Raw genomic sequence first — 60948 nt, 5'->3', positions numbered from 1 at the left:
ACTTAACTTGCTCAATTTCTTGGTTGTTTATTTTGATTGAAACATTTTGATTTGATTTCTTCCCTCTGGATTTGAAAATTATAAAGTGTGTTTTCTTAATATTTAAAGAAAGTTTATTAGCAGAAAGCCAAGATGCAACCTTACTTAACTCTCGGTTCATTGTTTCTTTTAGAGTAACTAAATTTTTATGACTCAAAAACAGATTTGTGTCATCAGCAAAAAGAATAATTGATAAGATCTCAGAGCACCTTGAAATATCATTCATGTATATGAGGAAAAGAAGTGGTCCTAAGACAGATCCCTGAGGCACACCACACTTGATTGTTAAACTATCTGGTTTTTCTGATTTATATTTAACCATCTGTTTTCTGTTTGATAGATAGTTCTGCAGGTTCTGAAACCATTCAACGTCAATTCTCCTTGATTTATTCCATAATGTTCCAGTTTTTTTAGTAATATTTCATGGTTTACTGTGTCAAATGCCTTTGCGAGGTCTAAAAATACTCCGATTGTGTATTCACTGTTATCTATTGCCTGTAATATCTTAGTAACAAGCTCTATGGTTGCTAAGTTGGTTGAATGTTTTTTTCGGAAGCCATACTGACTTTGAAACAACATGTTGTGTTTGTCCAAATAATTAACAACTCTTTTGTACATAATTTTTTCTAGAATTTTGCTGAAACATGGAAGGACAGAGATTGGTCTATAATTTGAAAATTCCTCCTTGCTATTTGCCTTAAATACTGGTGTAACAAGTGCTATTTTTAGCTCAAGTGCTATTTTTTACAGCTATTTTTAGCTCATTAGGCAAAAAGATTGTCTTAAAAATTTCACAGTTGCACTCGAAGCTTCGCTTCTCGGCCAACTGTTTATTTTCGGGAAATCTTTCACCTCGTAAAACAGACAGAACAGGGCACATTTTACCGGAGTCCGCTAGGTACATAGGCGTACGAGGCGGGGGGGCGAGGGGGGCTGCAGCCCCCCCAGTGCCAAAATTTTTTGGGCAAAACGCTAAGAATTCGGGCAACAAGCCAGAGAAAAAACAGAAAATAAGCAGACAAATCTCAAAATTACAATCAAAACGAATTATATCAACAGAAAAAATTTTTGGAAATATACCAAACTTTGTGGTTCAAAAGTCCAAATTTCTCGTTAATCTGCTTTCGTTTCCTCTTGCAAATTGCTATAATCATATTCGATTTTCTCGCAAATTCTGCACGGTTCAGCTGCAATCAGCTTTTCCATAGTTTGAACGTTTGCGAGCGGTGGACCCAAAAACAAAGCTGCGATACGGTTACAAATGTAAGGAAGCTAATGCTTTTGACTCAAATGAGCTCAAAACTTTCAACAATATGTTTCAACCCGTTCATCTTCTAAATGTTTCACGCATTTTAAATAACTTTCAAGTGGGGTAAAAACAATGTAAATTGCCTCCCAAAAATACTTTTATTTTTGCTGAACTAAAGTGAAAAAATAAAAAATTTCCGAAGAAAAAGGATTCAGTACATTGACATCTTTGGGCAACGTCACGAGATTAATTTAACGCACGTTCTGTTGTCCATTTCGTATGCCTGTTTATTCGGCTTTCAACCCATGCCATTATTTTTTCGGGCAACAAGGTCTCCGCCCCCCCAGGTCCGAAGGTGCCCGTACGCCTATGGCTAGGTACACTATAAATGCAAATTCTTCCTAAAACGGGGTGATGACATAAATAACACGTGGGGCTTTGTGACATCAAGTTCCCGGATTAGATGGGTAACGTCAGCAAATGTCGCAACAAAATGGCGGATGAGAGCGAGAGGGTTGGTATTCGTGAAACCGATTTAAACGACGATATGATTTCTGGTGCCATTGGTACTAATGCAACTACAAGCATTGATTTTAAAGAAGACGACCCACAACATTTTCCAGGTATGGATGAAATGTTAAAAGTAGCAACCGATTTACAGGGTGCTACCGGACATTCGATTCAACTCGAGTCGCCCAGATTGGAAATAGAAAGTTCCGGTAAGGAATAGCTTTTATACTGTACTTCTTATAATTCAAGGTTATAGATTTATTTAAGTGGTAAGACAGGTAGAAACTCTTGAATTGCCTTGTTTCTTTTTATCTGGTTCCGCATGTAATAATATCCTGAATGTTTCTACATGTACTTTTTAATAAAGTATTCTTCATTCGGAATTCCTTAGGCTGCTATTTAGGCGTTACTTTCTGGGGATCGCCTCTTTCGGGTAGATAAGACGTCTACTAAGCAAGATATCCTTTTAACCGAATACTTCATGCACACAGTTTTGAGTGTCGTTCTCTTCATTTTCTGTAAATGATACATGTATACTGTAGTATGAAAGAAATTGTATGCATAATATTTAAGTGCCTACTTGTATAACCCAGAAATAATTTTGCCCCAAATTATTTTCTTATTGCTGCGAAGCCTTAGCGTAGCAGCAGAACTATTTTTGACTGTCAGCGCGGGGCCTGGGCGCTTTATATGGGCGACACACTCGATTTGACTTTTTCGCTGGCGATGATTTTGAGTACATGCAGTACGTGTGATCAGCGGCATGTAAAATGTGGAAGCTGCATTTGTTGTTTGCGATGTCCTTTTCGCTAAAGAGCAAGAAGTTAAATTTTGAAGCGCTGCCGCTTTCACTTCTGTTTAGTACCTTTTCCCTGACATTGTCAGAGCTAAATCTATAACAAATAGGAAGCAAAAACTTGGGCCACATTTCGCTTTAAAAAAACCTCTGGAATAAACCGAAGAAGATGTTTCTCGATTTGATTCGTGCAATACTCTTCGAGAAACGACTTCCGAGCGTGTTTAATCCCAACATGTCGCTTTCTCTTGTAATAGTCAGTCAAAGTGCAGAGAAAGCTATAAATATGCAAGATCAAGTAAAGCCAAGTTGTTGTCAAACACGAAAGCGAAACTTACTTAATTTATACCGTTAATTTAAAGGTCATCAGAGCCGAAATTTTGAAATTCTTTTTGCAACCAAACACTAAGTTAATTTAAGAAAAAAAAAACTTTTTGAGCCTTAAGCGCGAAATATAAACAGCAAAAACTGGGAAGATTTGCAAAGGCTCCACGAAAACGTTTTCATAATGACCGCGTGCTGGAATGGAACGAGCTTTGAGCTTTTTGACGTCATAAATTGGTGTTTCAATTCTGATGGGTTTGCGATCGAATTGCACGTGCACCTGCACGCTTGTAGGCTAATTGACATTTGGTGAGAATACAAATATATATAAACTAAGTGAATTACCAGCATTTCACTCGCTGAGAAAAATCAAATCTTTCACATCTGAGAATGTGAAAATCCGAAACATTCCTATGACCTTCCATTCCGTTCCTACTATTATAATTATTATACTTATAACTCACTTCGCAGCACTTTACTTGCTATCAGCAACTCCTAGTTATAATAAGCAAAATGCTTCAACATCTTTGCTTTTGGCTAAAACAGGGATTATTTAATGGGCCATCAAAGTTAGGGTTGTTTTCCCTATCACCAAGTGTAAAGGAAACTGGGGCTAGTGACGTCAAACCAGGATATTTGTGTTTTGCAGTGCAAGGCAGATGAGTAAATACAGATAGGTATTGCAGAATTTTCCTGGGATGTCAATGTGGCACCCAAGAGAAAATAAGGGGACAGTGAGGAAAACGAAGGGTGTTGGCCGAGATATGTAAAATTCATTTAAGTTAAATAAAAATGTTAAAAGTTCAACTGAGGCCTTACACTACTGTGTTAAAAAGTTTTAAAAAGTTTTAAGATCCAAGCTTTCACCTATCTACGGCATCATCAGGGATTAGATGCTGTAGATCGGTGAAAGCTTGGATCTTAAAACTTTTTAAAACTTTTTAACACAGTAGTGTAAGGCCTCAGTTGAACTTTTAACATTTTTATTGAACATGCTACTGAAGGACAACATCCAAAGATCATTTAAGTTATCTTTAGATATGCAGATGTCCAAGGAAGCACAGTTCTGGTTCTGGTAAATAAACTATGCCAGCGTGACATTTGTTTTGTTCATTGCTGAATATCCAGCATGGCTTTTCCAAGTGGATTTTACAGGCATTTAGACTTCGGCATTGATATAATCAATGATTGTATCAAAAGCATTCTGAGGTTAACCACTTCTGAAGGGGCTAAATGTTATAAAAATCATTACAGGTCTACATGGACTCCCTACTGTGACTTTTTTATTTGTGACGTCTTTTGTTAGCCATTGCGTCTTTAAAGTCTCGCTCTGAGAAGCGTGTCTTATTGTCTTCTTTGCTTCTCTTATAAGATATTATAGGAGGCTTTTGAAAAAGTCTTCTAATATTTGGAGGCATTTTAAGTTGAATAGAACCGTATGGTTATGGCACAGCAAATGTGTAGAGGTCACACAGGTCTGTACAGTTTCCTGCAGTTTGTAGAAAATAACACCTTATTTACTAAAATGTTTTGCCCATGCAGTTTGATTTAGCTCATTTCCATTTGCAAGATATTTTTTAAGCTTTCAAAATGTTCGCTCGGGAAGGACAAGGTCTAAAAATTTGTCTGAAGATGTTGATAATTTGCATTTTATTTTTGTTGCACCGGACCTGGCCGTTAAATTAACATTGAAAGGTGTGTTGTGTCTTGTCATAGATGACATATCTGTGTTTGTCTGGTTATGTCAGACTGCTGTATCTTTACTACAAAAAAGCTATTATTAATAATAGTTTTGTTTCAAAGAGACGCTCTGTCATAAAGATTATGTTTCCTGCACCAATTGGGGCAGGCGTTTTGTCTCTTGAGCTTGACATTAGGTTTTAAATTCCCTTGTTTGTTTCATGATGTTCCAGCTTCACATGATTGAAATTCAGATTTATCTCCCACACAAAGGTCTGTTAACTGTTTTACATGTTGTTTATCACTTGTATTCTCCACCAAAATCCAATATTTACTCAAGTGAGTCTTTGGATTCGAAAACAATTGTAGAATCTATCTCCATCCCAAATAATCCCATATCATTTCACAAATCGCTCTTATCAATGAAACATTTTGGCCATTGTTGAAATTTCTCACACCTTGGATGGTGTGTTCAGACGTCAAGGGAAACAGGCACTTCCATTTTGCATGAATTGACATATCCTAAGGCCTAGACTAGGAGTGTCCCTGTCAGTCCCGTTATTTTCACTTGTAGCACCTTATTCTGGGTGACTGAAAATATTATTGTTCGTTTGGATACATTAAGCGATTTTTAAACACTGTTGATTACTTTTAACTGGTTTAATCTTGACAGGACCTTCTTCATCACCAGTCTCATGGCAGTCAACTGAAGGGACATATCAAAATGGTCACCCAACTTCTCAAGCCATTGTTCAACCAGGAACTACTCAGAAAATAGATCACATAAAGAAATGGGGCATTTCAACATACAAGTATACTAGGCAATATCTCTCTGAAAGGTTTGGTAAAGGTACAAAGACTGTGGATACTGAACTTGAAGGACAAATTCTTTTGCTAAAAGAAACTCAAGTTAAATATATTTATGTCCTAAAGCTTGCCAAGCAGATGACACATCATTTTCACAGTATGGTTCAAAGCCAAAGAGGTCTGGCTGATGCCTTTGCAGATTTGGGGATGAAATCCCCAGAGCTACAGGATGAGTTCAACTACAATGCCGAGTCCCAAAGGTCATTGGTTAAGAATGGGGAAGTCCTTCTTGGGGCACTCAATTTTTTTACATCCAACCTGAACACCTTGGTGCACAAGACCATGGAAGATTCTATCACGACAGTGAAAGCATATGAATCTGCCAGAATAGAGTACGATGCCTACAGAACAGACCTAGAGTCTACCCAAGCTGGACCACGAACTGCAGCAACAGCTGTAAAGGCTGAAGAAGCTAAACAACAATTTGATCTTCAGAAAGAGAAATTTGACCGGCTTCGTGGTGACCTAGCAATCAAACTCAGATTTTTAGAGGAAAACAAGGTAAAGAACATTTATTTCTCATGATCATTTAGGGTGTTCAGTGTTTCCAGAAACCACCATTCTGAAGGATGATTACTACGTCAGCCTCCCATGCATGGGATGCTAGTACATTACAGGTTTCCTGGATTGCTGATACCCATTAAAATTATCCTTGGAAGATTTTAAATGTAGAATAAGTGGAGCGTGCATTGCGCTGTTTTAAATGCAATTTTTTCTGACTTTTAACATAATTTCTGATTTTTGTATCTCTTAAACACGGAGCGAGGCCTATAGATAGGCCCCATCTAGCACTTTGTTGGCTTCCATTTTAAAAAGTTGTGCCAGAGTTACGCTCATGAACAGAAGGGCTCCGCAAATGTTGTTTTTTTAATGCAACCCTGGTCATTTGAACACATCAACTGTTTCAGTATTTTGTTTTTGTGGACCAAGAATGTAAACAAGACTATGAATAATGACGTTTGAGAAGCAATCTTTATCTGGCAAATTGAAGGTGAACCAGGAGAGTATGCTCTTTTCAAACGTAGCGTGTTACGTATTATATTATCTTGAAATGAGAACAATCCGCAAATGAAACTTGAAGCGAAAACTTTAAAGGTCTTCCAAACTAAAAGTTGTGTTTCCTTTCTTAACTTTACAATATATGTGGTATATGGCTGACTAAACTTTTTTTTTCAGCAATACTGATGTGAGTAGCTGACTTTAGAAAACAAATTTATTTATTCCTTAGGAAGTCCAAAACATTTTATTATTTAAATTGTTTACTTCCAATGCATTTTTCCAAAACTATGATTACCAGCGCTAAATTTGTGCACTTGCGAGTAGAAAATTCTTTGTTTTAGTGTATCTTTCACTATTTCTCAGCTTGTGTTGGATTGTTTGAACCCTCAACAAAACAGCGAATTTTTAACATGAGAATTTAGTAGATATTAAGTACTTCTTGTGCCGATTAATTCTCTTTAAGTTTTTTTTGAACAAGACAAGTTTGATTATGCTTCGCCAAAAGCCAGTTGACTTCAGAGTCTCAACCAATGAAATTGTCTCATCGGGATTTCTAATTGGCAGGCTAAACAGTTAAGCCTCCTTATAATTATAGGATCGCTCCCTGTTTAAAGATTTTAGGATCAAAGGTCATTAATATTCATGAAAAAATGGGACCATAGAAAAAGTCCGGATAATCCAAAAGTCTGGATAATCGATGTTGGGATCATCAAGGTTCGACTGTAGTACCTGTTGGTGGACAGTTGGCCAACAGTCTGCCAACAGGTTATTCTAGGAACTGTTCTTGACTTCTACCAAACTTTGGGATTTCAGAATGTTTCAGACTTACAGTAAGGTTACAGATAACCTTTTCGGGGTGGAATTTTGCAAAATTGTAAAAAGGTACCAGAAAATAGCCCACTTTACTGGCTTTCTTCTAGAAAAAAAATATTTTAAAACAAATTTTTCTTTTAGAGTTATTGCAAATTTTCTGTTTTGCATGACTACAAAGTTAATCACCAAAGGTGTTATGAGATGTCAACACTTCAGAACCCCTGTGCAGTTTGACTGGGGGAATACATCCAGAAATGCTCACATAACATAATTTATTTACAAAGAATTCACGTTTTATTTGTGGTCCAAGCAAGAAGATAGGGAAGGCAAATTTGTTAGAAAACGACCATCAAACGAGCAGAAAAGTCTGTAATCAATTGACAGTAATCCTACTCGTGTGAATTCATTGCGTTGATCAACATGCGCTGTGAGTTTTCTACAGTAGAAAATGCTTTGGCTAGTTGCGGTTTCCTGTCTTTTAGAACTGCCTTTACCCCCTGAATTGCATTTGATTTCCCCATGCCCGACTTCGTTTTTCCCATTAAAACCAGGTATAAACAAATGCGATGGCTGCAGATCAAGCGGTGATCACGAATATGTTTAGGCTGTATGTTAAATTTTTATTGGTTGGCGGCATGGCCGCATTCACACCAGGGTTGACAAGGTGTGAAAACTAGTAAAATATTTTCGGGCAGAAAACTCAAGGTTTATTTTTCCACAAATAACCTATCTTCAAATGAATTAATAGGGTATGTAGATTTGTCGGATTTTTATGAAACTTAGCCAGAATGATTGCAGTATATCGGTGCACAAAAGTGTCTTAAAAAATATTCAAAATATTTTTACTGTGACACCTCTTTGTGAGACGTGAAACAAAACATTTCTGTTGGCCAACTTCAGAGCCTATTTTTTCAGTAACCAATAGAAAGATCCAATCAAAGATCTCTTCGAGATATCGACTTTTTTTGCATGAAGTTAGTATGAGTAGAAGGTTTATCCTGGGCATTGTTGTTCAAACATATCATGGAAGAATTCAAACGTCTTTCAGTTCAAGCATTTTATTTTTTATTTTTTTTCCTTTATAGGAGGCAAGCGCGGCCAAGTGGTTTAGGGCGCTAGTGTTGTAATCCGGAGGTCCCCGGTTTGAGGCCTGCCCTTGCCACTAGCTGGATTTGTTTCTCGGTTGTCCAGAGTTCAAATCCTCGACCACGCTTTGTATATAGCCAACTGGTCTGCCTCCTGCCAGTTGGGATTTTTAACCCTGTTATGTTAATATATAAATTATTTGTTTCCTCTGTTTCAGTGGCATGCCTGTAAACTAGCTATCTCGTTGAGATATGAAGCTAAGTGCATGACCACTATAAACACATATTTATTTTTTTTATTTTTTTTATTTATTATATTTTGTTTTGGGGGGGAATATTTTTTTTTTGTGTGGCGCGCGGGGGGGGGGTTTGGGGCTAAAAAATTTTGTTTGGTTAAAAAAAGAAAAATTTGAAGTTTTCCTTTAAAATGTTTAAACAAAATAATTGTTTCCTTTCGAGTTAGAAAGATTTCTACTCGGCTTAATGCAGAAAAATAACGCCTGATCGCAGGTTAGGTTACGCACGACAGAGTAACCTTTTGTCTCGTCACGCAATCTTAACCCCACATTGAGAAGTAAATTTTCGTTTGGATATTACCAAAAGCCGCTTCTCCTCGCGTTATTCTTTACCTTACGGCTACACATGCCATTTCTAACGACTACATTACCAGCAAAACAGTTGCTGTTTATTTTTCTAATGGCGATGCATTAACTTCTGAACAGAAGAAACGTTTAACGTTTACTGTTTCCACCGGAAGTAATTTCACAACAGGCTACAAAAACACTTATAAATATCACTTAACACATTTAATGATGTTGCAATTAGCGAAGCGCACTAATGACGTCACAGAATTTGACCCCCGGTGTGAGTCAGATAAAATTCGGACAAACAAACCGCTCTCTGTAAAAGCAATGTGTGGTTGGCAGCCACTTTGGAGGCATATTTAGCGATTGTTTCGCAAAACCATGGCCAGATTGGCTCGGAATTCGGAAAGCCTTACCTGTGCAACGTAGAAAGCTCAAACCGTGGTTTGAAACAAAAGGTTTGTCAAACAGAGCGATTATTCAATAAATGTGTAAAATGTTTTACTCTCAGTTATTGACTGGATTATAAAGGCCCGATTTGCTGCCGGGTTTTGCTGAAAGGAAACATTTATTTTTATGAGAAATGCAAAACGTTTACACTGTTCTTAGTGGCACATTTTGCAACACAACAGAGCTAACCTCAGATTTATGCCACCACAAAATTACACAAAGAAACGCTCGTCCGATCGGTCCCCTTGCTTGACCCGAATATTTAAAGAGGTCAATTTCGTTACACAATTGTCGCGGCAAATACTATTTAATATACACTGATCGAGCTCGGCAGCTGTAGCTGAAGTCTGTAATAGTAATGGGGATAAATAACAGCTTTATTAAAATCAAACCCGCCGTCAATTCCATTAGAAAGGCGTTTGAATAGCATAATATTTTCGCCCTCTATCTATCATGTGTCTAAACAGATCGGATGGCCTGCGATCAGTGCCGTCAAATTCGGGAAGAATTCTGAATTTCTTGCAACCGACGATCTTTCCGGGGCCTAAATGAAGCAAACATACAAGTGCTATCCTTTGCAATTATATAATTCGATAGTAATTCGCTATCCGCCGCTTAAATTTCTCGGCAGCCTGAATAATTTTGCAGTGGGAATCAAGGTGTCATTGCCGGATCTTCAACTAATAAATTCAATTTTGGGCCATTTTTTGGATACCTTTAATCTGTTTTTCAATTACTAAAGCAAAATGTTTGGAATCTATCATTTTTCGAGCCTTTCGAGAATCTCGGCCTCAAATTGTGCCTTTCTCGCCCTTTCTTCTTGTCAAGGATGCGTCCCCTCCATACAAAGCCACTAAAGCCTTTGCCGAAACTAAAATTGTTGTCCGACTCACGCGGGGGTGGGGGTATCATGTGGCAAAATCTATTTTTAGTAATAGTGCTCTTTGCTAGATGATGTTGCAATTCTAAATTGTGCAACTCAGCAGAAATAATCAATTGTCACGAAATGAGTTCCCTTTGGTTAACTATTAGCAACGTTTTAGTGTGTGAAAGACTTGTACGAGTACAAATTTGCGTTGTTAATCGTTTTAGGTTAAATTAATATTAGCGCCTAAAGACTTGTACTAGTAAAAATTGCGTTCTTAATCGTTTTAAACTTCGCTGCCTTCGAGCACTGAACCCCTTACATTCTTAATTGGTTATGTGACGTAAGATTTGGGCTACTCACGTTTTTGATTCTTATATAACATTTGTAAATTGACAAGTCACGTTTTTTCTACAAGAACGGAAGTGCTGAAGCACAACTATAGAGTGACACTTTACAAGTCACGCGCTTTGATCACCCACAGCGGAAAGTATTCCCTTGAGAAATTAAAACAGTCCCTTGAGAGTTAACAAGAATGCGATCCCTTCCGGTTCAGATTTTAGCCCATGTAGACGCTATTCTCCTACTTTTTGCTTGTAAACAAGCAAAAAAAGTCGAAAAAACCCTGACACTTTGATAGCCTATCAAGTGCTGATTGATTCCGGGTCAGATTGTTTTGATAAAAGAGATAACGTGGATTTGGGTAATTCAGCTAAGCAAACATCGACAGTTTCAAGTTTGAAAGCTCGCCCATGCTTACCAAGGCTAAAAGTTTCCAAGATTTTTATAAACAGTAGAACACCAGTAACTCGAACTCGGATTACTCAAACAACCCCGCTAACTCGAACAAACTTCCATTTCCCTTGGATTGGACCCCACTTTTCAGTCATTTTTACTCGGTTAACTCGAACTTGGATAACTCAAAAACCCCGCTAACTCGAACTAAATTTCGTTTCCCTTGATCAAAATTTGGTTCAAATTTACCCCGATAACTCAAGATGCCCATTGAAATATTCCATTAGCTCTTCCTGTCTTCCATTTGGATATAAACACCAAAACAAGCGCTGCAGCAATTTTATTTTAATTGAGCAACAAACAAATCATGTATTTGATAGTCAATTTCCACTCTTAACCTAAAAATGTATGATCATGTGAGAGTTTCTGACAAGATAAGTTTAATTTACACTGTACTGTGTACTAAACCGGCTGGGTTGGTGTTCGTGGGGGGCTGCTGTCGCATCGGCGGCGGACTGGGATGGATGGCGCAGTTTTCTGGCCAGCCTCAAGAGTCCTCATGGGCCCGATGAGGATAAGTAGTAGTAAGTAGTACTGTGTACTGAAGGGCTGAAAAATCAGTAAACTATCAATTATTAACATGGCAAATTGAATATTCAATTGACCTTGATAACTCGAAACCCCGCTAACACTAACTGTTTTTCGTTTCCCTTCAGAGTTCTACTGTTTTTGAATTCCACATTTCATGAGCTTTCTATAGATATATAGTTAGCCATGGTTTCACTGAGAATGACGCGCATACGAAACATTATTTTTCCGAGAGGCACCCAAAAAGGTTATCAATAACCCTTTTGAAATAATTTTTTATGCAATATTTTACAAGCATTTGAAAATAATTAAATAATACAAATTTTCTGGTTTATCAATGATTTCACATATCTTGTACATGTTGCATAAATTCCTCATGTTGGCCTGAAAGTATGAACCAGAAATTTCAATGTTTTTTCAGATTTGTCAAAAAGCATTCATAAAATAAGTGATATTATCATATGACCCGTATGGACCAGCTTGCAATTTTTAGTGGTCTCATTTAACCCTCATTTTGCTTTTTATTCAATAGGTGAAAGTGATGCATAAGCAGTTGTTACTCTTCCAAAATGCAATTAGTGCGTACTTCGCTGGAAACAAACAGGCTTTGGAAAACTGTATAAAAGAATTCCATATTAAAATCAAGAACAATGAAGGTAAACAGCCATCATTTCTGGAACACTGATTAAGTTATGAGAATCCATATCACTTTTGGCTGTAAATGATAGAGACTTTGAAATGTGAAACTCCTGGAAAGGGATAATTACCGATATATGGAGGTACATTTAGCAATAAGTACTTGCCAGAAAATATATTAAGAGAATTTTAACCAATATTGCAAGGATAATCTTCCCCTGTTCATTCCAGCTAAACATGTGCAAGTTAAGGTAGTAGAACTGTTCAAAACATGTCCAATTTGAAAATAAATGTCATTAAAGTTAAACAACTTTTAAAAAAAAAGTTACATAGGCTTATTAATTAAGGCCTGCACTTTCAAAAAATTGAATTTTCACACCTTAGGTGTGAATTCACAGTTAAATCGCAGGCTCATGAATGAAAAAAATGCCGATTTATGGCTTTCCTTTGAAAGATACAGAGATAATTTCAACTGGAGCGGACTTATGATAGAAAGGTTTAATTACCTAGAAATACCCAGGGTATACACCTTATTCATAAATGGCGGAACGCGCGGAAGAGTTTGGGTCGAGTACATGAAAGCGAGGCGAGTGAGGCATCGGCTTCGAACCAATACAAAGAAAAGTATGGCGAATTTAAGTAGTATTTGATAATTCTTGAAACATCTCGTCGGTTAGAAAGCGATTCTTGGGTTTTGATGACTGCCATTGGAATCCCTAGTTTGACAACTGCATAAACGGTGGTATGGATGCGAAACCAACACAAATCATGGAAAAATTTCGTCACAAAACCGCATCGATCTTCTTAATCTCTTTACTACCTTGTGTACAGTTGTTATCCGTATTACTATAGTATCATTTTAATGGAAGACTTTGAAAGCTTGCAAATATAGATATTATAGAGACTATAGCGATTTTGCACGTTTCTGGATATGGAAAGTAAAAAAAAAAATCGCCAACATTGTGCGACTAGCGACTAATCAAACAGGTTAAAAATATTTCAGTTCAGTCTATCGTTTTACAAAACTTTCACCCACTAACCTCGGCATTCGAACCCGAGCATTCTAATGTATACACAATTTATTTAAGAATCACAAATGGATCAGTATATATGGACAAAAATATCAGCAAGACGATTTGGCATCAAAGAAGTGCTTAAATTCTGAATTCAGCGAATGTATCAGAATATTTAAAATTGCAAGAATCTTACCGCTGTAAAATTTATTTCAATTTGAAAAGTTTAAAATTTGAAAGCTCGCTCTTTATGCCCTATTTCTACTTTCCTTGGCTTTACTTATTCTTAAATTTAAAGATTTGTTACAAGTAACGTCTATAAAGAACAGGGTTCAAAATAGCAGCCGGCTGTCGGCGGTAGCCGACACTTTCATGACACTTGCCAGCTATTTTTCACCGAAGAAATAGAAAATATCATACCTTGATCGGCCAACTGAAGTCAAAGTTGCTGTAATGTTGAAGTAAACATTTCATATCAGACAATAAAGCAGCCACAGGGCTAGAAAGTGCGGCTCACTGATTGCTAAAGCGACCAAAATTTTATATTTGGCGACTAAAACTTCTGGCTTTACTGTTTAGTTGCCAATGTGGCGACTCGGGCTGCCCCACCTTCTCAGGTATTGTGTCCCTCCAAAAATTATATTGGAAGATCTTATGGAAAGATTTCCGCAGAGCACCTTACATTAATTATGCATACAAATATTCCATATAATCCTTCACACACAAACGGCAGTCATGAACAGAACGAGAGTTACAAAATTGTATGCATAATTACTGTAGGGTACTCTGCGGAAATCTTGCCGATCTTATTTGTTCTCAAACATTCAAAATAAGAAAAGAAGTCACATGGCTCTAATCCATTCTGTTGTTTTGCCATAAAACATTCTATCACTTTCGAAAAACTTGCAAATGGCCGACTCTGTTTAAAATTGCCCCAGGATGCATTGCAAACCTGGTACATCATGTATGCATATGTATTGTGTCCCTTGAAAATGCATGGCTCTTTAACAGCCGGGGGAAAATGAGCCTTGACAAAAAAAGCCGACAAATTCAGGCTCAAAACGAAATTTTATTTTGAACCCTGAAAGAATGATCAACCATTGTGAACAACATTTAAGCTTATTAATGTGTTCGAAGGCAAAATACTCAGGAAACCTTGTGTCTTTATAAAATCGCGATTTTTGCTTACCGTATCGAGAGGCGTGTTAATTTTTTTAACAAGCTCCATAGTCTCTTTTATATCGTGTTCCTTTCCTCTGCCTTCCTGTAAGCTTCTAGGGTCTTCCATAAAAAGGAAACTTGAAAGTAGTCTGGATTACAATTGTACACGAGCAGGAGGTGAAGAGACTGAGAGGATCGATGCGGTTTTCTGACGAAATTTTTTTCCATGATTTGTGTTGAAATCGAAACCATACGGCCATATCTGCAGTTGACAAACCAGAGATTCCAATGGCAGTCATCAAAACCCAAGAATCGCTTTCTAACCGACGAGATATTTCAAGAATTATCAAATACTACTTCAATTCGCCATACTTTTCTTTGTTTTGGTTCGAAGCCGATGCCTCACTAGCCTCGCTTTCATGTACTCGACCCAAACTCTTCCGCGCGTTCCGCCATTTATGAATAAGGTGTATGGTGGCATTTAATTCTGGAGATAGAGCATTCTGATTATTTTCATATGTGCCTAAGCCTTGAACAGCCATCATTTTGTCAAAAATGTCTCGTCCGCCCCAGGTATTTATACACTGTTTCCTCAACATTACACAAATAAACAGTGCAAATTTCACTGAGATCTCACATTTCTACACCTTAATATTGCAAGTACCTTTCAAGGCAGTCTGCAGAATACCGTAAAATTCCGGTTATAAGCCCTCCCGCTTATAAGCTCCCCCGGTTATAGGCCCATCTATCTGGCAACAAAAAAATACATCCGATTATAAGCCCTCCCGGATATAAGCCCCCCTCTGCCAGATGACAGTACTGAACAGGGCTAAATGTTGCTTTATGATGCATTTTAAACTTAAAAACGTATATCGATCAACACTCCCGTGGCTCGTTTCGAAACGTTTTTTTTTTATTCCGCTTATAAGCCCTCCCGGATATAAGCCCCTCCGTTTATAAGCCCACCCAGAACCCCTTACGAAGTTGTAGAAGCCCAGGGCTTATAACCGGAATTTTACGGTATACATTTGACGCTTTGTCTTTGCGACGCCATATTGAATTTTCATAGGTAAACTGCTGTTCAATGTGCTCAAGGCCGCATCGTTACGATTGCTGCACAAAAATGCACGAAAAAATACAGATTTTTCCAATTACTGTCGGAGAAAACATGGCAGTGTACAATCTCGTTCCCAGAGCCTGCGTTCCCCTTGACCAGCAGTCGGGAAACTCAACGGCTCAGGTTTCGGTTTGATTGTGCACGTACGCCAGAGATTGTGGTGAAACAAACAAGTTTTCAACAGCCAATCAGATTCAGACGCCTTTGTGGCGGGCTTTCAGAATAGCCCAGAGGTCCCGATCCCTCCGGTCTCTGCGAGGTTTGGATATCAAGCCAGCATCTTTGTGGGCTTTAGAAGGCTTAAACAAAAGCCATATATTTATTCAATGCTTTAGAATTAACGTATAATTATTTGAAGATGAAATACAAAAGAATTTTGCTGTCTTTGACTAAAATTTCGCCCGAACTGCATAAATACGATCGCATGTTGTAAAGCTGATTCATGTAACATTGCTGTCAATGCGAGGTCATATCGACTCGGATTACAGGGCACTAATTATTAACATTGCAAAATGGCACTTGTAGCAACCAACTTTGGCCATTTTTCTCCGCTCCTAAGCTTAAAGAAGCCCCATCTCTTGCATTTGTGTTAACTTCATTAATATCTTTGAATAGAGCGAGTTTATAGCTATGGTTTATTTTTGACTTTTGAACAGTTCTACTACATTAAGGTGGCTCGATCGGATTTTTGAGTAACAATACCTTTCAACTTTGAGCAACTTGTATGCCACGGTAAAGAATACGACTGAAAATCGATCAATACAGCTGTACTAAAGAAAGATAAAAGTTTCGAATGAGATAAGTTTCGTCGAAATCAGAGTAACCATAGCAACATAATGACGTCACCACCCATTTTACACGAGATCGATTTTCTTGTAATAGAGGGATAATTTTGAAAAAAGGCTTCTAGATCTTGGACTTGACATAGTTTTCTCGAGGTCTGCGAAATTTAAAGAATTTCTATGAGAGCATTTTCGAGAAAATTTTGGATGAAGTTTTTAGGAGCTAAAATACAACAAAAACAAAGCAGTCTTAAAACATTATTGAGAAAACGTTCACAAGGCCCGATCAAGTAACATTTTGGCCTTAAGTGAATCTTGAACTATCTAATTACCTTGGAAGAAAATCTCAGAGAAATCGTTTTATTTGATTTCTTGAAACATCGGCTTGAATATGAACTGATATGAAGTGTTATTTCGCTCTTTTATCTAAAAAGGGCCTTCGCTCACTAAAATGATCGCAAAATAAAAAGCGCTCGATTGAATTTTTTTAAACTTGGCAGTCAAAAAGAAGAATAAGTACGTAATGAAATGTCTGATTTTCAAAATAATTGAAACATTTTAAGGCAGTTAATTCAAAGCCTTAATTCAGGTAAACATTGCGCTGTTTTTCACCCTACATCGGATCGCTGCCTCATTATCTGTCTCCATTGTCTCAAGCCGCGTGCATTTGTAAATTCCAGTAGATCATGAATCACTAATTATTTATTACTGGAGATTTTTGAGACAGTTCTGCCTTGGCCTTGAAACTGTTAGGGTACTGAAGATAATACAAGTGCTTTACTAGCCTATTCCTCGTTGTTAGTGTATTTTGGCTTGTTAAATTAGCTTGTTTCTGTGCAGTTTTCAAAAAACAAGCAGCTGTTATACATATTCAAGATGTGCTGAAATTTCCAAATGCACGGGGCACGACACAATAGAGACTTATAATGAGGCAGCGATCCGATGAAGGGTGAAAAACAGCGCAATGTTTACCTGAGTTAAGGCTTAAATTTAACTGCCTTAGAATGTTTCAATTATTTTGAAAATCGCACATTTCATTACATATATATATTCTTCTTTGTGACTGCCAAGTTAAAAAAAATTCTATTGAGCGCTTTTTATTTTGCGATCATTTTAGTGAGCGAAGGCCCTTTTTCGATAAAGGAGCAAAATAACACTTCATATCAGTTAATATTCAAGCCGATGTTTCAAGAAATCAAATGAAATGATTTCTCTGAGATTTTCTTCCAAGGTAATTAGATAGTTCAAGATTCACTTAAGGCCAAAATGTTACTTGATCGGGCCTTGTGAACGTTTTCTCAATAATGTTTTAAGACTGCTTTGTTTTTGTTGTATTTTAGCTCCTGAAAACTTCATCCAAAATTTTCTCGAAAATGCTCTCATAAAAATTCTTCAAATTTCGCAGACCTTGGGTAAAGTATGTCAAGTCCAAGATCTAGTAGCCTTTTTTCAAAATTATCCCTCTATTAGAAGAAAATCGGTCTCGTGTAAAATGGGTGGTGACGTCATTATGTTGCTATGGTTACTCCGATTTCGATGAAACTTATCTCATTCGAAACGTTTCATCATTCTTTAGTACAGCTGTACTGATCGATTTTTAGTCAGATTGTTTACGGTGACATACAAGTTGCTCAAAGTTGAAAGGTATCGTCACTCAAAAATCCGATCAAGCCACCTTAAACCAAACAGATTAAAAACCTGTGTCAGAGAATTAAATCAGCTTCTACTCATCAGTAAACATTAGAAAAAACTTTCACATGTTTAATAGGTGGAAATGTTTGGCGAGTACCTAGAATAGATGTGTAAAACACTCTTATCTACTGTATGTACCAAGTATACAAAAAGCTTTGCCTTAAATATCAGCATTAATTGACAAAGTGATTGTGACATCTCAAGCTGTTTATAGAAACTTATTTAGTCATGTGATGCAATGCAGTGAGGCTTGACTTGGGTTCTTGTGAAATAAAAAGGGTATCAATTTTGGATTAGTGAATGTTTTAAAAATGCATCTGTCAAATGAATGTAAATCCTGCAGGGGGTGTGTGGGCAAGAGGCAGTGATGATCCCCAGTCAGGCTTCTGATTGTGATAAGTGGCCCTGAGATCGGGACATTGAGTTTAACTGAAAGCAGCCTGGTACCAAAACTCCGGATGCAGTTACCCAGTCTTTTCCTTTTCATAACTTCAAGTTACACTTTAAGGGAAGTTTTTGTTTTCATCACCATTTATCTGACATTCAACATGCCATTTTGCCAGAAATAAGGTATTTTGAGAAAGGTCTTCACTTCAAGTACACATTCTGTGGTAATCATTTAGGAATTTTTGCAGGTCGATAACCTTCCAATCTGAACATATAATTTGTAAACAATTTTGTGTATTAATTACATTGTAAAAGCCCTTCCCTCCACACCTGTGGGGTTTTTCATACTTGTGATTAATGTTAGTCTTCCCACCCTAGGGAATTTGATCAAAATGTTTTACATTTTCTGTCAACTCCCCACCCCTTTCTTGCCCACACTCCCCCTCCCTCCCACAGGATTTATATTGATAGCTGCATATGGGGTAAAAAGCCCACATAGCCTACGATAATATTGCAGATGGTATTTCACCTGTCGTGTCTGACCAAAAATAGACATGCAATCTGTTAGTGTACAACTTTTTTTGTTCTGTTTTCTGCCTCTGTTTCACCAGGAATAAAGTAGAATTGATGTAAATTTATCTTTTATAGAAGAAAATAAACTTACTGTTGTGGTCAAAATAGTATTGTTCTCATTGTTTTCCACTTTATTAAATGCCTCTTGTGACTGGGTGGTAAGGGGGGGGGGGGGGGTCCTGGTCATGAGCCTATTTCCCTTCAAATCACAAGTCATGTGTTTCTCAGACCATTTCTACAATTATGTATATTAGTATTTAAAGGAGAAGTTCATTCCAGAATGGCACTTTTTTTCTTCACGACAACAAAAAGGTAAATCCAAGATATGTGTATGTTAGACACCAAAATTTCAGCTTCCAAGAAGTATTTAAACCCAATGAAATTCTCGTCTGAAGTAAATCAAATCTGAAAATTCAAGAACCAGCCGCCACCATCTTGGAGTAACTTAGCAGCCAAACTGTGTGATGTCAAAGAGCTCAACCTGAAGTTTGGCAAACATTGCTTGAATAGTTCATATAGTGTGATCGTCCGGGTGAGAGTAGTTCTGAGAAGAACTGTTGTTGGTGACTGACGTTTCGACAACCTGAGCGGAAGTCATCTTCAGAGTCAAGTGAAAAGTTGTTGTCAGTCGATGATGTTATAAGTCTGGTCCGTTGAAGCTGATTGGTCAGTTAAGCCGTGATGTTATTGGCTGTAAGACTCGTGTGAAGTTTGTCATCATATTCGTCAGTTTCGATCCGTCTATTGTTAGTCTAATTAAGTCGTTCTGTTCCGTCTATTGTTAGTCAAATTAAGTCGTTCTGTTGGCAGTTCGTTTGTCGCTTCTGTTTACGTCGTGAATAAGTCGTTTGTAAGGTGCCGGTAGTTGTTGACATCTGTTGATAGGCGTCTGTTCTAAGTTTGTACACCAGCTTTCCAGAGTCAGTCGTTGAAAATAGTTAGTACTGTAGGTTAAGCATTCAGCAGAGTCCCAGTCGATTTTGTGTTTAGTAAGTCGGTGGTGTTCAGAAATGTGATTGTTGACATCACCATTTCTCGTCGCTCGTTTGTGTTCAGTCAGTCTCGTGTTGAGGTTTCTACCGGTCTCTCCGATGTAGGAGAGACCGGTAACAACAGTTCTTCTCAGAACTACTCTCACCCGGACGATCACACTATACGAACTACTGATACTCCTGGGTTCAAACCATTTACTTTATTGCTTGAATACTTGACACTCCTTGTTAATTTGTATCGGCTTGTTTTTAAAAATGCCTGTTTGTGCAGCATCATGTTGCACAAACTGAGCTCCAAGAGATAGTAAAAGATGAGCTCTTTGACGTCATGCATACATCGCCAGGCTGCTAGGTTGTTGGACTACTTCACACAAGGATTTCATAGGGTTTGAATACTCTTTGGGACCTGAAATTTTGGTGAGCAACATATCTGTATTATTAACTTTTTGTTGGCGTGAAGAACAAAAAGTGCCATTTTAGAATGAACTTCCCCTTTAACTAGCTGATCAGTTAGTTTGCATGGTATTTGCCTTTTGATAGCCTAAGTAGCAAGACTTGATCTCTCAGGCAAGCTAAAAGTGCTAGACAAGTCCTAAAATGCATTAATGTGAGAACATGACCTTCACAGAACAAGATCAATCTTTGGCTTTATGATCTGTGCCATTAATCTGAGTAACCTGTTTTTCACAAGCTTTTTCAGCCATTATTGTGAATCATGGTCCTCGAAGTAAAGCACATCATGTGTCATTTTAGCCTCGGCTAAACGATCAAACATTTTTGACCAACATCGAGATTGTCGCACACAACATGGGGGGCTAAAGGAGAAAACAATGTTTGATCAAACACCAAACAAAGTAAACTCACATAACGCTTTGCACATATTTTTGCTGAAACATCACAAAGATTTGGTTTCTGATTGGTTGCTTTTTCCCGCTTGCACTTGCTTTGTTTGCAGAGATGGCTAAACGATCAAACATTTGCTGGTGAAGCAAAATGTTTGATTTAGATCAAACATGGGAACCCCATTTATATACAATGTTGAAAGAAGCAGCTAAGCGGTCACATGCTCTTCCAACATGATGCTGGACGAAAAATGTTTGATCGTTTAGCCAGGGCTTTAGACTGGTAATTCATGGTTCACACACAGGTTTAAGGTGTTTTCACATGTCCATTTTTCTGTTGGATAAGGGGACCTTTTACTGTGCATTTGCCAGTTAATTGGCTAGTTGAGAAGGCTCCTGAGTTTTCACTTGCCTAATGTCATTGTGAAAGGGTAGTTGTGGGATTTATAATGCTAAGATTGCTTTCCACATTGTTCATCTTGCAACTACTTCATTCTGATTTTTTTCAAATACCGGTACACTTTTTAAAAAAAATTAGAAATAAAACTTTGTAACCCTAGGCCTCATGGCCTATAGGCAAGCTACATCCCTGCCTTCTAGGGGTGGTGAATGGTCCTTCAAAAAATGCGTGTCTCGCAAAATTTTAGCCAAATTTCAAGGGTCTCGTCGTCTCGAATTTTTCTTTGACGCCTTCTTGGAGTCTCGATTTTTTTGCAAGGCTAAAAAGCTCTCAAAAGGTCTCGAGCTTGCAGAAAAGATATCAGTCTTGCATTTACCATTCGACACCCCTCCTTCTGGTTTATGCAAACAACTGTTGTGGAGTTCTCATTCCCAGTGTAAACAGGAAATTTGACATTTGAATTTGCATGTAAACTTTTGATGACAATACGGATTGCTCTGAAGTTTGCATGTTATTGGAAGGCACTTAAATAGAAGTTTATGCTCAATTCTACCTAACACTAGGGTTTGCACAGATAAGTGTTTCTTTTCTGAGCCACTTTCTGGCATTTTCACAAAATTAATCTGTGGTGACAGAAGCTGACAGAGGAAGCTTCTAGGAACTATGTTGATCACATGGCATGGAACGAGAGCAAGAATCAGGAAGACCTGCAGTGACTATGACTGGGGCACCATGTTTTAAATTTTCACATTTTTTAGTTCCAATATTGTAAAAAGGTATGAATAGTCAGTTAAAGAAGTGGCTAAGGGGGCAGAGGGTCAGGAAAAATGTGCTTCACAAAGGGGAGGGTCAGGAGAATTTGAACATGGCATTCCTGCATTTGCACCAGCAAATGCAGGAAATGCTCTAAAATTTAATAATGACTGGTCCCAAGTCAAAGAGCACACCATTCTGATTCAACCCATTGGCACCTGTGCCAGACAAAACCGGCTGTGACAAACATGGCCCTTTCACTGTTTCACCTCTGATGCCTCATCTTTGACCAAAAAGGCATCACTTATACTCAATCTCTGCAGGAGGAAAAGATCTTTCCAATGATACACAAGTCAGAGTGATTGGGTTGATTGAGCTTGAAATATTTAGAATATGCCTAGTAATTTGAGTTAAAAACTTAGAAGAAAATTTGCCTTGACTGCCCTTGGCTACTCAATGGCAAGAATTTTCTGTTTGGAATTCTTGAACTGCAAGCAAGCCCAGTGGAAAGCCAACAACTGCAGCAAAAAAGATATGGAAAGAAGAAAAAAGAAAAGCGGGGAAAAAGAAAGAAAAAACAAAAAGCCTAAGGTGGTAGGACACTTTCTTGTTGAAAAACTCTCTGAATTGATTTGTGTGCATGCCCGAACAAAAATTATGCAGTAAAATGTGATGCTAGTGGAAAGAAAGATATACTTTCACGTTGCAAAATGCAGTTTCAAGTAGTTTGGTGCAGATTTAGCTCATATCTGACCAGAAAATGTCAAAACTGTCAAAAAAATACGCTTTTTCAAAAATCTCCTGGTGCCAATGGGTTAAACACGTTTTGTCCTTCACCTTCCCATTCCACAAAATTTACAGTTTAATCAAGTGACTGACCAGCTAGCCTGAATTTCAGACATCCCTCTGTGGTCGCCTACTCCCCAGAAGAGACGTCTGAACACATCTGGCCCTAATGCCATCTGGTGACGTCACTACCTGAAAACCAGGTAGTGATTTTGATTGGTTGATTTAAAAATTATTTGCATAATTATGTGAAATTATGACTGAATTTCACCGCGCGAGAATTGTAATTTGAAAACGTTTGGAAAGAGTTCGAAAGAGTTCACCTTCCCAGAAGTGAATTTATTAGTCATTTACCTTGAGTTTATTACTTTATAGTTTACCTACAGATGAAGAATAGTAATGCAAACCGGTAGGTTTTAAGTTGGTGGCATTCCTCGCTTCGACATGCAGTGTTTTGCCAAATTTAAACGTATTCTTGTTTTGTCAACAAAGCCACTCAACACTTATGTCCTGCAGCCTCAATGAGCCAGTGATTTCTGAACTCAGTGCCCACGGCCAAGTAGGATATTTTTGTATTGAATTCCGTTTCTTGATGCCTCTGTAACTGTCTAAATTGATTCATTTATTAATTAATAAGTACTGACGAGTGTGTTGTATTTGTCCGCTGCATAACATATTATTATTTTGATCGCTAGATAAAGCAAATCAGTTCAGATTAAATCGGTTCCGTAAAAGAATATAGCCTGCAGTCGATTAAAATCTCATTCATTTGTCTCAAGTCTTCAATAGTTTACTATTAAAACAATTTATTACCATGTAATCCTTTATTGAAGCAATTTTTCTTTCACAATTTCATGGCCTCGACAGAAACTTTTCCGCATGAATTAAAACCAAGTGTAGTGACGTCACTGGACGGCATTAGGGCCAAATGAGTTCAGAAGTCTCTTCTGGGGAGTAGGCGACCACAGAGGGATATCTGAAATTCAGGCTACTGACCAGCAAGTTATTGTTCTAAATAGAACACATGAAACAGTTCGAAGAGATTTCATGGTGCACAGTTTCCAAGTTTCCTGACAGTTTCATGGTATATAAAATCAGACCTGACTTGTTAATATCTGAGTAAAGTATTCACCCAAGTACCGGTATATGGCAAATACTAAAAACAACATTTTATCAGGGTTGTAAGGCATGTCATTTTATTATATTAACTAGCAAATCCAGAAAAATGGTATCACACATGTGGATAAAAATGATATCCACACGTGTGATATCATTTTTGACCAATCAGCTCACAGAGTTTGCCGTGTTACAATGCTCGATAAGCCAAATTTTATCGTATTAAGTCTAAACATCTTCAGATCTTCCTTGGCAATCTTCGGCTAACCAATGTGTTATTTAGGCTAACAGAATGGCTTGCATAACCCACAAATTCCTTAAGGCTATAATTTGCAAGCTACCAATGCAAATTGTGGGCTAACCGGAGTGCTCTTTAGGCCACAGGCAACCCAAGCTCTTACTTTGAACCACATAAACAACACAATATGGTGCCGAATTATAAGGGTTTGTATGGGATTTTCTACAAGGCATCTATGGAGGTAGTTAAAAATGGACATTCTCAGTAAAAATAGCTTACCTTATTCCATACGTGTGTTGTTTGCTCCTGAAGTGATTTTTTTAATCCCAGCTTTCCCTTCAAATCGGCAAAATAACCACACCAGGAGCAAACAACACTGTATGGAATAAGGTAAGTCATTTTTATTGAGAATTTTCATCTTTTGATGGATGCCTTGTAGAAAATCCCATACAAACCCTTTTTAATTTGGCACCATATTGTGTTGTTCAGGTGGTTCAAAGTAAGAGCTTGGGCTGCCTGTGTTTAGGCTCACCAATGTTATTTAATTAGGCTAACCAAAATGGCTCACAGGCTTGCAGATTGTCTGGGCCTGGCTTGAATCCAGGGCTTCTTTTCCTGTTTCATTGGGAAAAGCCATTTTCAGTTGACTTCGTTGAAAGGATTGATAAATATTGCTCAACTGTTTCAACCAAAAATTAGTTAGAAAACTTCACGCTAACTTAATCAACTGTTTGAGCCAAGCAAGATGTAGTTTAACAAAGCTGATCTTTCAAATCAACTGAAAAGTCTTTAATTCCTAATCAATCAAATCAACTGAAAATACTTGCCCAGCAGAAGACCAGAAAACCAACAAACCAAAATCAGTCATCCCAATAGAACAAAAGCTTAAACATTCCTTGTGGTATATAACATATCCTTAAAAAGAGAAAAAGGTCCATGTATTTCACTTTCTACTTAATCCCTTTTGAGTTTTGTTTACCACAGTCCATTCTTCAGGGTAAGAGGGTAGCAAAGGGTTTGTGTGCTATGCAAGAAAAGGGCAACATTATACTGATGCGTGAAAATAGCTAGAAGAAAGAACTGACGCATAAATTTATGACTTATTTGCGTCTTGTTAAAATTTGCACATGAAATGGAATAATGACCCCCCTTTGCTACCTCTCCTAATAAAAAAATTATCCCCAGAACAGAACTTGATTTCTTGACAGTTATTCTTAATATACATTACAAGGTTTTCTGACATTCTATTGATCTCAACTTCCAAGTGAGTCAAGTTGGCCTAGTCACTACTCTATAATCGATTTCACACTGGACTACACAGTATTTTCAATTATCTCGAGGAACACTAAGTAAAAAAAACAGCTAAAATAGTACAATGAAATTAAAAATATTATTTACTACATGTACAAAAGGTTATACTAAACTGTAAATAGCTTGCTTCAGTTTGATACATTCTAAAAGCTTAATTTTACAGTATGTAATTATGTATGCAAAAGTCAGCATTTGGCTATCGAACTCCACAAAAGCCTCTATATATACTAACTTCTACTACTGTTACTCATTTCTAATACCTATAATTTATATCTTTTTTAATTTGCTGAACATAATTCACCTATATAAATGATATAATTAACAATAAACCAAATGCTCAGTTATCCACTCATCAGCAAATCAAGTATCAATAGTGAGTATGATTTGTTGACTCTTTAATCCCCAGCACTAATTCCCTTACTTACTTTGTTGTTTCAACTTCAAGCTAGTAAGATAATGTCAGGGGGGGGGGAATTACTTAAGGTGGCTTCTTTCTACATGTAAACGTGTGTTACATCATGTATTAATGTCTACTGGAAGAAGCATCAATAATTAACTGTGAAAACAAAATTAGCAATGCAAGGGACTCTAAGATGCAAAAACTATTTTAAAGATTTCAATCATGTTCAACAAACTTGGCATACCAATGATAACTAGTTGTTTGTGACATATTTGTTTTTCTACACTGTCTGTACTTAACACTTACATTCCATTTAGCCTTGTCTATTTTCCATTGTCATATGTTGGCAAGCTTCATTATGACTTTTCTCCTTTTCAGAGGAGAATGCACTTTTGTGATGGTTTGTTTGTGGGCTGACACACTAACCTGCTATGGTGTAAACTTTCTTGGCCACTTGGAAGAAACTTGACCAATTGAAATGTTGAGAACAATGGATCGCTAACATTTTCCAATGACATTAAAGCATCCAGACAACAGCTCTCAACAAATTTTGTAGCTCCTGTTTACTTAGTGTAAACTTGTCTGTTTTTACTTAACAACTCCATATATTGTATAAAATCTACAGATTCCATTCTTGACTTTAAAACCAGAACCACTGAAAATTTAGGATCAAAACTAACCAATCAAAAGATGCAAAGTTTCCTGAGAGGTCAATATGTTCTGCAACTTTGTTGTGTTTCTAACATTGTTTTTGAACTATTGTTTGTATTCTTCAATATTATTGTTTTGTTTATGAAAAAGTCACCTTCCTTGGTTCTCTATTAATGTTTTGGTCAACTTTTTAACAAGTGGCCCGGTTCAAGTAGTCACACTGTAAATGATTAATTGATTTATACCAATTATTAATTATTCCTGTGAGGTTGAAGTCACAGCAGTTCATATGAAATAATTTCTTGATATATCAACCCTCCAAGTCTATTTTTTATTTTTAGTGGCCACCGATTGCTCAAGTTTGGTCAACAGTAAAAAAAAAAATTAAGTCACTAAACACTTTCAATCCTTCTTCTCAATTTTGGTTGCCACTCTGACGACTTTGGTTCCAATTTAGTCACCAGATCCAAAATTTAAGTCCCCATGGTGACTTAAATGGTCTTAACTTGAAGGGTTGTATATGATACAATAATTATTCCATGAGGAGCCATTGGATACAAGATGGTAGATAACCAACAAGGTGTGTAGCCTCAAGTTAACTATAACTATCTCCCATCCAACAAGCGCAAGTCAAATCATCGTTTTAATTAAAGTAACCATAGAATTGCAATATTTGAGCTTCCCAGCTGTTCTCGCTGAAATGTATACCATATTTGTGGTCAGTAATTATTGCAATTAATGGCTAGGTTTTACTAAGATATGATATGACATGTATCATATATGCTATGATGATATACTTTATTGTTACTTCTTTTCGTGGGAACTTAATTTCACGAAAATGAAACAGCATATTTCGCAGGACATAATTTTCACGATTTGGCCAAAAATTATGTTTAAAACATAAAAATACCTCATTGTTACTTATTTTCGCGGGAACTTAATTTCGCGAAAATGGAACAGGGCATATTTCGCGGCACATTTTCGCGATTTGGCAAAAAATCCCTAATTAGCATAAAAAATACAATAGAAAACGTTTGAAATAAATTTTTTGCGGGTCTTTAATTTCGCGATTTTTTGAAGATCGCGAAAATCGTGAAAATTAAGTCCCGCGAAAATAAGTAACAATAAGGTAGAAAAGAAAACATTAAAAATAAATTTTCCCAGGTTTTTGCAAGTATGCAAAAATTAATAACTAAATTAATTATATACGATATTACAGCCCACCAATTTATTTTCATGCATGTTCATCAGACAGAATGCATCAAATGGTACAAAATCGGATGACGGGTATCTGGCCAATATACACCATCTGATTTGATATCTGTTACCCAGTTTTATAGACAAGTACAAAACAAACAAACAAAGACACCTTTTCAAGTCTCCCTTTTTTATAAATAACAGTGTTAAAAAATAAACAAAAACAATCAACTTGCATTCATTTCAATCGCCATTACACTGTGATTGCCACTGTAGGTTTTTAATGGTTTTAGCTTCACAGAAAATAAACCTTTTTGTCATCATGTTGTAAGCAAGTAATTAAGAAAGTACATAATTCAGAAAGACAATGCCGACAGGATGCAACAGCCAATGCTTTATTGATGAGTCTGATGTAATTTTGTTAAACATTTGTCTGTGGGCCTAGGAAGGAGGTTGCAAATTTGCAGTCAATATTTTTTTATAGCAATTACTTCTGAAATGTTGAAGGCATGTTTGCGATTGCAATGTAATTAATTTTTCAATGTGGAGTGCTGCCACTTTTTAATGCAATTTTCAGTGCAGCACATTGTAAATGTTTCCCAAGAGACATCTCTTGGTCAAAATGGCCAAGTTGTTTCAGATAAACAGTGTTTTCGTCCCTTAACAATTTATGTGCCAGCTCTCGTAAATAATAATTAAAATCATTGCACTTTTCCTATGCAATTAAATATGCAAAAACCTGCTCTGGCATATATTTTCAGCTCTAGCCAAATTCATAACAGACAGGAAACAAAATTGTGGCCACACTGTGCTTTGGACAACCTTTCGAAAGAGATGCTTCTCGCTTTGGTCTGTGTAGTACTTTTTGAGAAATGACTTTTGAGCGTGTTTCATCAAAACATGTCGCTTCGACATTTATAATTTGTCATGCTCAAAAATGACACAGCTCACAGAGCTACAAATATACAAGATCAATGATCTTCCCGTTTACCAGTGTGCATGGCAAGGCTTGCTTGTCTTTTGCCATGAAAGAGCAGAGCCATGTTTTAAGGAATTGGAAGTAACCATGTTAAGTTTATTGTCAAACATTCAAACGAAAACTTCTCAAATTATACTGGTATAAACAACTGGCAACGTTCAATACTCTGAATCCTTCTGCAACTCATTTGATGCACGCGATGTTCATGAGAATTTCAGTATATAAACGTAGACTAATCTGCACATGCATTTACTGCAAAGTACTTCGTTCTATAAAGAACAGTACCACAAGTAGTGCACCGCATTTTCTGAAACAAATATATACCTTAAGTGTTTGTTATCTTCATATGAAAGTAAGGAATATATACTCATGCTTTACCTAGGGTGCATGGCAGGTGTTCCCTACCCACTATCCCCTTCACGGGATTAATTAATAATTAATTAATACTGATTTATTAAATAGCAGGAAACAGTATTATTTAGTTACAGTGGAACCTTGATTTAACGAACCTCTATATAGCAAAGTCCTCGATATAACGAACGATATTCTTCGCCCCAGTAATAGTAAGGCATGGAAAAGAACCTCAATATAATGAAACCTTGTTATAGCGAACATATTTTGCCAGTCCCATGGCCCTTCGTTATATCGAGGTTCCACTGCACAGTGTTAGCTGTCGACAGCCCCAACAAACCATCACAAAAGTGAATGATGCACTAAAAACTTAAAGGAAACTTTGCATTAAACTGAGCCTGAGAGAACGAGTATGACAAATAGGGAAGACAACTGGCAAAGAAGTTCTTATTTTATCTTTGCATGTTAAACAAGGCATATTCATTTTGATTCCAGTGAGAGGTTGTAAAAAGTTTTTTTTGTTCCTGCATTTCTTGAAAACCTACGGTACTGTAAATTTTCACGTATTTACAGAAAGATAATGTATCTCTAAACATTTTATGAAAATGTTAAGAGATGCGCTCTTTTTGTTGTAGCTGTAATAAGCCACCTTAAAACCAAATTCTCACAAGGCAAACATAAATGTGTATGATAAAACTGTAATTATGAGAATTTAGATCAAAACCAATAACTCATTAGGTTTAAAGGGTTGACTTCCCACACCACAATAGAGTGAGACTGAAAATTCTGGAACAAACTACAAGACAATGGCAAACAAAACCTTCACAATGTTTCTATTTTACCATTACTGACCTAAAAGCTCCCCAAGCAAATCCAAGTTAGGTATTGATCCAGTGTATGTTGTTTCCAGATTCCCTTGATTAATAGCAGACTGCTCCAGAAGAGAAGTAAATGAGGGTGCTTTGTCAAGTGCATTAAGTGGTGAATATGCACTAAAATGTGCATCACTACCAGCTGTTGGGGCAGAAGTTCCACTTGAATCTGAATAACTGCTTTCAGGAGTAATCTTTCTTGCATTATTTGAAGTTGGAAATGCACTTGCCTGTTGTAGTACAGAGGTAGACTGTTGTTGGTGAGGAACATTGCCTCTATACATAATTGATGAATTATGTGACCTTGGAACACCTGAGTTTAACTCACCATTTGCTGAAGGTGGCCTTCCAGTTAAAAGAGGTGCTGTTTGCACAGTAGTAGATGAAGGCAAAACCATGGTTGGATTCACCAAAAATGTGTCTCTGTCACCTGGCATATTTTGGGAAGGATTTTGCAAAACGCCTCTCAAAAGATTAGCTTGGCTAGATCCCAAATTGTGCTGCATTCCACGTGAGAAGTTTTCTAATGGTTGGCTATTACCACGATAATAAATTGGAAAGGAATTTCGCCGTTGATAATGGTAAGTACTTGTTGGATCTACAGGATTTGAAAACCCAGGCTGGTCTCCTTGGAACCCACCTACTTGCTGTTGAAACTGGGAATCAGAGTTTACAAATGCTTGACCCTGTAATGGGGGCATTGAGCTTTGACGCTGATATTGTGCTTGTGATCTAGGCATTGGGTACCTCGCTAATTCATGTGAAGGCATAGGTCTAACTAATCCTGCTCCCTGTGATGTAGACAGGACTGGTTGACTTGAAAACCGCTGCGAATATAGCTGTTGAACTTGTGATGGCATGTGGGTTAGTTTCGATGACGGCAAAGAGTCCTGAGGAAAGCCATAAAATGGTTGTTGTTGCTGCTGCTGCTTTTGTTGTTGTTGCAACTGTGACTGGGAAGATAGAGCCCTTTGATACTTTGGAGATTCAAATTGCCTATGGTGATTTGGGTCTTGAAGCATTTGTTGCTGGTCGTTTGAAATCATTGACATGCCTTTTCCAGTTGAGTAAGGATGTTGCATGCCAGAGGACTGCTGGCCTGCTGGACCTAGAGCATACTGGGTTGCATGCTGTCGTGAAAATTGAGGGTTTGATCGATCTTGGCTGTCCATGTATGGCATAACTTGCTGAGCCTGAGCAAGTTGTGACTTACGAGCAATCTCTTTCAGTTGAAGAGATTGTGGATGATGTCCTCCCAGTGGGGTTTCAGGCACCTGATTTCTATTGTCATCAACACTGGGCATTAAAGCTCTATCAGTAACAGTTTGATGGTGAATTGGCTGCGGAGGGACAGGTGCACTATCCTCGTTAAAGCGTTTAATAACGTTTTCAAAATGGATAAGCTCTTGGCGAATGTATTCTTCACCCGCTGGTAATCCGTTGACCACTGCCCCTGTACCATTGTTAGAATGTGTGGGTTCATCGCAAGAACCAATTACAGGTTTCTCCTGCTTGAAATCCGACGGTGCAAACGAAGATAACAATCCCTGAGCTTCATTGGCGTAAGTCTCCGAGCCAACTGTGGTCGATATTCTGGATGCATTTATCGAGCCATCGTGGATGAACGAATTATTAGCCATACGAAAAGAAGGCTGATGCACTTGTGTTGACGTATGATCGAACTGATTTGGCTGATTAACCGAAACGACGGCGTTGGGGCCTTCTGTTGATGGAGCCTGAAGAAGAACGCCACCATCTTGTCTCTGAAACTTCACGCACTCCCCTCCAAGGTTGTCATCATTTGATGGCACGTATGAATTCTGTGAACTGCTCATATTCTGCTCGTGTTTTCTCTTTTTCAATAGGATTTGCTGCTGGCAAGATGAGAGTAAATTAAGCTACAATTAAGGCTTATTCCAACATATGGAAGGGTACACGTGTTTTACACAAAACACAAACTAAACAATTGGGTACCGTTAACAACAGACAAGCATCATAATAAACGTCGTTCAAAACGTCTGTTGAATCCATTCTCACAAAAAAAAAATCATTCGTGCAACAAAGAAAACAAGAAAACATACCTCACGTATCTGAAAGATAGCATTTGTGGACTTATCGAGCACGTTTGGCGTTGGCTGTTGCTGTTCGACTTTGCCTTCGCCGTCATTTTGTTTTGATGCCTTCCCGTTCATATTCATCATTCTATTGCGGCTATCAAGAGCACGCTTGTGCAAATTCAGTGCCTCTTGTCTCTCGATGTCCTGGACAGCTGGCAGCGACTGCACATATTTATTCTGGCAATCATAATGATGTTTCCTATACTGGCTGAAACGTTGCCGTAATCTATCCATTACAGCTTGGTGCGATGGATGTCGTGGTGAAGTCATTCCGGTACTAGGTCGAGAGCCCGTTTCGTTCATTCTCTCAAATTTAATTTATTCCCTAAACTTCATGCTTTAAAACATCGAGACGCCGATATGGCTTCCGTCGAGCGCTTGTATATCTTCAAAGATCACTTCAACCAACTGAAGGATTCTCCGTGCGTGAAACTTGTCCACCAGAGCTTTCCAACAACACTGGCCGATAGTCAGCCATATTCTTCCGATAAGCAATCCTCGAGTGAAGATCGTGACGTCACAAGGGTTTCTCAAGTCTGTCATCAATCTTACCGTCAAAGCAGTTTCCACTTCCAAGGCTATACGTACGTATATTTGTCATTTGAGAATCAGTAATGAACACTGTACTGTGTGTCTAAAATATTGGCGAAGGCGATAACTGGCAAGAGAGTTTTTAAATTGAACTAGTACATTCGGTTTATGTCTCCTTTTAATATACATGTATATTTATGTAGACTCTAGTCTATGTACGTTTTTTTCACTCTTTATAATTTATGTCATTTATGTCCTGTGGTAAAATAAGCGATATAGCTTTTAAAAGATATTAATTATTTTCTATGCTACGAACTAGACATGTTTCAATATGCACAACTATAACAGAATCAGAAATCTCTCTGTAAATTCGAAGCATCCTGGTAATGGCATTTGATTGGCTGGGGTTTTTTCACATGTTAATGATCCATGAAGCATGCTGATTGGAAGAAATGCAAGCTGTCTGATTTCCGTTACGCTGCAATGAACGTACTGTAAATAAATAAAAATAAAAGACTTCATGTAACCTGAAAGGCCAATCAGTGATCACTGGATCACTGGTATTAACTGGCGATCAGCATTTACATATAAAAGAAAAAATCTGAGTCCCCGACGGGAATTGGCCGTTCCGAGGTTGCGCAGTGAACTGGGGCGAGTTTCAAATTTTACGTAATCGATAATCTGACACCACCACATGAAAGATCACGGTAAGTTTGGTCATTTAACCAAGTTTGATGCTATCAGGATGAACAGAAACGAAGATATGGACCTTGAAACATGGTAAAAATCCATACAAACGTCTCTTATTGCGAGCCAGCGTCTCCCAAAACCATATAATTGAACTCTTTTTATCCGTTTTGTGACAGCTGTAAAATCCTGCCAAAGATCCATTATTTGAAAGTAACTAAAATGAAAATCATTATGTTTGCCCATTTTAAAGAGTATCATAAAAATCATAAAAAATTTAAGAGTTTATATGGTTTTGGGGGACGCTGTGTCAAAATAAGAGACGTTTGTATGGATTTTTAATGATTACATACCTTCTGTTCAATGATTTTTGTTATGATCTGTATGATTACAACCGCTTAAAACACTCCTGGGAAACCCATTTGTTTACCTGAGTTTAAACTTCCCGGGCCAGCCGAGTCGTGACGTCACGATTGCCAGACACCTCGGATTTCTTTGCCCTTAGTCGCCTGGATCTGATCAATTTGTTTCCCCAATCTCGAGCCCAGAGTGTCTCCCGGCTCCGCGATCCGTCCGCGGTTGGTCAGCAGTAGGGTCGCCGGTACTCTGGGAAACTGGAATGGATCAGATCAATTTCAGGTCGATTTCAGGAAGAACCTTGTTCTTCCGGTTTTTATTGCGCATGCTCGTAGTTCTTAGCGAAAGTAAATTTCCCAGAACGGAAGTAAATCGAGAGATTTGAACTACTGTATTTCTAACACAGTATCGGCGGAACTCGTGTTAATTGAAGCAACAAAAGTAACAATAACGTCGTGCAGTTAACTAAAGAGAGAGTTAACAAAATACCGTCTGGTGTTTTGATTTCCTTTAGTCTCTTTCTTGAGCATTCTGCTATATTTGTTTCATATCAAAGGTGTTGTTAGCCTTCCAGGATTCCGCCTGTTAAGACTGCGTGCGTGTGTCCGTTGTTGTTTTGCAGAGGACGGCTAAGAAATTTACATATTGCACAACGTACGGACAAGCTATTGTTCTGTTCATAAAAAAAAAATTGTTTGTCGACTTTCGCATATTTTTGTTTGGTGACTTTTGTATATTGGAAAGGCTTCTCGCTGAAAGCGCATCTTTTCAGGATAGGCTGCATGTTTTCGAGCAAACAATTTTTTCCTCGTCGAATGGCGGTCAGGGCTGGAAATAACGGTCAACGGACAATGTCCGGCCTGATTGGGGACTTGACCGGTCAAATGTTCGCCTTGCCGGTCATGTTGTCCGGTCACAAGTCGAAAATAATGGTAATATTGAAACAAACTTAGTTTTCAATGCTGTTGTCTACCTTCTGTTAGTGTATAAACCTTGCTGTATTGCGAAACTTCCAACCGAAAAAAGGAACTGATCGAATTAACTGTTGTTTACAATTCGCGTGTTGCGGTCTCAAATTAAAATATTTTCCCAAGTTGTCCGTTTCCTCCTGCACAGAATTAAACGATTAATATAGTTCCAAAGCTCAGAATATAAAGGTACAATTTATATTATAAACTATGATTAAAACAATCTTTGACTTCTTTGCAATATTTATAATAGTTACAGGGCTCAAAGTTGGGACCGATGCGGTCGAATTTGTAACTATTTTTTTTTTCCTTTGGCGACTAAAACTTTCTTTGCGGTCGCAAGTTTGGAATTATTATTTTCTACTAATAGTGTAGGGGAATATACTTTGTCGTTTTCAAGTATGAAGCCATTAAAAATGTTCTTCTAGCTGCTTGTTGTTTAAATAATCGCTGGGAAACGCAACGTGAAATCTGAAATCTACATCTATTGATGAGAACAATCCGGAAGTGACATTAGATTTTTTTCAAAAACTTAAAGTTCCAAAAAGGATACCACAAGACTTTTGTAAAATCATTGAAAATGATGATTAGCGACCCCAAGCACTGAAAATTACTGTGCTATTTGCAAAGTTTGAAGCCAATAGACAAATACAATGAGCTAGACATGAGCCAGACACTTGCATCACTCATTCATTCAACAAAAAATTACTTTAAAACTTGGAAAATTAAATAAGATTGCAGTCAGAAATTGATTTTTCAATTCAAGTGAAACAGGGTTTCATCCACGAAAATACACATTTCTTAAATAAGGAGCCGGAGAAACAATTTTGTTTTCACCATTCATGAACATGAAAACAAGACAGTGTGGAATCAAATTACATTTCACACGAAATTTGCATAAATTTGAACTTGCAAAAAAGAAACAGATAAGTTATTAGAATGCAAACCCGCTTTAATAATTACTGAATTCTGATCTCATTGCTATTTTTCATGTATTAACTATTTGAAAACGGTTCTCATTCATGGAAACAAAACGGTTTTTCATTCAACTGCTTGCAGTATTTATAGACGTGAAATTATATTCGCTTAATCAAATCACCTTCTGCACGAAATGTTTTCTTGCCATAAAAGCAAGAGAAAATAGATTTGAAAAAAAAGAACTATTGATAAAAGAAATTTTAAAAATTTAAACTGTTTTTGTAACGTACGGTTCCGACCTGAGGTAAGCAACATCGTATATGTAACGAGCAATTCATTCAATCTTATCAGCAAAGCAAAAAATAGAGTCCAGACGGCAATCTAAATTCCACAGTCAACAGTGCAGTTTCGTAACCTGTAGTTAAAAGGAATTTACTTAAACGGAATGTTATTTCTTAAGGCGGAAGGTGTTATATTTTTACATATATTTAATAATTATTGGAAAATTACATGTTGCATTTTTGTCCGAGCAGAAACGAGGTATGACCGAGCTAAAATGGATTTGACCGGACATCTTGACCGTTCAATGTTCGAAAATTATTTCCAGCCCTGAATTACAGATCTCAATTGTTGGAGAACCAATCGTAGCCACCTGAATGCCTCTTCAAAATACTTCACATTCACAATGACATCATCCAGGAATGTGGGTACAATATGCCAAGGTAACACAACTAACACCCTCCACATCAAACGCTCAAACGTAGCAGGAGCATTACAAAGACCAAATGGCATTGCGTTAAACTGATAAAGCCGAGAACCTGCTGAAAATGCCGTCTCTCCTTGTCTTTTTCCACCATTTCTACCTGCCAATAGCCAGACAAGACTGGAAATCTAGTTGTTCAATGAGTGCTCACCCACTTGTGCACTATTAAGCAATTTTGATTGTCAAGCCTGATTTAATACATGTCCTCGAAAAGCAAGAGTTCTTTGTTTTCTTTAAAAACAAGAAGCTTGAAGAAGCCTAAAACCAGGCAGTTATGGTTTAACTACTTTTTGGCTGCAAAAGCACGCCCCACCACAGTAAAACCTTTCGAAACGCAGTAACACACGTGTCACTGTGAGACAAAGAAATCCAGAACCCCAACATGAATCGAATCCATGACCTTCTAAACACCAGGCAGTGCTCTACCTGAGCTACACAGACTCATGGTGAACAAGGCCATTTGCTAGCTTCATATGTGACATGCATCCATGCATACTGCTGTGTAGTACTGTCTGACAGTGATTTCATTGCAAATTATATTCTGCTCATGCATAGTAATTATTTTCTGCTCATGCGTAGTAAAAAAAAAATGGTAGTCAAATTCCCAGAGTTGTAGGAGAGTGGTTTAATTTGCCTACCACACTAAAAACAGCAGGAAACAAAGAAAGCAACTGTAATTTCCCTTGATTTATTTCAGCAATACCTGAAGGAAAGTGAACTGGGTGAAGGCCAACTTGTATCAATCAATGTAAAGTTGTTATTTAATGGTGTGTTACATCATCAAGGCACCCTGCATTTCCCACTGGCCAAAAGGTAATTGTGCAGAACACATTCAATAGTCAAACGAAAAACGATTATAGAACTCGGTTTTTGCAAAATGCTGTGATTTGTCTGTCTCGCAGATCAATTTTCTACCTTAGCCTTTGGCCTCAGCAAATAATTGATTGGCTCACCACAGACAAATTAATCAAGAAATTGTGCTTAAGCAGGTCTAATAACTGTTACTTATTCTTGAACAAATAACTTTTAAGAATGCAATGGCATCAACTGAAAACAAGGACTTGAGTTAAACTTCCTTGCTGCGAGTTTCACTGTTGCCTGAGTGAACACAAGAGACAAAGCACTGTTAAATTGAAATTGAGGCAAAAATCGTGAGGTACAATCACCTGAAATGGGAATACTTTTTAATGTCTTCGAAGTATGATGCACATATCTCCTCAAAAGGGTCTTTTATTAGATCACTGGAAGTGCAGATATCCCACGATTCTTTCCAAGGAACTCTGTTCTCCTCTATACACCGTGAAATACCCTTGTCGTGGGGGGACTTGATCTAAGAAAAGAATAAAACTATCCAATCAGGGCCCTCTTAAACAATATCGTCAATACTCTTCTTAAGCTACCAGTCATTATGAGCATAAAAAAACCACCACAACTCAAACACTGCTACTTGAGTGTCCTGATGTTGAACGCATTTGGAAAGTTTGGAAAGATGTTATGATCTGGTGGAATGCTAAGCGTTTTGAGCCATACAATGTATTTATAAATGAAGAGACTATTACGTCATTCACAAAATGTTTTGATGCAAAACAAAAAAAGTGTTTAAATATTAACTGCTGAGTTTTTGTTTTATCAAGCTTCTTGTTTGGTTTAGCCAAATAATGGGTGCTAGGTGTACTTTAACAGCAAAGTGCACTATTACTAAAAATAGATTTTGCCACATGAGACTCTCCGCATGACTCAGACAACAATTTTAGTTTGGCCAAAGGTTTTGTATGCATTCTTGACAAGCAAAAAAAGACAAATCAAAGTGGCTATAAGCCACTAAACTCGGAAAAGTTATTATGAAATAAGAATCAAAAACAACAAACGAACAAATAAAGGTTTGCTAATACAAATGATGTTAAACTTTCACACTTTAGTTCACTTCACTTTGATTGTCATCGACTGATCGAGAGCAGACCGAAAGGCCATGAGATAGAGTTCCCATCCATTGCAAATTGATTTCTTTCTTTTTCCTTTTTCTTTTTTGAAGGTTAAGAAAAATAATAATAATAATATCATTGGCCATATGTCGAACGATTTTTTTTTTCACCAAATCTTACTGAGGACTGGTCAAAACTCAACAGAATTGGGGGTTTGGCTTATAGCATTTCCGCCAAAAAATGGTACTAGAAAAGAGGGGAATTTGAAAGAAGTATTCATCTATAAGCCGAGCGATCATCAACAAACGAACATTAACAAACGTTTGTAATTTATTCTTGGTCTTAAACAATTTCCTCGCAATTTCTTCTACAATTTCTGCCTGAGACTGTTTCTGTTTCTTCGTCTTTTAAAGTTTAGAATCACCGCTAACGTATTTCAAGAAAACTGACATAAATACAATATTTCGTTTGGTAATTAAGCATGTTAATATTATGTAATTTAACAAGAAATGTAGGTAGTCAGAGAACAGGTCTATTTCTCTAGAGGCCTTACAGTCAAAACCATAAAACAAGAACGCCTAAAATTATTTCTGGAATGTTTATTGTTTTGCAACCAATCAGATGCGAGACGTAACCGCAACAAAACCCAAGAGTAATTGAATTGAAAATTGAATTTAAAATTGAGACATGGCTAGACAGCGCGTCTGTGAGCAGAATTTTACGTTTTAATTTTTTTCAGCAAAATATCATTCATAGTTATTCGTTGCTTATGCATAAGCTCTGAAATAGAAAAAGAATGACAATTTCAGTATTTGTTAACGGTAAAATTTATCGTGGGAAAAAAGCCAACTCGTTGTTTCGTGACTGATCAAAACCTTTCAGCTAATTACTCTTGCGGTTTGTTGTTACGTCTCACATCTGATTGGTTGCTAATAAACATTCCAGAAATAATTTTAGGCGTTCGTGCTTTTATGGTTTTCACTGTAAAACACTGGCAAGCATTGCATGCATATGTTTAACAGGAAACAAGTAAAGGAGGGAAGGAGTGAAATCACTTTGCCCACTACAACTCTTTTTCGAGTTAAAAGGGCAAAATTTACAGCCCCGACTTTCGATTAGCTCGAAAAATGATAGATTCCAAACACTCTTGCTTTAGTTAGTGAAAAACAGATTCAAGGTATACAAAAAAAACAAAAATTCAATTTATTAATCGAAAAAGAAAAAGAAATAGAGACTCTATGAAGGCGTCAAAACTTTGAGATGACGAGACCCATGAAATTTGGCTAAAATTTTGCAAGACACGCATGTTTTCAAGGACCATTCACCACCCCTTATAATCCATTCAATAACTGAGGGAAAACGTTACATTTATTGAATTATCGCCCTGTTTGACAAACCTTTTGTTTCACACCAAGGTTTTGGCTTTCTATGTTTCACAGCTAAGGTTTTCTATCAAATCCAGTGCCCATCTGGCCATATCGTAAAACAATCGCTAAATATGCCTCCGACGTGCCCGCCAACTCTATTTTGCCTTACAATGCTCTTACAGAGAGCAATTTGTTTGTCTGAGTCACACCGGGGGTCAAAAGTCTGTGACCTCATTAGCGTGCTTCGTAATTGAAGTAAAAGATAACCCCATACCTGAGCTCCATTGTCCAAATAAACCTGAAAAAAGAAATACAATAAAAATTTATTAACATACCCAACAGCACAAAATTCATGTGACCAGGATTAAAATACACATTTCATTAGTTAGCTATAAAAAATAATTATAATTAGGTAATAATTAATTATAACTATTCTATTATCATTTCTGCATGTGGGACCATAAAGGTAATGGTGGAGCTCCACAGCGGCCCAAAGGGCTGCAGAGCAGAGCCCCATAGCCAGGGCTCAAAATAACAGCCGGTCAACGGACAATGTCCGGCCAAAATGACGATTTGTCCGAACAAAATTTTGGTTCGGCGGTCATGTTGACCGGTCACGTACACGGCTTTCTTGTTAATCTCCTGGCAGTCTTGAAGAAAGAGAACTTTTAAAAGAGGGCATCTTATAGGAAGCTTGATGAACAACCAGTCCGAGCAAAGGCAAAGTTATCTCACTTTTAGCATGGGCATATGTCCTATTACTATTTAGTGTTTGGTAATAAAGACCAGTAAAGTGCTTACAACCAAGATCGCCTCCACCCGTAAGTCGTTAACTAATGTAAAACTATGCAGAGTAACATAACATTATGGCTACTGAGCATTTTATTTGATGTAGAGTAGAACGCAGAAGAAATGGAAATTCAAAAAGCGAACATAATAAAATGACATTTTTAGCGATCAAAACATTAAAGCTTAAGCCTTATACTCTTTAACAACGAGTGTTTTAGCTTATGAGGTGAAATTTTTGGCAGAATAGGCTATTGTTTCAAAGTAAATAGTCAATATTTTGACCGGTCAAAAACGAGACATGACCAAGCAAAAATTGATTTGGCCGGTCACAAGACCAGTCAGTATCCAAAAATTATTTTGAGCCTTGCACAACCATAGAAAATCCACAGAAATAGGAAAACCATGAACTTGAGTCTTCATGGTCATCACGGCTAACAACATGTCTCGCAGGCCCATTCGTCCATATGTACGTGGTAGCCCACTTCAGAAATAGATTACCTTAAACCTCTTTGATACTGGGCATCCATGTTATGGTCAATTGACAGCTGTCAATACAAGGTATCTGCTGACCAGTATCACGTGACCATGTGGCGGGTTCAGGTGTAAAACTCATCAAGGTCATGTGTTTTTTTTAATGACCGCTGACCAGAAAATGTTTTTTCTATTGGATCGCGGGCTCAAGTGCTATTTTTTTATGTCTATGGTTAGTGAATTCAGATATATTCTTGGCTTGCACTCACGTGACTTCTGGATTACGTGTGACTTCCGTCCGCCATGATGGTGTTCCAAATACCAATATGGCGGACGGATGCCAGTCACAAACACAAGTGTTCAGTCGAGTTTTTTTTCCAGTTTCGCGTCCTCAAAATGCCTATATGCCTGATCGTGGGTTGTTCTAGAAAAACTGGTCGAGATAAGGGAATACGATTGTATCAATCACAACTGAGTTGTGACGAATCAGGGCCAGAAGTTGAAGAGCTCAGCATTGAGCGAAGGCGAAGATGGATCTCAGCAATAAGCCGCGATGACCTCACAGAAAAAATCTTAAGTAACGATAGGGTTTGTGATCAGCATTTTTATTCTGTAGCCGCAGCTTCTTCGTGGGACCGAAAGACCGAATTTAACATAGAACGTCAAATGTACAGAAGTCACGAACGTAGGAGTCGTGTAGGCCCGTCACCTTTATTTACTAAAGAAAACCAAATACCGGCAACTGATGAGATCCGCACGGAGGATCAAAACCATGGTCTTGCCTGAACTGAACCATAGACTAGCATAAACAAAACGCAAAATAGTCAACAGACTTGCGCGTGAAAGATTTCAAATCTATATTTGAATCATGTGGTGCCAACGTAACGCAATGAACAAGGGAGGTAAAAAATCCTAAACATCGAGCTAAAAAGACAGAGCACTCGATCAAAATAATGCAAGAAGCATAGACTTTGCAATAGAGAAGGTCTCTCTGAAACCAACTTTCAGCTTTTTCATAGTAAAGCTGAAACAGTCTCTGGTGAAGCCGGACCAAGATTATCCGTGATAAGACAATACGTCTTGCATAAAAATCCCGGGCCCGGCGTCAATAAAATGCAAGTAGTTTACATTTTCCCGGAACATTTCAGATCTTGTCCTTCCAGCAGGCCGGGCGAACTTTTTGAGAGCCTAAAACACATCTTGCAAATAGAATTTAGCCAAAACAAACTAAACTAGCACAACATGTGGCAGAATACAGATTTAGAGGTGCCATTCAACTCTACAAATGGAAACCACGCAGCGCAATGACCTCTAGACACTTCCTTGGCCACAATCTTACGGCTATATTCAATACATAATGCCGCCAAATAAAAAAAAATAGTACCCTCAAAAAGAAGTCAGAAGCAAATAAGGTCGATAGACCGAACTTAATATAGAGCGGCAAAGGTACAAATGTCACGAACGTAGGAGTCGTGTAGGCCCGTCACCTTTATTTACCATAAACTGCTCATCGGGAATAGTGACCGGATCGTACTATAAAGCTCGTCTATTAAAGGAACACGTTCGTTTTCCGGAGAATTCATTGAAATTTCGAGTCATTCAACAGCGATGGCATATAAACATATGTAAATTTCACCTGCGGTGGAACACCAATATGGCGGATACCCAAATATGGAAACATCTCTGACGTCACGTGCAAGCCAAGAATAGATGAAGGGCAAAGTAAATTACCGTGGAGCTCCACTTTTAGGCTTGGCTAAACCTATTTAATATCATAATTGACGGAACTTGAACACTATTTTAGATTGATCGAACATGGCTTGAAATATTAAAAAACTGCACATAGAAACATTTTTTTAAGTCTTGAAAAAATCAGTAGTAATAGTTTTCACTATAGCTGCCCCTTCCTTTATATTCTGTAATTTTATTTACTAGTGATAATCAAAGATTAGTGGAGTGCATTTGATAAATTTAATTACTTTACATATTATTGAATGTGTCCAAAGTAATTCAAAAGGACTGATCCTTAATCTATGGACTACCCAACTGACAAATGACAAATACTACTTAAATGTTTTACTGATGCAATAAGTTGATAAGGGCGAGTGCATCACAAAATAGTTCTCTGTATAATTTTCTTGTTGTGTGACACCACCTAATTAAAAAAATCAGAAGTCATAAATATGTAATTTCGTTTCGTATTCAAACTTCATACAAGACTTCTTCATTTTTAATGACTGGCAAAAAGTACATCTGGCACGAAATTGGATGAAAAATTTTTGTGGAGTTTTTTCTGTTTCTCCACTAGCTTGACTGCCTTTACGTTAAAGATATTCTGTAAGTTATTAGTCCTCTTTTAGTAACAGTCTGGTTGATCTGAAAGTACTCAAGTATACTCAAATCAATTATTTTAACTCAACCGCAATAAAGTCTATTAGACCATCACAACTCTTCTCACATCATCTTGATTGAACCCTACCCACATGATAATTAGTTTTCTTAACTCTAGTCAACTAGTAACATCACATCTTTACTCTTATCATCTGAAGTAAACTTTCTACTCTGACTTATAATCTCGAGGCATAACTTTTCTCAACTGGACTCAAATCTACTACATCATCACAACTCTTCTCAACTTGATGCAAAACAGTAAAAACCCACGAGTAAGAACCTATTGTTTTTTCAGGTTAGCCTAAACCGGTTCTTACATAAAGGGTTATTAACACAAATTTAGGCTAATTAGGTTCTTAATAGGTTCTTAATTTCTGAAGAAAATAATTCAATGTTGTTATAGAGGTTTTAGTGGTATTCGGCCATTTTCTTGTGTAAATTTGCATACCACAGTGTTTATTTCAAAATGAAGCAATAATCATACCACTTTTAACATCTCAACTTATCTCAACGCAACTGGAAACAATTCTACTACACAATAACACCTTCGTAACTATACTCAATCTACTGCACAATTTCAACGCTACTTTACTATACCACTCTATAGTATACTCGAATCGCCACTACTCTACTTTTCTCCACTATACTCTACTGTTGTACCCGACTCTGTTGGACACCACTTGAATCTGGTTTACTATCCTGTACTCTACTCCCGCATCTACGTATGATACTTGACTGGACTCCTCTCAGTAGACATACTACACTCTTTTCTACTGAACTCTACTAACTATATTCTAGTCGTCTCTACTGTACGATTCTCGACTTGACTGGTCTCTACTCTCAACACCTCTTTATTCGCCTCCATGCTATTGTATGTTTATATAAGCTTATGTGACTGTTCTTGTCTCTACTCCACTCGACTCTCATACTGTACTGTTCTCTACTCTACTATAATAAACTTGATTCGAGTTTACTCTACTTTAGTTTATCTGTTCCACTCTACTATACTGTACTTTATTTGAGTCTACTGTACTACTACGCTTCTCTACTCTACTCTACTATAATATACATTATTCAAGTCTACTCTTCTGTACGCTGCGCTGCGCTACTCGGCTCGACTCTACTCTTCTATATTTGATTCGAGTTTACTCTACTGTAGACTACTCGACTCAACTAGACTCCACTCTACTCTACTGGACTCGCCTTGATTCTACTTGACTCGACTTGAATCATTTCTACTCGACTCTACTCTATTGTACTTGACTTTACTTAATTATTTTGAATTAAACTATGTTTTATCTAAACACTACGCTTGCGTGGCTTTTCTAGTTTCTTCTTAACTCAACAGTTAAACTTACAGTGTTCAAGACCTATATCCCTTTTATATAGGCTTTCATTAGCTGGTCGAGTTAGTTGAGGCAAAAAACTCCACCAAAATATTGTATCCAATTTTGGGATGTCCACATTTGGCAAAAAGGGTTTTCTTTGGAAAAGAGGGTGTACAAACAGTGTTCCAAGATGGAAGCAAGTGCTTGTAGTCTCAGGAAAGTGCAAACAAACTCTTTACATGAGTTAAATCTACTCGTACAAAAATTCAGGTTTCTCGATGATTTACCTTGGGTGCTGAAGAACTTTTTGCCATTGACTTTGTGTGACCTCTCACAAAATATGTTATATATAATAACTGGTATGCAATGCATACTAAGGCGAGGACGTTCCAGTAAAGCAAGACAGTATGTTAAAAATTCCAGACAAAGAACTGAGAAGAGACCTTTCGGGCTTCATTTTGTTGTTGTCCTATTTCAGACTGTGACATCACTTTTGAGAATCACTCCTTACAAATTCAGAAAAATTCTCTTGGTATTCAGATAGTTAAAAACAAGTTCTCTGGGGAGCATCATGTGATTTTGAAATGGGCAATTTACACTGACAAAGCCAAAAATGTCTATTGAGTGAAAATGCGAGTCCAAAAGATGTGTGATTTACAGCAAGGAGCCCAAATGTGTGACCACTTTTAATTAATTCACATTCTTTCGTGCAAGGAAAATTGTTAGTATATTAAAAGTGGTCACCCTTTTGGGCTCCTCACTGTTGGGCGAAAGTTGAGACACTGAGACATTTGCTATAAAAAGGGGGGGGGGGAATGGGTTTGTCAGGTAAATAAAATTTTAAAATACAGTACTTTGTTTCCGGTGGTGTTTTTAGTTGTGCATTTCAAGGAAAGGTTAGTTTCTAACCAATGTTACTGTAATTAATAAAAGGCAAATTGTAAGCTGCTTTGATCACAAAATTGCCGTACAACTCTAATAAGATGTCTTTTATCACGACTTTTCACAATGGAAGGCAACATATTTTGTATATTTACTAGACAGCGAGGAAACTTCCACAACTTTGGCAAGAATAAAATGTCTTGAAATAATGTATCTAGATTGCCTCTTGTTTAAATGTGGCTTAAAGTTGTCTGCACTGACTGTACAATCTGTAATGTAAATTTTGTGCAGTAAGTCCAAAAACTTAATATCATTTAAAGGTAAAACACGCTGTGCAAGGAAGTACAAGTTTCCAGGAAGTAAAGTTGATATAGCATCTTGATTTACTCTTGTTAAATTAAAATGGGGCTGAAAGTTGTTTGCACTTTCTGTACAATTTGTGATGCAAGTAAGTCCAATAAGTCCAACATCTTGATACAGTACATGTGGAGTCTAGGAAGTAGAGTTGATACAGTGATTTGCCAGTAATGAATTAGAATTGAAGGATCTTTCAGTAGCAAATCCAGAGATGTTTTACACAGTTTATTTTTTTTTAACTTAGGTGTTATTGCTACATGGTTTTCGCTGTGTTTTGTTTAAATATATCTGACATTCATAGTGAGGATTGGGCTTTCTATATATTGCATAGAGGCAGAATAGAGGCCAATAATCAGTTCCAGTCAAAGCAGTTCCAATCCAATAGCCACATTCACACATTCATGCTGCTTCTTGACAAAGTGCAGATTAAACATATTGAAGCAATTAGGACAAAACACAGCTGTCAGTGGATTTTTTGAAAACTGTATTTTGGATGTTTTCTGTTGTTTTTTAATTCTGTTCTGTAAACATAATAAAAGAAAGAATTAATTGTTAAAAATTTAATAATTGTTTTACACATATTTGTTTAAACACTAAGACTGATTAACTACAACAATTTATTGCAACATAAGTAGTTACTTAAATTTTTCTTTTTTCTGAAACACATCTTTCTACATGTACACTATGCTTCTTAAATCATTTACTAGTTATTATGGTCTACAAAAAAGTATATACTCTTTTTGGTTGCTTTTAAACCACACAGCTTTATTAAGGTCACTTTAGTGTGTCTTGAGAACACCAGTTTGGACTCTTGATTTATTTAGATTTGTATAAATGTGATCAATTGTAGTTGTTATCAGTGGTAAAGCCTGAAATAAGTTTGTTTGTATCCATATTTTACAATCACTTGTATATATTTACTGCTGCTTTGCACACCATTATTAAAATCAATGTTGAAATCTGACCTAGTAGTATACGAAAACGTTCCGTTGACAGAAGGGATCGCGAATGAAGCTCTCTCAATGCTTAGTAATCTATAAATTCCAGCAAATTAAATATAACAACATCTAGCAGATATTTAGCCTTTTAAAATCGTTATTTCGATTCCATAAATACTTTGTCCATTTTGTTATTCAATAAAGTAAGCTTACATGTACAAGCAAACTGATATAAATTTTTGATAGCTCACCTCAGCAGTTGTGGTAATATATTTTTCTGCACTTCTCCTCTTCAGTCAAAGCTCAGGTTACAATGTCGCCAGTAGTTCAGATCACAAATATATCAATCCTGATGTTTAATGAGCCGTGCTTATATTGCTTTCAATGCTTTATATCCAGTTCAACTTCAGTCTTGAAAGGCAAAGGTCTGCCGAAAAAGGCACTCGCCAGCTGACTCCCAGCTCGTAAACCACAATTTAGTTTGGTGTGTCGATAAGGTTTTTGTGTATATCTCAATACGTTTGTAAGTGAGCGCAAAAAATATCAGCTACTAATCTTACTTCGAGTCAAGGCTTCTAGCTGCGAAAAAGTCTCGAATAACCAATTCGATGGCGGAGATGGCGGAGGAAAACAAATCTCAAGCCATATTCTTAGTTACCAATCCCCCTCGGTTCGAATCATCACATCGCCCATCGCCCATCGCCCATCGCCCGTTGTAAACCCAACCGATTTATCGCTTCATAACATAAGGCTCGAGACTAACGTCCTGGCCTAAAAATGAATAAAAGCTGAGAAGCGTTTAAAATTGGAATGAGCGATTTAAAATGCAAAGGAAACATAATGGTTACATTGTGTGTTTGATGTGATCCGGCGTACGCGAGTAGCAATCAGAAAAACTATTTGCAATACATATTTTCTGCATTTCAACTTCAATGTCAGTGTTCTTAATATCTGGTTGAGGTCTTCTTCGTGCCCTAGAGCCTCTTAGATTCAACTCTAATAATAATAGTTATAAAAACAATATATAATTATAATAAGAACCTTCCCATAATCCTTTGCGACAGAAAAAGTTAAAATGTCAAATAACTTTTTTAATTTAAAGCCAAGAAGTATACTACGTCACATAGAAGTAACCCTTAACATAAAATACCTCTCGAATAAAACTTAGGATGGTGACGTCATCAATCACGTGACTATGCCTAAAAGTGCGTTTTTGCCCATTATGAGAAAAATACTTGGTCAATTCAAAAGTAGTCAATTTCAGTAAAAGGATATTGGTTTGGGGTATTTTAAAATTGACAGGTTACATCTGGCGTATGAAAATTAAGGGAGCTATCCACAGTTTTAAAAAAGTGGGAGTCTGGGTCCTAGTTCGTATCTTAGCTCGCTTTAAACGTAGGGAAACAAAAATTTGCATGTTGATAGATACTTTTATAACTTTTATGACGTCATAGGTCACTTGATTAGAACGTGTGGAATGTTTTATATCGCCTGAAAACTTTATTCAAGCCCTTAAATAAGAATCTTTTTCAGCCAAAATGTAGAGTTTTGAAGATAATTTTTTAAAATGGCCATTATCATTTTTTCTGAAAATAATATGGAAGTGAAAATAACAGTTAAAAACTTTGAGTGCTTCGTGTTTACCGACTTTTCAAGTTGAAAATAAAAGAAAAATTTGCCAAAGGGTTGAGTTTACGGTCTTTTTCATGGCGTTATTTTTTTTCTTTATTTTTATTCCTTCATGGTCATAATAGATGTAATTTGTTTCAAACCGAGAGGGCCCAGAGCAAAATAAAGACTGGGAACGAGACTCGCGTGCGGCCCGGCGCGGTTACACAGCTGTAGTGAAAACCGAAACTAAAAGTTCCTGAATTTCAGAGTCGTTTTAGAACGTGTTTACTGTTTATTTCTGTTTGATCAGTCAAGATATGGAGCGTCTGCCAACTGGAAAGCTTGGACGACCTGCAGGTTAGTTACATATGTGAGCGTGTAATTGTTGCAGTAAGCATATAACGAGTTTTTCTCTAGTATGTGTTTTTCTCGCTTTGTAAGCGAATTAATTTTATGTTCTAAACATGTAAGCTTACTGCTTTGCCAATTTTCTAAACTGAAACAGTCTGAGTCAAAGCTAAACATGTTACACAATATCTGTTGCTTATAAAGACACCGATGTAACCACGAAAAAAATTTGAACTTCAAAATGCATTGTCAGTAGCGAATGTTTATTATAACATAGCGCGCGCGCAAGCCCTATCTAATTCCTGTTGAGCGATTATGGTATAAATCTTTATCTATGCACGGCCGTGCGTATATAAGATGACGTGTGCATTTGCATTTTAGCTAAGTCGAGTTTTATAGCTGCGAGTTCCCTTTGTCTACTCCGAGTTGGCTTTAACCTCTCGTATCCAGTAAGGGCGAATGGAAAATTGTTATATTTTAAAATTCTTGGACATTTCCTTTCGACTTAAACGAAGTGATAGTCAAAGAGGCGGGAAAATCTGTGCCACGGTGTTCACTTCTTGCGTTGAATGAACCCGCGAGGACAGCGAACAAGAGAGTTTTCTGTCGAAGATTTCTTCAAACAATCTCCTCCAAAGTCGTCTATACGCCCTGGAAAATTGTGAAAACAGTAAATTTCCGAAGATCCGAAGCAGTATATTTTCTGGAGGTTATACGCCTTGTACAAGTCGAACAAAGCAAGCGTTTACATTGTACTTGTTTACGGCTCCACGGCTGTCATGAAGACTACTATATTATGCTGAAACTGAAGCGAAATTAAGCTCAAAGTGTTTCCAACAAGTTTTTACTTGACGTAGAAGGACAAGACCAAGATTCAAAGGTACAAACTTTAATATTTACGAAAGTGTCGAGCCTAATTTTATGTCGTACACTCTGAGTCTCTGACTGAACAAAATTTAGTTGTCAGTTTTCCGGTCATCCCGTACTAAATTATTTGCTGCTTTTCATCTTCATTCAGTCGCTCTTTTTGTACATTTACAAGTATCTTTAATTAAACATTTCGCATCAATCCTTTTGTTTTGCGTAGTTGAGTTAACTATAACATTTTTGTGGTTTTAGGGAAGGCCGATTGCTGTATTTCTTGTGTTTCAAAACTCGACAAATTTGCTATTTTTAACCAAGTTTGTAGTCGTTATGTTATAAAAGAATTGGTTCATGCTTTTAGCTGTGCGTATATCGAGTTATGGATGCACTTGGGAAGTTTGGAGAGCACTCAAGAAGCTAGAGTTGCTCTCGGCTTTCGCCTCGAGCAACTCTTACGCTTCCTTCGTGCTCTCCAAACTTCCCGCGTGCATCCATAACTCGATATACGCACGCTAAGCATGAACCAACCTTATTCGCCTACTGGAGCCCAGGCCTAAGTTTACCGCTCCCTCCTGGATCTGATCAATTCCAGTTTCCCAGAGTCCGTCCCGTACCGCTGACCGGACTCTGGGCTCGAGATTGCGTTGTCGTTGACGTTGCCGGTCGTCTTCAAAAACACCAATTATGACGTCAAAAACTCGTTCCATTCCTTCCATTTCAGTGCGCAGTCATTCAAAAACGTTTTCGTGAAGCCTTCGGAAATCTTCGTAATTTTTGCTGTAATTCACGCTTTAAGGCTCGGAAAGCAATTTTTTTCTTAATTTAACTGAATAATGGATAGTTTTAGCGTTTGGTTGGTTTAAATGGCATTTTGAAATTTCTGTTCCTTTGACCTTTAAGTCCCTTTTCCTTATCCGACGTTTAAAAGTACTCCAACTATCTATACCACGTTCCTCCTTTGTCAACTTGGACCACAAAAAAGGCCCAAAATATTTCAATGAATGTTTCCCGTACTTAATAGTGTTAAAGCGTGGTAGGGTTTAGATTGAAGAGGTCTTGTATTAAAATACTTCGGTAGTAGGCTGTTCTTAGCTTTTAAACATTAAAATTGATGCACAAATTTTTGTTTGGCGACTTTCGATATATTTCAAAGGCATCTCGCTGACAGCGCATCTTTTTAGGATAGATTGCATGTTTTCGAGCAAATATATTTTTCCTCGTCGAATGGCGGTAATATATTAATTAAGCAGTTAAAGGCCACACCGGTCAACGCTATTCAAAAGGTGTAATTAGCATTTCAATGAGAAGGGTAGAATTAGAAAATACTTCATTTATGTAGCGCCATATCACGAGTTCTAAGGTGTTTTACAAAATTTAGCTGATACTTCTGAACATTTGGCCATGGAAAACAAAAAATGTTTTTCCAGGATTTCCGGTTTGGTTTACTTCCGGGGAAGATTTTCGGACTTCCGTGTTGATTTCTATTGTTCTGTGAGGACTAGTAGAAATAAACAAATTAATTTTAGTGTCCCAGAGTGAGTCCCGGCGACCCTACCGCTGACCAACCGCTGACGGACCGAGGAGCCGGGGGTCACTCTGGGCTCGAGATTGGGCGCGATCCTGTTTAACATTTTGAGTTTAGGATAAACTCTGGAAGCAATATACGTTATGTGCTTATTCCAACTGTCTATATATACACCTAAATATTTGCAATGTACACTTTGTTTCAACAGCTTTCCGTCAAGTGTCACTTGTAAGTCACGAGTGTTAGCTACCGGATGTCTTGATCCAACTAGCATAGCCTCGGATTTTTTATGGCTGCTGATGAGACCGTTGCGGCGTAACCAAACGCTTACTTGATTAAGATCATCGTTAACACACTGTTCAGCAGCAGCAACATCATTGGAACTTGCATGAAATTCAGTGTCATCGGCATAGAGAATGACTTGGCTGTTTTCTCAGGGACTGGATATGTCGTTTCTGTATGTATACTACCTTATTACATGAAATTTTCGCGACACGTTAATTTCGCGATTTTGAGGTGCGCATATTTCGCGACACTTAAATTTTGCGATTTTGCGAAAATTTTGTATTATGGATCACTTTAATTTCGCGTTTTTAAGTAAGACACAATTAACATTTCCTTGGCAATATGCCCTTGAGTAAAATAAAGACGACTTCATCAAAGGAACATTTGGGCGAGACTAATTCTTGGCAATAGCAACAACAGAGCATGCAGTTTTTACAATGTCTACAAGTAGATCATTCTGGTACGTGCATGAGTAATTGTTCTTGAGTCAATTGACGACAACATCCATTTAGATTAAAAATTCCTTCCTGTAGTGGTACTAAACTTCTTTTTCTTGATTGTTGACATAATGCAAGTCACTTAATTTTCGCGTCATGTTATGTTCGGGACACTTATTGTTCGCGTCACTTTAATTTCGCGATTTTTTTGGAATCGCGAAATTCGCGAAATTAACGTGTCGCGAAAATTTCATGTAATAGCACGATTTATACTAGAGACGGATGATCCGTCTGGACGAACTTGCATTTTAATTAGGCGAGCATTTTTTAGTTCGTGCGATAATTCGTCTGTGTATAAATGCGGGCAAACAGACGGATTATCGGTCCAGACCGACTATCTTTATAATTCGTCTGCCAAGACGAATTATAAAGATAGTCGGTCTGGACGGATGATCCGTCTGTTTGCCCGCATTTATACACAGACGAATTATCGCACGAACTAAAAAATGCTCGCCTAATTAAAATGCAAGTTCGTCCAGACGGATCATCCGTCTCTAGTATAAATTGGGTCAATAAGGTAAATACCGTATTTTCTCAATTAAACGCCCCCGGCGTTTATTTCAAACTTGGCTTGGTGAAACCGGCGTTTATTTGAAGCCGGCGTTTAATCGGGGCCAGGCGTTTATTAACGGACTGCAATTTTCTGCCAATTTTTCAGATAGATTTATTATTACCAATCTTCGAGATCAAGGGGCAGTTTGTCAAGGCGGGACGATTTTTCTTTTTGTTCTGCCCCGAAAAACTGTACCTGGGTATCCAAAGGTGATTATTTCCCAAAGGTGCATTAGTACGGATTGAATAGTTTATGTTGCAATCAAGATTTGTGACAAACAGAATATATTTACCTGTTAGCTTGACCTCAAATAAACGCCGGGACCTCGAACAAACGCCCCCGGCGTTTATTTAAAAACTTGGAATTTTGACCCGGCGTTTATATGAGGCCGGCGTTTAATCGGGGTCCGGCGTTTAATCGAGAAAATACGGTAAGGTCGGACCCAAGACAGGGCCTTAGGGGACTCCATGGGTGATTTGTTGCTGTTCAGACTCGATCACGTTGCAGCTGACATATTGAGATCTCTTCGATAGGTAGTGTAGGTATCTTCTGAACCACTCGTACTCCTTTCCATGTAGATGTTTTGAAAGTTTCTGAAGTAGGATGTTGTGATCAATGGTGTCAAATTCTTTCCTCAGGTCGAGAAAAGCACATACATCTTTCTCGGTATTATCAATTGCCATTTTCCATGAATCTACAGCTTTAATGAGATTGACGAGTGTTTCATAAAGGCAAACTGATGTTGTTTTATCATTCCAGCTTCGAGTGCAAAATTTGTTAGGGCATTCTTCGTAAACGATTCAAAGATCTTCGAGATGCACGGAAGCACTGATATAGGTCTGTAATTGTCGCGTTCTGTTTTACAGCCTCCCTTGAAAATAGGTGTTACTTTGGCTCCTTTAAAAGAGGAAGAGAAGTGACCAGTGCTGTATGATAGGTTGAATATCTTGGCTAGAACTGTATTGATATGCGGAGTGGCAATCTTCAGAGCTTTCGCTGGAATGTTGTCTGTACCAGTTGCCTTAGTGTGATTCATAGTACTCAATGCTTTAAACATGTCCCACTCGTTGATAATAGGTAGACTGAAGATCTGAGATGAAGTCTGGGACCGGGGCACTGGTTGTTGTATGCAAGGTGTTGGTCTGTTCTCAAGCAGCGTAGAGGCTACGTTTGTAAAATATTCGTTGAAGGAGTTGGCTATGTCGAGCTTATCATTCAGTTCTATTTCTTCAACAACCAACTTTTCGGTTCCAGATAATTTGCTTTTAGATGGTAGAATTTGCCTCAATGTTCTCCAATACGCTTTTGGATTTCCACGATTCTCTTCAAGTTTGTTAGCAAAGAAATTCTTCCTTCTTTTCCTGTTAATCTTTTTTCGGAAAAAGTGGGGGGGGGGGGGGGCTAAAGCTCCCCCAGCCCCCCCGGCTCCGCCGTCCCTGTTAATGCTCGTTACCATGTTACTGAGGCGTTTGGACACATTCCAATCTGTGACATTCCAATCAGTGAAATTATGAATTTCACAAGGTTAATTTGGATCTCGGGTGATGTCTTGTTGTGGCAAGAGCCATAATATACGTGGATTTCGACTAATAAAAGCAAATCCCTTTATGTTTAGCCTTCAAATTCTTATGGAAGGTAAGGACGTCCAACCTGGGGTTGGCGGGGGGGGGGGGGGAGGGGGGTTCTAAAGGAAGCCAGTCAAATAAAGTCACGCGGGAAGTGGAATGCAGTAAACATGGGTTTACCTGGAGACGTTGGAGTTTTAGTCAATAAAATTGTCAAATAGACCCTTCCACGGTTTCTGCCGCCTTCTTGGTTGGGGGGCAAACAGGGCGAAATTGTCAGTAAATGTACGGGAAAAGCGAGGAGTTCAATGCCCAATAACATAAAGAAAATTAACATTCTGCAATTCCTATGAATAACAAGGTAAAGATACCTAGCAAAAAAGATTTTATTGATGAAATTTGAAGGACACAGCTATGCTGGGAAGCGAGAAATTCGTGCAAATGGCGGCTCGGATATCAGACAAATAGCTACAATTATTATTCAACACATGCGCGCGCTGCCCATATATGGTCAAAATGTTAATTATATCTGTCATCCGTACATAACAGATATCCTGCGATATACGTAGGTTGCGAAGATTCGTCCGAAACCTTGTAAAGCGCTGCATAATTACAGTTTTTCTTTCTGAAAAATGTGTTTCGTTGACATTTTGTTGAATAATAAGACTATTATCCTGCTTAGCCTGCGTGGCAGGCGTAAAAAGGGGAGGGAAAAGGAGAGGGGAAAAGAAGGGGAAGAGGGGAAGGAACGCCTGCCGTAAGAACCCGGTATTTTGCATAACGCCCACCAATTTTCCGGTAATCCAATTCAGTAACTGTCAATTAACTGCTAGGATGGTAACCAATTAGAACGCAACGCACGCTTATTAGACACGCAGGAATTTCCGTTTCCCGGGACTCCGGAAGCGCAAGTATTTTTGTGCAAAGTAGAAAATCTCTTGATAATAATATTTATTTACGAAATCTACAAGGCAAGAGAGTCCAGGAACAGTTCTAGCAGATTGCTGTTCTTCGATTGGATTTCCGTTACTTAAATGCCAAAGTTTGTCATAACGCGTTTGCAGAAGTTGCGGCCGCAAAATACGAAATGCTGCGGAGTTTTATTATTTTAGCAAAACACTGTAATTTCCAGAAATGCCACTGCTTTCCCGGCGGCGAATTGTGAGTCAACGGTCAAAGAAATCAGCACCAAACGTCAACTTCCAACTGCGGTTACTCTGGAACGAAAGCAAGGAAAAGAGCCTACAACAAAACCAGATAAACAGTTAACGGGAGCGGTGCAATTCAAGGAAGTCGCTGCAGTTTTATGTTGAAAGTGCAATTGGGGAAATCGAATACACGGCTGAAGGTGAAAAGGCGACAAAGGATCAAGGTCAAGATCATCGCTCGATAATTTGGACAAGTCAGCCGCAGGGTAGCCCAATGATTCCAAATCCTAGAGCTGATCTTCGATAATGCTCTTCAGTGGCGAAATAACGACAATCGCTGCATTATCGCACTGATTTTCTTTCAATATTTCGTGGTTCTTTGCACACACAAACATTTGATAAATGAAACTCTTGCCGTAACCAGTAGGCAAAACCGCCAGGACATCTCTTCCTGACAGCAGATTTTTGCTCCGGTTTAAAAAGCACTTGCTAATACGTCCATGACCGCTGCCATCTTAGTTGTTTGTGAAATAAAATTGTGAAACTTGCATTTTACAATACCCATTGTTTCCTAGCCAATCAGAATTTTGCGGCCGCCAGCGGCCGCAGAAATGAACAAAAGGGGGTTCTTAGAGCAGGCGTCCCTTCCCTTTCCGCCCCCCCCCCCCCTTCCCCCTCCATTTTTCCCTCTCTCTCTCTCTTCCCAACTCCCCCTCCCTCCCCTTTCGACGCCTGCTACGCAGGCTAATCCTGCTCAATCTTGCGGAATATCGGCTGATTTTAGCCAACTCGGCCTACGGCCTCGTCGGCTAAGTATCAGACGATATTCCGCGCGATTTCGCAGGATAATTGTTAAATGTATGTAAAAATGAAAAAAATCTATTTTCGTTTTTCCTTGCGAGAATACATTCCCCAGGTTTTTTTACATTTTTTTTTACATTTCCCAGATTTGATCAATAAACGCGTTTACCCGTAATGTTGAGTTTGTAATTAAAAACTATTTCAGAATAAGAATTTTCAGGATGGGCTCCTGGAATTTTCCGTTAATTATTCGACATAAGATTCTTCATTTTCCCCGCGCTGTTTACCTCCAAACCAAGATGGCGGCAGAAACCGTGGAAGGGTCTATTCTGCGAGTATGACCTGGAGGTAAGAACTATTAACACCAGCTTTCAAACAATTTACGCGATTTTCAAAACATTGCTCCAAATCCACTAAAAACCACACAGCCCACACAAAGAACAACCAGGAGTTCAGGTAAGTGATTTTTATTAAAATTCAAGAGTAATTTCTCGTATATACAATACAAAGCTGCGAAGGTCAACACATTCGTAGCTTGGGCTACGTTTGTTGATAATGTTTTTATAGCGTTAATATTTATTCCAAAACCTATCGTCGTAAGAAAGATTCAACAACAACTTTTTTATGGAGACTTTTTTTGTTGTTGTGGACAACTATTTGTTATCGATAACTAAATGTTTTAAATAACTGATTCTGTCCGATGCAAGCATTCCACACATTGGTGTGTCAGTCAATAACTAAGTCAGGCCAGCGAGAACTTTCACTACGCATCTTCAAACCGCCGACTACTGAATGTATTGCCCCTGTTTTCGATGGGAATTCATATACAGTGGAACCCCGCTCTACGGACACCCGCTTAATACGGACACCCCGGTATTACGGACAGTTTCGTTGGTCCCGACGAAAACCTCGTACATTTTCTCTAAAATCAACCCACTTAATACGGACACTTTTCCGTGTCCCGAGTGACAAACTCTTATACATTGTCAACCCCGCTTTACGGACACTGTTTATCTGTGCACTGCCAATGTTCATTGTCACAATCATTTGCTAACTTCACCCTGGTAAAATAATGACAGAATTCGTTAAAACGATTTTAATTTATTACAAAGAGTAGCTTAATAGCGTCAGTGACTTGCAAAGGTTTTGTCGAATCTTCAGTCTGCCTGCTTGTGTCGCAACCTAAAAGCTTCCGTGCAAAGTAAAGTTATCGACTTTTTCAAATGAGTTCAGTTGTAGAGTTTAAGAACGTTTGCGGTCGGAGTTTCAGTACAAAGGAAACTTTATAGAAAATTTTCTGTTGCTGTTGAAATGCGTTTTATTTCTTGTACGTATATAGTAAAGTTGTGACATTTTTAAATAATTTCACTGTTGCGGAGTTTATTAAAGTTTAGTTCGAGTGTCTGACTAGATCGTAAGGTTTTCGTATAAACTATTAGTTTTAGTCAGAGAGTTCACAGTTTGCATGTGCTACAGTTAAAGTACAATTAAACAACGTTTTTTAGCCGTAAAAACGTTTGCCTTTGTCTTTGGGTCGATAAAACATGTATCCGTGACTTTTTTCAGAGGCCCCGCTTAATACGGACATCCCGATAATACGGACAATTTGGCTTGTCCCCTTGGTGTCCGTATTAACGGGGTTCCACTATATTTACAAAGTTTGTAAAAAATTTTACTAAAACTAATAAACGAATTATTTTACAAAAAAACTTACCAGTGAGAATTATATAAAATCAAATAAAACTTAAAAATATTTGTTTACTAATAAATGGATTTTGTTGCAAAAAAGAAATCTACTTTTTTGCAAGTTTCGCACCTACTAGTAAATAATTTATATTTACTAATAAACGCAATCTTGCAAAAAGCAAAACGGCTAATTTGCAAGATTTCGCATTAACTAGTTAGTATTATATAATTACTAGTAAACGCACTATCTTGCAAAAAAGATAACGGCTTTTTTGCAAGATTTCGCATTTACTAGTAAGTATTATATCATTACTAGTAAACGCACTATCTTGCAAAAAAAAAAGGGCTATTTTGCAAGATTTGGCATTTACTAGTTAGTATTATATAATCACTAGTAAACGCACTATCTTGCAAAAAAGAAAACGGCTAATTTGCAAGATTTAGCATTTAGTAGTAAGTATTATATAATTACTAGTAAACGCACTATCTTGCAAAAAAGATCAAAGGCTCTTCGAGCAACCTCATGGTAATTTGGTAATTCGATGAAGTGCCGACCTTCGCATTTTTTTCTAAATAGGTGTCCAATAAAGTAATTCAATCTCATTTTATTTGCGTTTGAATGTTTTATTTTTCCACATGAGTTGCGTCATTGATGGTTCGTGCTCTCAGGTTTCGTAGCGCTATTCAGTTTTCACCACAAAAACATTTACCGGTTAGTGTATTACCTTTGATCCTTTTTAGCGTTAAGTAAATTTGTTTTGTGAATATCTATACTTTTCTGTCAGCACGTATAGCGTTATTTTTGAGCAGCGGATAAAATTCGAGAGAAAGATACGCCCGAGCACTTCGTGTTTCTGCTCGACTAAAAAAGATGAAAAACAGATGACGTGACACGGGGTGACGTCACGCGAAACAGAAACGTGCTGTGGATTCAAGCTGTGGATGTAGTGTTAAGTGTAATTGTCAGTAAGAACCGGGCAACCTCCGCGGATCGAGGTTGGCGGATTCCTTTCAAACTTTCAGCGTTTTTTCTCTATCGGATAAGATAACGATCGGTGTTATTCTTTGTAAAATAAAATAAAATTCTTTGGATTTGACCACCCCCCCTAGTTTTTGATGAAATTTAGGCTGGATACGGTACGAAATTTACGTTAACTTTCACGGCTGATTTTACTTACGTCGCTTCAACTTTGATTATTTTTTCGATTTGTGCATATTACCCGGCATGTGAACAGCTCATATCTGCAATATAAACGATTTTGGATAAAACGCTTTACTTTGGCACGTCTCCAAATAATAGCATTTCGTGACTTTCGGATGCAAGACGAATTTTGGGCAATTTTAAAAGCCAATTTTCTCTAAAGTGCGGCAGTCTATTTTGAAACAAAATATAGTTTTTATTAGTCAGTTTGTAAGTCTAAATAAATCAGCAAACTCTCATTTGGCAAGTTAAAATCCCGTCGCGTGAACTTTCTCACGAATTGTCCTAATTAGCGTAATCTGATCTAATTTGCATAATTTCTGTCTCGCCAAAAATGGTCACGCTTGAGCTATTATATGTTGCAGACTTTCAGGTTTATTGTATGTTCTCTTTTTAAAAGTGTGATTAATAACAATAAATATTTTTGTCAGTTTTTTGGGCATGTTTGTTTCTAAATTCTTTTGCTTTTTTACTCATGGAATGATGGAATGTATAACTATAGTTATTTACTCTGCTGACACTGCTCCCTGTGGTGTGACCCTCTATTTTTTGTGGCGTTTTCTGTAAATTTGTAACCCAGAATGTAATAATTCTGAATAATATTTTTGCGTCGCTCAGTACTTAAACCGAGGAGAAAAATGTAATTAGGAACAAAAAGGTAAATCGTCAACAACAAAAATTCTGCAGAAAAGTATCCGTTCACAGCTGTTATTAATTACCATGATGAAATCAACATCGCGTCATTTGACACCGACCATTTCCATCGCTGGCTTTCTAATATTACAACATGGATGTCGCGTTAGCTTGTTCGTTTAGTTCGCCTGATTCTGTCTGTAGTTTGGAGGGCACTGGATCGCAGATTGTTCCCCTGTTGGCTTGTAAGTTGGACGTGAATGCACATCTTCTTAGTCTTGGTGTCAGCTCAGGGCAACAGCAAGACTCGACCGTAAGCGAGGTTGACCTAATCCTTAATCGTGCTGGGCACTTTGTTGTCACAAACGACGAAAAATTGTCTATGATAATTTGCCCCAGGCATAGAAAAAAATTGACTACTGACTGGCCAGGCAGGAAGAGTTTGACATGCTCGTATCCAAGCCATCGAGGACCACGAAAAAGCATGAAGATGCCACGACGTGTTAACCAAACAATGTCAGAGGAAATATATCAAATTCACCACGGCATTGTTCCTATCGGCTCCGGTAAGTCATGAAATAATGTGCTCCAAATAGAAGATAAGGGAAGGCCTAAACATTCTCAATATCGTACCTAAAAGGTACTTGTTTCATTTGTTTCCGATCACTTCAATATTTATTCGATTGTCTACAAGAGGAAAGAGTCGGGGGGGGGGGGGGGTGGGGGGAAATCCCTTCTTCTTTTATCTTTTAAGGAGCTATTAGCGTGTTGTCAATTTGTCTTTATCGATAACAGGCTTTCCTGATTCTGTACCATTGTGTTATATTTTTACTTAACTTGTTATTGGTTGGAAACTTGTTTATATGAGGGTTAGCAAGATGTGCTTATAGGGGGTGGGGTGGGGTGCTGTGCTTCGCAGTGAAGTTAGCTCGAAATTAATAATTAAGGAAAGCCTTATTGGAAAATAAATGAAATATTGGCTGCAGGGTATGTTTTAACCCATTCTTCTCCTATTCAGAGCGCACTTGTGTTCGTAATAAAACAAACGTGAATTTGCGAAAAGTTCTGGTTAGATGCATGTAATCAACGTGTTGAAACAAAAAATGTCAAAGCCATTTTTTTTTAAATTCACTTAAATAACTTGTTTGTTTTATTTCTATAATAAAGTAAATTCACGCAGGCTGAATGTTTCGGTTTAACAGCTCCTGCTAGTAACACAACGTATTGAATATCATACTGCTTGTTAAAAGAGGAAAAGGAAATTGGATAAATGGGAAAAGAGAGACAAAATGAGAGGGGTTGTAAATCTTCTGAGAAGCGGAAGAGTTTTCAAAGGCAATAAACCGTTCTTTTTTCCCTTCGCCTTCTTTTCTTCACCATTCTGAAAACTAAATTAGAGTACACGGGGGCTACCAACATATGGAAATCACATTGAAACGGAGCATCAAAAGTAAAGATGATGACGATGACGTGATGATGATGATAATGATGATGAGGTGGAGGTGGAGAAGGAGGAGGAAGAGGAGAAAAATTACGATTTTCCTGACCACGATGATGGTGGCGTTGTTTTTGGCTACTGTTGTGATTGTTAATTTAGTTGTAATTATTGTTT

At 37.7% G+C, this 60948-nt stretch overlaps 2 protein-coding genes and 2 long non-coding RNA genes across 7 annotated transcripts in view; 2 read left to right on the top strand and 2 right to left on the bottom strand.

Moving 5' to 3' along the window:
• Nucleotides 1–1738: 1738 nt before the first annotated feature.
• On the top strand, nt 1739–19050 carry LOC144653128 (arfaptin-2-like). Of its 2 annotated transcripts, none has more exons than XM_078513048.1 (3): nt 1739–1911; nt 5272–5966; nt 12117–19050. In XM_078513048.1, exons 1-3 carry the CDS (start codon nt 1752–1754, stop codon nt 12267–12269), a joined length of 1008 nt encoding a protein of 335 aa, XP_078369174.1. In that variant the 5' UTR covers nt 1739–1751; the 3' UTR covers nt 12270–19050. The 2 variants fall into 2 exon arrangements, with proteins under 2 accessions (XP_078369174.1, XP_078369173.1); XM_078513047.1 differs by having other exon boundaries at nt 1741–2007.
• On the bottom strand, nt 11462–32509 carry LOC144653123 (uncharacterized). Of its 3 annotated transcripts, none has more exons than XM_078513037.1 (3): nt 31915–32509; nt 29814–31707; nt 11462–11605 (listed from the first exon to the last, which is right to left on the bottom strand). In XM_078513037.1, exons 1-3 carry the CDS (start codon nt 32251–32253, stop codon nt 11544–11546), a joined length of 2295 nt encoding a protein of 764 aa, XP_078369163.1. In that variant the 5' UTR covers nt 32254–32509; the 3' UTR covers nt 11462–11543. The 3 variants fall into 3 exon arrangements, with proteins under 3 accessions (XP_078369163.1, XP_078369165.1, XP_078369166.1); XM_078513039.1 differs by having other exon boundaries at nt 29814–31704; nt 31915–32508; XM_078513040.1 differs by lacking the exon at nt 11462–11605 and adding an exon at nt 23898–28917.
• A 3154-nt stretch (nt 32510–35663) lies between these two features.
• LOC144653115 (uncharacterized) lies at nt 35664–40792 on the bottom strand. Its single transcript, XR_013570679.1, has 3 exons — nt 40751–40792; nt 39738–39761; nt 35664–37504 (listed from the first exon to the last, which is right to left on the bottom strand). It is a non-coding gene; the product is annotated as an uncharacterized LOC144653115 (long non-coding RNA).
• A 19012-nt stretch (nt 40793–59804) lies between these two features.
• The window catches only part of LOC144654592 (uncharacterized), a 1351-nt gene continuing 207 nt past the window's right edge, over nt 59805–60948 (top strand). The window contains exon 1 of the long non-coding RNA XR_013570936.1: nt 59805–59902. This is a non-coding gene — a long non-coding RNA (uncharacterized LOC144654592). The remainder of the gene's footprint in view (nt 59903–60948) is intronic.

This window comes from Oculina patagonica, chromosome 5 (genome assembly GCF_052425735.1).
Source record: "Oculina patagonica isolate OP01 chromosome 5, crgOcupat, whole genome shotgun sequence".
Classification (NCBI taxonomy): domain Eukaryota; kingdom Metazoa; phylum Cnidaria; class Anthozoa; order Scleractinia; family Oculinidae; genus Oculina; species Oculina patagonica.
Note: the sequence above shows the minus strand (reverse complement) of the source record. Positions and strands in the feature narration are given on the sequence as shown.

Bases quoted from the DNA above. Each gene is read 5' to 3' on its own strand.
- LOC144653128 (XM_078513047.1), top strand. From the start codon at position 1,752: ATGGGTAACGTCAGCAAATGTCGCAACAAAATGGCGGATGAGAGCGAG. The intron at 2,008-5,271 runs GTAAGGAATAGC...TAATCTTGACAG, and splicing joins ATTGGAAATAGAAAGTTCCG to GACCTTCTTCATCACCAGTC. The intron at 5,967-12,116 runs GTAAAGAACATT...TTTATTCAATAG, and splicing joins GATTTTTAGAGGAAAACAAG to GTGAAAGTGATGCATAAGCA.
- LOC144653123 (XM_078513037.1), bottom strand. From the start codon at position 32,253: ATGAACGAAACGGGCTCTCGACCTAGTACCGGAATGACTTCACCACGA. The intron at 31,708-31,914 runs GTATGTTTTCTT...TCATCTTGCCAG, and splicing joins CTATCTTTCAGATACGTGAG to CAGCAAATCCTATTGAAAAA. The intron at 11,606-29,813 runs GTCAGTAATGGT...CTGATTTTTCAG, and splicing joins TTTGCTTGGGGAGCTTTTAG to CCCTTCAGTACACAGTACTA.